Source organism: Budorcas taxicolor, chromosome 6 (assembly GCF_023091745.1).
Source record: "Budorcas taxicolor isolate Tak-1 chromosome 6, Takin1.1, whole genome shotgun sequence".
Lineage (NCBI taxonomy): Eukaryota > Metazoa > Chordata > Mammalia > Artiodactyla > Bovidae > Budorcas > Budorcas taxicolor.
The window spans coordinates 102,311,515-102,383,603 of record NC_068915.1 but is presented as its reverse complement, the minus strand read 5'-3'; the positions used below and the strand labels follow the sequence as shown (position 1 = coordinate 102,383,603).

Below are 72,089 nucleotides of genomic sequence, written 5' to 3'. Positions count from 1 at the left end.
CCAGAGTGTGTTGCTTTCTTGCTTCTGACCTTCTCCATTCTTGTGTCCTCCCTGGCCCCTGTGGGCAACTACATCTGTGAATGTGAGTCCAGAGGGAGAGAATTGGCTGTGAGGTGACCAGTTCTTCCCATCAGGAAGGTGATCACAGGAATGAAGAAGAAGGTCATGTGCTAAAAATACTTATCCTGCTGTTTTTCACTGAATCTCAAACTATTAACATATAACCTAAGAAAAGCTGACAAAATGGAACAAAAAACTTATAATTATGAAAAATTTGACTACATTTCTTCAGAAAAGCAACTATAATGTTTTCAGAAAGTTTTCTGACCTTGTTCCTTTATATAAGTTTTAGAGTAATGAATGCTGTTAGATATTGGAAAAGGTGTATGGATTCATTACATATTCTAATGTGTTGTCTATAGATTATAAGATAAAATCAAGCATGTGCCTGCTGCTACTTTTCAAGTTGACCTGTCTTTATACTTAGAAATGTCTCTTAATAGTAGGCTTTCCTGGTGGCTCAGATGGTTAAGAATCTGCCTGCAATGCAGGGAACCTGTGTTCAATCCCTGGGTTGGGAAGATACCCTGAAGGAAATGGCAACCCACTCCAGAATTCTTGCCTGGAGAATTCCATGGATAGAAGAGCCTGGCAGGCTACAGTCCATGGGGTCACAAAGAGATGGACATGACTGACTATCACTCATATATTAAAAAGAGTTCAACAGGAAAACATAAAAGACTCAATCTCTCCAACCATGAATTATTATAGTCAACTGAGTGTGTGTGTGTGTGTGTGTGTGTGTGTGTGTGTGCGCACGCACTCATGTCTCACTCTTTGCAGCCTCATGTACTGTATTGTAACCTGCCAGGTTCCTCTGTTCATGGAATTTTCCAGGCAAGAATACTGGAGTGGGTTGCCATTTCCTACTCTAAGGGATCTTCCTGAGTCGGGTTGAACCCACGTCTCCTGTTTGGCACGTGGATTCTTTACTACTGTGCCACCTGGGAAAGTGATGAAAGTGAAAGTCACTCAGTCATGTCCAACTCTTTGTGGCCCCATGGACTATATAATCCATGGAATTCTCCAGGCCAGAATACTGGAGTGGGTAGCTGTTCCCTTCTCCAGGGGATCTTCCCAACCCAAGGATAGAACCCAGGTCTCTCACATTGCAGGAAAATTCTCTACCAGCTGAGCCATCAGAGAAGCCCAAGAATACTGGAGTGGGTATCCTATCCCTTCTCCAGCAGATCTTCCCAACCCAGGAATCAAACCCAGGTCTCCGGCATTGCAGGCAGATTCTTTACCAGCTGAGCCACCTGGGAAGCTTCAGGCAATTGATTACACTACAATAAATTGTATGTTTTTAAGCTTGAGATGTGCTTTAGTCAATTGTTGAGGCTCTTTAGTCAAGGGTGCAAAACTGACTCTTGGGAGAGGTAAAAAATCCTATTCTTTTTTGTATATAAAACAAAAGTATGGATAGAATACATAAATGCATGTCCAGTGTAGCTATGATATTACAGTTTCGTGAAGTGAGAAGAGCAGAGGCACTCAGGAAAGCAGTTTCAGAGGGCCTTTGGCAGAGTGACAGTAAAGAAGAAACGTTCAGAACTACTAGACTAGAAAGAACAGGCATTGTTCGAATCACCCATGGTGTCTCCACTTGAGTTGCCAGCCAGTTAACGCCAGTGCAGACTCTGAGCTGTTTGTGCATAGTTGCCCAGTCGTGTCCGATTCTTTGAGACCCCATGGACTGTAGCCAGCTAGACTCCTCTGTCCATGAGATTCTCCAGGCAAGAATACTAGAGTAGGTTGTCATGCCCTCCTCCAGGGCATCAAACCCAGACCTCCTGCATTGCAGGTGGATTCTTTACCATCTGAGCCACCAGGAAGGCCTTCTGATCAGTCCTGTTCAGGCTTTCTCATCATTTGCTAGAGACGGAGCCTCAGTTGTAGCACTGCCAATGCTCATGTGTACAACCAACCCATGTGACATCTCTCTAGCAACCCCAGTGCTCTTCCACGACTGAATTATTGACAAAAATACAAATGCCCTTGCTCAAAACCAAGAAGAAAACACAAGCACTGGAGCACATTTCCAGAACAGGATTGAATTATTACACAAACAGGACTTCTCAGTCTAAAACAGCTTGCTCTGGGAACTAGACAGTACAGCCAAAAACGCATCAGACAGATTGAGAGGAGGGCGGGCTTTGGCGAAGAACAGCAAAATGACCTCACCCCTGAGATGGCTTGAGCATAAATTTCAGTTCTGGTGAGCAAGACACATCCTGTGAGTCAAATGCACAGAAATGTGAAGTCCAGCTGAACCTCACTTGGACAAGAGATCTGAACACCGAATGTTTGACAGATTGCATTGTGTGTCTAGCCCAAAATGGGATCAGGATGAGAGCAGCTCACACTGCTAGTACAGGGCCACCCAGATTCCCCCAAACTCAATGAGGGCTCTGTCTGAGAAAAGACAACAACCCAGGCCTCCAGGGACGGATGTGAGCAGCTGCTGTGTTTGTAGAGCTTAACTGAAAGGATGTGTTTTATCCCTCTGCCTGAAAGCCATCATCCTTCAGAGGGTTTATTAGCAGTTTTTGTGAAAAGAGAGGGCGTTCTAATCTCTACTGCAGAAGGCTCCATGACACTTCTAGCAGCATCCAGCTTCCTTATTGGTGGCTTCACCATTCATTTATTCCCCAAATAAATCCACCACAGTTTATTATTATTATTATTAATTTATTGCTCCTATTCCAGTCATGCATTAGACAAAGCATTATGCAAACATCATCTCTTCCTCAGAATTACCCTATGAGGTAGGTATCGGGTTGGCCAAAAAGTTCTTTTGGGTTTTTCTGCACCATCTTATGGAAAACCTTGAGCTACATTTCAGGGCAACCAATTATTATTAACATCTTCATTTGACAGATAAGGACCTGAAGACACAGAGAGGTTAAGTAACTCCCTCAAGGTCACACAGCTAGCAAGCAGCTAGGACTTGAAGTCAAGTCTGTCAGACTCATCAATTCTCTACGGTACTTCATCCTGGGAGAAGAAGGATTTTCAATACATGCTCCACCACCTGAGAGCCAGATTGGTATCAATCATATTGAAGGTAGTAGCACTTGTTTCTGGTGATATTCAGTCACATCAGTGATTAGAAATATCCTGTAGGCCTTTTTAATGTCCTTTGATAATCTGGCATCTGATAGGGAAGTCAGCACAAAAGATTGAAGGTAGAAGAAAATGACAGGCATTGAATTTCAACTTTTAATGTCCTTCAATTTAGAATTTACCAATTTTGAATCAAATCACTGGATTTATATATCTATGGGTAACTTTTTAGACTGGGACTCAGACATGGGTCTTGCATCTTAGTAACGAATTTAACAATTATGTTAATAGTCAAATACTATCAGACTGGGTCCTTTAGGAATCTTGCAGTGGTAATTAAATCTTCTCAGGGGACAAAAAAAAAAAGAGACAAGATTTCTCGCTATTGTGATGAAGGACTTCAGAAACACGAAAATGGAGACAGACACTTAACTACTAAATGAAAACCATCTGCTCATATGCAGGTGCAAAAATATCATCATGAACTGGGCGGCATAAAAAACAGCTGTGGATTTTGATTAAGCTGAGAATAACCTTAAGCAATTACAGAGGACAAAAATATGTATGAAATTCTCCTGTTTCCTTCATCAGGCCATTGCAGCTTCACTGTTTTGAATTTCAACTTTAGTCTTTAAACTCAGCTCTCTAGAACAGAGATGCAGACATAGAGAGTGGACATGTGGTCACAAGGTGGGGAAGGGGAGGGTGGGAGGAACTGGGAGATAAAGACTGACCTATGCACACTACCATATGTAAAATAGACGGCTAGTGGGAACCTGCTATAAAGCCCAGGGAGCTCAGCTCAATGCTCTGTGATGAGCTAGAGGCGTGGGATGGAGCAGAGGCGGGGAGGTCCAAGAGGGAGGGGATACATGTATACAGTCAGCTTGATCTCCTGAAGGAGATCAACCCTGAATATTCACTGGAAGGACTGACGTGAAAGCTGAAGATACTTTTAACACCTGATGCAAAGAGCTGACTCATTGGAAAAGACCCTGATGCTGGGAAAGATTGAAGGCAGGAGGAGAAAGGGACGACAGAGGTTGAGATGGTTGCATGGCATCATTGACTTAAAGGACATGGACGTGAGCAAACTCCAGGAGATAGTGGAGGACGGGGGGCCTGGTGGGCTGCCTGGGGTCCCAAAGAGTCAGACACAACTTAGCAACTGAACAACAACATAGCTGGTTGACTTTGCTGTATAGCCGAAACAACACAACATTGTAAAGCAGTTATACTCCAATAGTAAAACAAGAAAAGAAAAACTGAGCCTTCCACCTGAAAGTTACATGCAATCATTATTTTCCTTATGTCTTCAAAGACTTCTCACATGTTCCCAGATTCTCTGTAATCACATCTCCAACTTTGTCATCTCTTGCATGGCTCATCCGGGGTCATCCACTGTCTGGGAAGCTACTTGAGGTGGGTCCTGCTCTGAGACCCATGACTGGGTCACCAGCCATTGCCCCCTCCTATTTAGCTCCTATTTAGTGCCCCTCTTGGGCACCACTGAGCCACCAACCTCACCAGGCCCTCTGCCTCTGCCCAGCACTGTCGCTGCTAGTCGACATCACTATTGCCATCACCCCAAGGGTCTACACTGCACACTGTTGCTGCAGCCAGTGAGATGCTCCAAGTAGCTCCATGTGCTCTGGAGTCATCCATACACCAGAGCCTGCCATGCCTTGCTTGACCCTGAGTCACGTGGTGTGCAAGCGGGACTGCTTATCAAATCAAGAGACTTAATTAAATAGCTTGTTCCATTTAAACCTAGTGTCCCCCTTTTCCCAGAGCGCACTTGAGTCCACTGAAGACTGGCTTAGGGTCAAATATAAAAGAAATAAACTATCCCACCACTCCACAGGCTAGATTATTGAGCTAATCTTATCTCCCTGGTTTCCTGTTCCCTTAGAATGAACCTTTCCCAAGAAGTCCTTAGTTCTTCCCAGAGGATCCATCCCACTCATCCTGCAGGCATGCCCAAATTTTTCAGTTGTGCATACAATTAGGGGCCAACTGAACCACAGAATAGATATCAAAATTTAATTGCAAATAAGAATTACATTTTTTTGGAGTTTTGCTAATATCAAAACGGAAGGATAAAAACCAAACTATCACAGATTGTTACTGTCTCATAGAATCTGTTACTTAACTAGACTTTAACATTTTTCTATTACCTACCCACCTTAATGACGTTGTAGTAAACAGCAAAAAGAAGTGTGATATTGTAAGCATCCTCTAAGGGTACCATTTGCTGCTCTATATAGTGCCTTATATATTTTTTTGAAATTTTTTTACCCTATGAGTTTTACTATTCATCATAGTCCACATTCCTTTAGTTAAACTTGAAGTTTATGGTTAAATTGCAACCCACCTTGTAGTGAGTCGAGTTGTGTTCCTCAAAAAGATATATTCAGGACCTCCCTGGTGGTTCAGTGGTTGAGTATCTGCTTTGCAATGCAGAGAATGCAAGTTTGATCCCTGGTCAAGAAATTAAGATCCCACACGCCATGGGAAACTAAGCCTGTGTCCTGCAACAAAGCCTGGGCCAGTGCAGCCAACATTTTTTTTAAAAAGATATATTCAAGCCTTTGGTCAATAAAATACGGACAAAAGTGATGTGTGTCACACCCTGGCAGAAACTTTAAGAACTAAGCGGAGTTTCATCATTGATCCTATGTATAAAATAAGTAACTACTGAGAACCTGCTGCTACTCACTGGTGACCCAAATGGGAAGAAAAAATAGGGGAATATATGTATATGTATAGCTGATCCACTTTGTTGTACAGCACAACCCTGTAAAGCAATTATACTCCAATAAAAATTAATTGAAAAAAAGAACTGAGCATAGTTTGCCATATTTCTTCCTCCTCTTTCTGTGTTGGTCCACCCGAATCCTGGAGTAAAAACAATGCAGAGCAGAATTTCCACAGAGCACAATAAACTTCATGGCAGATAGACGGGGAAACAGTGGAAACTGACGGACTTTATTTTGGGGGGCTCCAAAATCACTGCAGATGGTGATGGCAGCCATGAAATTAAAAGACACTTGCCACTTGGAAGAAAAGCTGTAACCAACCTAGACAGCATATTAAAAAGCAGAGACATCACTTTGCCAACAAAACCTGTCTAGTCAAAGCTATGATTTTTCTAGTAGTCATGTATGGATATGAGAGATGGACTATTAAGAAAGCTGAGGGCTGAAGAATTGATGCATTTGAACTGTGGTGTTGGAGAAGACTCTTGAGGGTCCCTTGGACTGCAAGGAGATCCAACAAGTCCATCCTAAAGGAAATCAGTCCTGAATATTCCACTGGAAAGACTGATTTTGAAGCTGAAACTCCAATACTTTGGCCACCTGATATGAAGAACTAACTCATTGGAAAAGACCCTGATGCTGGGAAAGATTGAAGGCAGGAGGAGAAGAGAATGACAGAGGATGAGATGGTTGGATGGCATCACCAACTCAATGGACATGAATTTGAGTAAACTCCGGGAGTTGGTAATGGACAGGGAGGTCTGGTGCGCTGCAGTCCCTGAGGTCTCAAAGACTTGGACACAAATGAACAACTGAACTGAACTGAACAATAAAAGTGGAGCAGGGATGAAAACAAAACATTTGTTGTAGACCCCTGATTTTCTGAAGTTCTTTTGTTATTTCAGCATAATCTGTCTTGATAGATGTATTTTAGGTTTTTGCCTTCCTACTCTTTCTAATCTTCTAGAGTTCCTTTTTACCTAATGATAAAAGAGCCAAATTGCTTAGCCTGACATACAAAATTCACCCAACCCTAATCACTCTTCCTCTTTAGATTTTTTTTTTTTTTTGGTTTGAGTTATAAGGAGAAAGATGGCAATTAATCACATTCAGCACATGATATTTGGCAAAATACTTTGCATATTTGCAACTGTCTTACTTTTTAATTACTTCTGTCAGTCAAGCCTCTGCTTAAGACCTAATAAAGGGTGTGACTAAACCCATGGGTGTGCTGGGCCAGGGGAGGATGGCTACAGCAACTTCTGCAAGTATCCATAGCCAGGAATTGAACCCACATCTGAGACATTAGAAAAACCAGTTCAACCTCTCTCAGCACAGTCATCTCATTTCTTAAACAGGCATTTAATATCTACTGGGCTATTATGAAGATAAAATGTAAAACAGAATGTTTAGTGTTAGTCACTCAGTCATATCTGATTCTTTGGGACCCTATAGACTGTAGCCTATCAGGCTCCTCTGTCCATGGAATTCTCAAGGCAAGAATACTGGAGTGAGTAGCCAGTCTCTTCTCCAGGGGAATCTTCCCAACCCAGGGATCGTACCTGGATCTTCTGCACTGCAGGTGGGTTCTTTATCGTCTGAACCACCAGGGAAGCCATAGGAAAATAGAAAATAGTGATGGAATAAGTAAAGAAAAACTATATTCTCTAATTCAATAAAAAAGTACAAAGGTGAGAAAGAAAAATTAACTGAATGAGTTGATAACCAAGACAGAACTGAGAGATCTGAAATGGTTCGGTGTCAGGATATGATGGTAGTGCAGAGGAATGGAGGAAATTCCATAGAAAGAGGTCAGAGACTAAGGCAGAATTGAGAAATGAGTGTGGTTCTCAGAAGTAAGGCCCATAAAGAAATACATTTTTAAAAGTCTGAAAAATACATGGGATGCTATGGACTGAATGATGTCCCCCCCCCCCCATATTCATATGTTGAAGCCCTAAACCCCAATGTGACTGGATTTGGAGAAAGAGCCTTAACAGGTTATTTCAACTAAGGTGAAATGAAGTCAAAGGGTGGGACCCTAATCCAACAGGTTCAGCACCCTCATAAAACATGGAAGGGGTCACAGGGGTGTTTGAGAGCAGAAAAAAAGAAGATAAAGTGAGGACACAATGAGAAAACAGCCATCTACAAGGTAAGGAGAAAAGCGCCAGGAGAAACCAGCCAGGCGGCACCTTGGTCTTGGACTTCCAGCCTCCAGGACATAAAGAAGGCTGAGCACCAAGGAACTGATGCTTTAGAATTGTGGTGCTGGGAAAGACTCGTGAGAGTCCCTTGGACAGCAAGGAGATCAAACCAGTCCATCCTAAAGGAAATCAACCGTGAACATTCATTGGAAGGACTGTTGTTGAAGTGCCAATGCTTTGGCCACCTGATGTGAAGCGCCAACTCATTGGAAAAGACCCTGATGCTGGGAAAGATTGAAGGTAAAAGGAGAAGGGGGTGACAGAAGATGAAATGGTTAGATAGCATCACCAAGTCAATGGACATGCATTTGAGCAAACTCCAAGAGATAGTGGAGGCAGAGGAGCCTGATAGGCTGCAGTCCATGGGATCACAAAGAGTCAGACACGACTTAGCAACTGAACAATGACAAAGCTTCCCAGCGTGTGTACTTGGTTATGGTGACCCTAGAAAAGTAACACAGGGCATCAGCAAGCAGAAGGTCCTACAGACTAGGTCTCAGCCGATATAATCGTCGACACTGTTGTCACTACATCTTCCCTTCATCCAGACTCACTTCCTACCTGGGACTTTCCACTCTGTGAAATAAAATTCCTATTTTATGGGACGACAAGAAAAATTTAAACATAAACACTTCTTCTCTGCCCTTTGTTCTCCTCTCTCCCTCACTGTGCACTGTGTAGCTGATTATACATGGACCAGCCCTCCCCCATCAGCAGGATTACCTGCTCAACCATAAAGAGCGATGTTCTCTTAGCATCAATACAACTTCTTTAAAAAATCACATTCCTTCTTGATCTTGTGCAGGGTCACATGAACCACCATGAAGACACTCAGATCTGGAGTAGGTAAACTGTCAGTAATAATGTCATCTGATCAATCTATAAGTCTGTTTGTGCTTATATTTAAAATGGATAACCAACAAGGACCTATTGTATCACACAGGGGATTCTGCTCAGTATTCTGTAATAACCTAAATGGGAAAAGAATTTGAAAAAGAGTAGACACATGTGTAAACATAACTAAATCACTTTGCTGTATACCTGAATATAACACAGCATTGTTAATAAATTACATTCCAATATAAAATAAATTTTTAAAAATATTATGTCATTTGATGTACAGCCCTCTCTCTCAAAAAACTGATATAACCGTGCTTTGACTTCTAATGGATGGAACAAGTCTCAGAGCTTGCTGAGCTGTTCTTCCTGGGCTATAATCCTCAAATCTGGCTCTATTGAAATTTTCCTTTTTTTTTCTGAGGTCAGCTGATCAATTGTTCATCAACAATTTGTCCAAGGTAACCATGCCCTCTTCTGACAATGAGTGTACTCTTGACTCTTAGGTTCCTAAGACGCAGGAACTATGACATTTCTCTCCTATCACCCAGAGATTTGTGCTGTGTATAACAAAAGGACTTATCTGATGCTTGAGGACTGGTGAATATGTTCCGTGGTCCTTAACCTGAATCAAAGGTTCTTAACTTCAGGGAGGTTCATGGATGAAATTTAGAAGCTTGGCCACAGCTTTCACTAGGGTAAAAGGGAGTCCTAGAATTAAAAGCTTGAAAAACCACCAACTTTGAAAAAACACTTCAAGGGTCTGACTTTTGTTGGACCCTTCTGACAGAAGCTGATTTTATGTGGGTCAGTTCATATGCAGGAATGTAATAAGCTCCTTTTTATCAAAGTTCTCCCATCACATTTAGATACTGGATAAGTGTCTAAATCCATGCCACAGCTCCATCTGTTAGTGTGGTATTGGAGTAGGCTTATTGTCCTCAGCTTCATGAGCTGTAAACTATTTTAGAAACAACAATTTTAGAAACAATTAGTTTGGATATCTGCCCATAAACATTTCCAAAATAAAGTCATACTTAGATACTGTGGATTCAAGGTTAAAAATACACACATTCTCTCTTTTCTCTGTTATCTAATTGTAAGAAATACAATGGGTCTTTTTAATCATTTAGATTCATAAGACCTAGAGCAAAATCCTGTATAACTGACAGTCAAAATTGTCAAGCTTTGCCATCTACAAATTCCTTAGGTACATACTTACATTTGAGAGATAAATCCAGTTTACTCTAACCAAGTTATTTGTTATGTTAACAGATTTCTGTAGGAAATTTTATTAGGATCATTTTGTAAAAACATAAAATATCAATTTTAGTATTAGAAAAAATACTTTTCTTGGTCAAATCTTTTCCCCACAGCCCTCCAGCTGAAACTTTCCCTACGTTCTCAATGAATTGATGTAATTACCTGAAACCAATCTCATGAAGACATGTCAGACAAACGGGGAATGTTGTTATAAGAAGTTAACACTTTAGGTCCCAGAGAAAATTTTCTTTAGCCTTTCCAGGTAAAACCTTCAGTAAAGCTTGTCCTTCAGTAACTCTTGTCCTATGTACCCTGTAGGGCTTCCCAGGTGGTGCTAGTGGTAAAGAACCTGCCTGCCAATGAATTAAGAGACATGGTTCCTTCCCTGGGTTGGAAAGATCCCCTGGAGGAGGGAATGGCCACCCACTCTGGTATCCTTGCCTGGAGAGATATCCCGTGGACAGAGGAGCCTGGAGGGCTACAGTCCATGGGGTCGCAAGAGTTGGACACGACTGAAGTGACTTAGCTCACACACACGTACCCTGGAAGAGTCCCACCACACCTGAGGTCCTCAGAGCCTTTGAAGAAACGGTGCCCATGTCTCCCACACTTCTCAGACCCAGATGTGTGCAGAGGCAGAGGAGAACCAGAGTTTAACACAGCCCACCCCTTTGATCCTTCTCTGAGGAGACTGCTCACACCCCAGACCTTGGCTAAGGAAAAACATCCCATTGTCTGAGGCAAAAGGACATCACGTCATTTCATCCTGCGCCTGGCAAGGCAGTTTGGAACAAGCGATCCTGATTGCAGAGACATTGAGACAGTTCCCAGCTGCACCGTGACTTGTTTGCAGTTCCTAGGCAACTTGCCCAGTTTCCTCTGCTCCCAAATTTTCCCAACTGCAAAACTGAGATAATTCTTATTACCTTTCTCTTGCAGTGATCTGAACAATAAATAGGGCCAATGTTTCTAAAGTGACTAAAGACAATTGTCTGAGGGCGTATTTGCCTAGAATTACAGGTGGGGGTTTTACTTTCTTTTTATTTTTATTTTATTTTTACTTTATTTTACTTTACAATACTGTATAGGTTTTGCCATACATTGACATGAATCCAGCACGGGTGTATATGCGTTCCCAAACATGAACCCCCCTCCCACCTCCCTCCCCGTAACATCTCTCTGGGTCATCACCATGTACCAGCCCCAAGCATGCTGTATCCTGCATCGGACATAGACTGGCGATTCGATTCTTATATGATAGTATATATGTTAAATGCCATTCTCTGAAATCATCCCACCCTCTCCCTCAGAGTCCAAAAGTCCATTATACACATCTGTGTCTTTTTTGCTGTCTTGCATACAAGGTCGTCATTGCCGTCTTTCTAAATTCCATATATATGTGTTAGTCTACTGTACTGGTGTTTTTCTTTCTGGCTTACTTCACTCTGTATAATTGGCTCCAGTTTCATCCATCTCATCAGGTTTTTTCTTTCTTTTTGATAATGTTGTTTGGCTTTTGTGCCAATTTTGGCATAAACGTAGTAAAATTTAAAGCTACTTTAAACTCTGACCTACCTAATGTTAATGGAACGTTCACATTATGCCAAGCACTGTGCTAGGCACATGGAGAAAACACAGAGACATGTTCCCACCCTCAGGGACCTCGCAGCTCATGGAGAAGGAAGTGTTAGAGCCTAGATATTGAGTAGCGTCAGTCAGCAAGGTAGCTGGATTGGAATCCTGCTCCACATTCTACGAGCTAGAGACCCTGGAAAAGTCACTCAGCTTCACCAAGCTCCCATCTCCATGTGTAAAGCATAATCACTAACATTTGAGGGTCTATTGGGTGGCAGGAGGTATTTACCTACTTAGGATGTAGAACAGCCGTCTGAGATGGACACTATTATCATCTCCTTATCTGTATCCACATCTTATAGATAAGGATTCTGAATCATAGAGACTTTATGTGACTCATCCCAGGTCATACACAGTTAGGAACCAATGTGCAAACCCACGTGGTGTGGCCTCAAACGTGCAGACTTTCCCACCAAACCACACTATCATCAAATGGACGTGATGGTCACTTCATGTAGACTGGGCAGGATCAACTGAGACGGATGCATAAAAAACTGTTAACCAACGTCTGACACATAACAAATGTTCAATAAATGTAGAAGTTGCAGTGGAAGAGATGAAACACATATGGAAGTAATGGAAATGGTAAGTCTATTTCATGGGAAAGCTCCCTCTTACAGATCAATCATTATACAGGGGTTTATGGTAGGGAGTTCTGTTGCGGAAAGAAAGGTTTATGAACTGCAACATTTCTGGATCAACATATAAGTGATCCATACTATGAAGGAATAGTGCTTCATATATATGTAAATTTCTGAAGGTCATCTTTTGAAAAGGTTAAAGTACCTGCAATATCCTGCTGTTACTAAATTCAGATGCATTCGTGAGAACAGTTTTTGCACAGCAGACAGTAAAAAATGCATCTGCTACGATTATTCTTTCCCCTTCTTTAACCCCCATCCCCCCTCCAATTTCCTTTAGGAAGAAAACACAGCATGGAGTCTCTTTCCAGTCTCTTTTAAAATTAAAAAACTCCCCAAAAGAGATCCTGCTTGTAAAACCTTTTAGAGTTGTTTGAAAAAGAGAAGGGGGAAAAAAAGTGCATAAGGAGCCAAGTGCTTATATTCTGGCCAAGTTATGAGCCTCTGAGAACAAGAGCTTGAGGGGAGGACAGTTAACCCCATTCTCTCGGGCAGAGTGAGCTCCTTCCCGCGGGTCTGCACTGCCTGTAACGCTCAGCGCACCCTCGCCCTCCTCGGGAGAGGCTGGACCGCCGGAGAACTGCGGGAATCTGCAACAAAAAAAAGCGATGACAGTCTGAAATACGTCCCAGTGCCAACCTCCGAATTCGTCTGTCACCTCAGACCCTGACGAGTTGACAGAGCAGCAGAATTTCAACTCCAATAGACCTGAATGTGTTTCTGGGCAAAGAAGCAGAGCTAAACAAGGAGAGAGATTTAAAGAACATTGGGCATTTGTCAAACTTATTTCCAGGCTGTGTGCAAAGACAGGATTCAGCTGCAATTTTCTGCCAAGGCTCTGGGTCCAGCCACCTACCTGAAGGTAAATTTTAAGAAGTTTACTGTATTGGCTTAATTGTATTTGTTAACCTAGTTTGCATGATCAGATAGAGAGGTCTAATATTTTTGCCTAATACAAAGCCACTTGTTAACAACAACAATGAAAAAAAATCCTTTTGCATGATTTACAGAAAAACTACTTACTAGGGAATTTTAACACTAGAAGTCGTGTTTCCTTTCCTTCCCCATGGTTAAAGAGCAAATACTAATAAATGATGCTTAGAAATGTAAAAATATTGTTGGCCAGACTAGCATTCAGATCTTGGTGAAGTCTGAAATCCTGAAATGTGTTTTGCAGAAATACTTGACTAACTGTATTAAATAAATCAAAAGAAAAGTGGTTGTTAAAAATAAACTTTCAAATCAAAGTAATTTGGGTGTTTTCCCTGTTTAAATTATCTGAAGTTATTCAATCATCACCACTTTCCCAGTCTTTTACCTAATAGCAATGTAGAAATGGAACATTTTGCTTCTCCAAAAGACAAGAAAATTTCTATAGTATTATATTCATCTTTGATCGCTTCTTTAGTTATAGTGAATATTTTTTTTCCTGATTCCCTTTTAGAGTTTTCTGACTCATTGTCTCTTGTCTCCTTTCATTATTTTTTTAGGATGTATACTCACATACACAAAATTCCTAATTCCTAATAATGTTTTATTTAGGAAGAGATAAAAGGGGAAGGGAATCAAAGAGCTAAAAAATTATCATAACTCCTATATTGTGAGGTACCTTCATTTCTGACTCTATCTTCTAAAATAAAACAATAATGCAAGCCATGCTTCCTCATTCCTCCTGGGAATTAGAGGTCGCCCTGCAGGAGAAAGCCGTGCTTTCAACTGCAGATCAACGCTGTTGATCTATAACCAAGAGGTCTTGCGGAGAGTGTATCCCTTTCGAACTGCCATTTATCTGCAAAGAGGTTAAATATGTCACCTTGGCATTATATCCGAGCTCCCCTCTGGCCCAGGGCCTAAGTACGCTGAATAGAAATGTTCACTTGGTCCAACTCAGCAGAAATCCTTTTTTTTTATTCTCCCCTTTCTCATGGATATCAGTATTTTTCAGTTCACAGCTTATTCAGCTCAGCCCTGATGGTTATGACTATCATTCACTATGACTATTTAAAAAAAAAAAAAGGACACCCCTTTCAGGAAATATTTAAGTTTATATTTCTGTCCATTCAGTAACAGCCAGCAAAGCACAGCAGTCAGTTTCATCTACTGACCATTCAGTGCTGCTTTCCACATTTTGGAAAAGAATATATACATGTTATTAATGAATCTTGCTTATTTTCTTTCAGGGAATTTTTGTACAGCCATTTAGCAATTCAAGTCCTGGGCTTTCTTTTCCAGATCCTTTGGTGTTTAATCCCCAATAGGCACTCAGGCACAGTTTTGCTTATCAACTAAGTAAAAATAATAAATAGTGATGACAGAAATGAAATGAATAGTGATGTGTCTAGACAGTTTCAAACATTTTTCATTTCATTCCCTCTCAACTGCTTGTTATTTTTATTCAGTTGATCTGTAGTGTAAAACATTGCTATCTTTTTTAAATTTAGCACAAGGTCCAGAATGTGTTGGGAATCTTTTTCCCCCAAGAATATAAGTGACTAATTTTCAGACTCCACATATCATTTTGGAACAACCTCCAGTGAAGGAAAAGGAAGCCCCAAAAATTCAGAGGAACTTCCCCTGTAGGCCTGGATGTCCAATTAGGCTAGGAACTGGTTCCCACAAGGCCCACAGAGCATCTTCTCCCAAGGGCTGTGCTTGCAATGGTGGTACCACCTGAGGCTAGCCTGATTTTTATCTTGGGCATTAAATGATGGTCAGAAGTCTGGGGAACAGAGTGTGTGGTATGGTCTTGACTGATTGTAGGGAGATGGTGTAATAAAGTGAGTAAGATCTTGGGCTCTTTAAACATACAGATCTGGTTTACATCTGGCCTTTACCAGGGTCTGTGACTTTGTGAAAATGACTGTTTGATCCTCAGTGCCCTCATTTGTGGAAATCGGGATCTTAAAATTAGTTACTGCCTTAGTGATCTGTTGTGAGAATTGAGAGGAAGTTAGCTATGCCTGATACATTTGAATCAATCTATCGATCATAGCTAATATGAATGGAACTCTGTAGAAAGGGAATTTACTCTAGGTTTTCCCTCAGGGTTTCTTTCTTGTAGTTACACACTTGCTGCAAAATAAAATGTCAATGCCAGGTCTATGCCTAGAAGAGTAGGTAGATCATGGGTTTCAGTGTCTTACATGCCTGAGTTTAAATCCTGACTTCTGCCTCTTACAGGCTATGTGAGCTTGTGGGGTCACGTCACACCCATCTATTAAGCAAATAGTGATAATAATGCCTACACTAGGGTGGTTGTAGAATTTAAATAAGGTGTTTTTTTAATGTCAGGTACCGCACCTGGCAGAATACTAGACACAGAGTGAAGAAGTTTTTAATTCATTTTTATTGAAACATAGTTGCTTTGCAATGTTGTGTTAGCTTCTCCTGCATAGCAAAAGAAATCAACCGTGTGCATACATATATCCCCTCCTTTCAGATTTTCCTTCTATTCAGGTCACCGCAGTGTGCTAAGTAGAGTTCCCTGTGCTATATAGTATGTCCCCATCAATTGTCTGTTTTATATGTAATATCAATATTGTATACGGGTCAACCCCAATCTAGTGAGGAAGGGTTTGATTACACACTTGGAATAATTTTTCTTGCAGTAAAATTGGGGGTCAAGAAAGAAATATTCTTTGAATTTTCTTTTGATTCAAAGAAATGGAAAAATAAATAAATCTGACCCCTAGTGAATTCCCTTGTGTGTGTGTGGGTGGGTGGGTGGGGGGAGAAGCTCAGCATAAAGTATTACTGCTTTACCAATTAGTTGCTTCATAATGGCCAAGTCAAGTGAAACCAAAGTGAGCTTTCTGTTTCAGATTGCTGTTAAGAGGGGTGAGACGAAATGGGGCTTTGTGTTCAAATCTGTTTTATTGGCTACTTGGACAGGAGAGAAGGCCCCAACATTTCTCCTTTCTTATCTTTTCTAAAGGCAAGAATAGGAGTTTTGACTTACTCTTTGGGTTTCTTTTTTTTTTCTTTCTCTCTCTAACTGAAATTCACACGCCAGGGTTTGGGTTTTGTTTTTTGTTTTTGTAAACCTCTCCCCTATGTTCCTAGGACCGAAATGTCAGCTGCTTTTTCTGGCTACATGCAGCAGGAGCCTCCTGTCGTCATAGCAATGAAAGCGTATAGAGAGACTCGAGTTTCACAACCCTCTCTGTGAAATCACTCTTAGTCGGCTTTAAAAAGCCTTCTTTAGAAATGGAGCCTCCCGTCCTGGCTTCTTTCCTTCCTATTATGCAACCAACTTATGTACACCAGTGGCAGTAGCCAAACATTTCCTTTAAAGAGTCAATGAATGGATGTAAAGACAATGAACAAGAAAGTTACTAAATGGTGTCCATTTTACTGTGGAGTGCAGGGAACAACCACCGGGAAGGCCAAGGAGGAAAAAAAAAGCAAGGACCTCACTTTCTAGCACAGGCTACACATCCCACAATAGAGCCATTTTCCGAGTTCCCACTACCTCCTCCCAGCTTCACCATGAGCTTATCCAAATGGTTATCAATCAAGGGGATACAGGGGCAGGTTTCCTGGAATCCTGGCACTCAGACTCTCTAGATTTTTATCATCTCCACTCTTCACCTCATCCTCCCATATATAAAAGAAAGATAATAGTGGTCATAAATTTGTCATGGGAATTGAATGAGCTACAGTGTGTAAGACTCTTATTACAGATTCTGACCAGTGGTAAAGGTTGGCTGTGAAGCTCACCAAGCCTCCGTTTCCCCTGCATCTTAAATGGGAATAACAGCTAACATAGATTGTTGTGGAGTTCACTGAAACAATGGATGGAAGTGCTCAAGAAGTCTTAGCTCTTTTAATACTCTTCTCATTAGGTCTAACTCTGATAAGAATGACCTTTTTGAACCTTGAATCTCCCAGTAAGTAAACTATAATGAAAACAGGCCTCAGAATTGTCACTGTATAAACATGAACCCTTGAGTATCTTAAGAGAATAAAAGGGAATAATTGAGGATTTTTACATTTATAAAGAATAAATAAAAATTCTTCTCATCTTAATTAATGCTAGGGCAAAAGGTATCAAAGCATTTTATCTTTCATTAAAATGCTTTTTTTTTTTTTTTTTTTTAGTTTCTGGCAGACCAGTGGTTAAACTTGTGCTTCCACCACCGAGGGCACTGGTTTGATCCCTGGTCAGGGAACTAAGATCCTGCTTGCCACATGGTGCAGCCAAAAAAGAAAAAGAAAATTCCATTTTAGTTTCCTCAGTGTTGAAATATTACTTATTTCTTCAGGTCATGAAACAAATAATATTTTTATCTTACGTCTCAAATGGCTAATATGATGGCATCACCAAATCAATGAGCGTGAGTTTGAGCAAACTCCAGGAGACAGTGAAGGACAGTGAAGGAAGCCTGGTGTACTGTAGTCCATGGGGTCACAAAGAGTTGGACACAGCTGAACGAATGAACAACAATTCTGTGTGAAATGCCTGGAATACTACAGGTGCAAACAGAGAAGGGTTGTGTTCTTGTAGCACTTACTATGTAGTTAGGCAAACAGGTATTAATCAAATCATCACGGTAATAAAAAGTGGAAAAATAGATATTTTTGTTAAGAACATATGTGTGTGTGTGTGTAATTGAATCACTTTGCTGTATAGCAGAAATTAACACAAAATTGTAAATCAACTATATTTTGATAATTTTTTTTAAAAAGTACCTTTGCCCAAACATAAAGTGGCCTCAAACAAAAAGTCATCTTCGTTTTTCTAATGAAAAGATCCTCAGGCAAAGTCTTTGGCCAGCCTAAGTGCACAGATGGATAATATATTGTAATGTATACTTAGGACACTTACTCCATTGTTACAAATACACTAAGTCTCATACCATTTTAAACATTTTATGCTTCTAAAAATACTTTTTCCCATTCTCCTATTTCCTGAAACCACGTTGTTAAAACTCTCTCTGTGCATCTTTAGATCATTGTGTTCACCGGATCCACTCTGTAATTATCTAATAGAGAACAGTGCATCATCCATCTTCCGCAAGTCACTTCTCAGAAATCTGCTGATGCTGCAGATTTGAGCCCCAGGCATAAATTCTCATCCTCTGGTTATGATCTCTACATTTAATTACCTACTATATGACTTTTTTCCAGTGCTCTTTAAAAGGCTTATTTAAAACCACCTGAGTCTATAAAGTGTGGTTTTCTAAAACTGTGTGATTCCAACGCTTGCAAAAATGAAGTCATGCCTCAGGAATAATTACCAAATCTGCTTTAAATATCTTCATCTCTATTTTTCTTGTCCAGGTGACCTTCTTAAGATCAAAAATAAGCCTTGCTTTAGATCATTTCAGGCTGTTTGCCTGAAATGGTACTCTGTTGTTGAAAATGAAATAACTGAGACCATGACCTTTCATGTAGGAGACATCAGAATGACTAGAATATAAGGCAAATCCCTCTTTTCTATGGCTTGATCTGGGGTGGGGGGAGTTTGCATTATATGGAACATGAATTGTGTATAATTATATGCTGATTGATAAGTGTTAAGAAGGCAAAGCACCTTTGTTCTAAGAATGTATATAAGGAACCTGACCTCCACTCAAGGTCAGTGATGGCTTCCCTTGATCCAAGGCTAAACAAAGATTAACTCTATGAGAACTGTGTGTGCTGGGCAGTGGTGGTTGGGGCAAGTGGGTGCTGGCAAGAGAATTCTGAGTGTGTCAATACTTTGTGCAAAGACCCTGTAGCAGGAGGGATCATGGTATATTTGAGGAACAGAGAGAAGGCCAGCTCTTGTGAGAGGAAGGAGCAAGGCAGTGGGAGACATGAAGTGTAAGCAGGTCCCCATAACACCCTCTTCCCTAAGCACTAAAAGTATTTATCCTCTGCTTGAGTCATGTTTAATATTCAATTCTGGTTAGAATTGAAGATCCAATGGGTATGAACTGTATCCATCCCTGCCTAGACTCGCATAGTTCTTGTTTTTGTTCAGTAGCTTGGTTGTGTCCCACGCTTTGTGACCCCATGGACTGCACAATGCCATGCTTTCTTGTCCTTCACTGTCTCCCAGAGCGCACATTCTTTGAGTCGATGAGTCGATGAGATCCAACCATCTCATCCTCTGTCACCCTTTTCTCCTCCTGCCTTCAATCTTTCCCAGCATCAGTGTCTTTTCCGAAGAGTCAGCTCTTCGCATCAGGTGGCCAAAATATTGGAGCTTCAGCTTCAGCACCAGTCCTTCCAGTGAATATTCAGGGTTGATTTCCTTTAGGATTGACTGGTTTGATCTCCTTGCAGTCCAAGGGATTCTCAAGAGTCTTCTCCAGCACCACATTTTGAAAGTATCAATTCTTCAGTGCTCAGCCTTCTTTATGGTCCAACTCTTACATCTGTATGGACTACTGGAAAATCCATAGATTTAAATATATGGACCTTTGTCGGCAAAGTGATGTAGGTTCAGTTAGTCAAGATGACAGGCAGGTGAAGGTCATACCCTTAGAAAGGTCTGCATCTGTGAGTCTGAGTGTATCATACACTGGAAGGGCTGGAACACTTTGATATCAAACGGTGATTCAGCAGAGATCTTGAAATAGAAAGCCATCTTTCTTAATCCTTCAGATTACTGTAACACCCAGATACAGAGCTCTCCCAAGAGATTCACTAATATTTTAAAAGCCCTGAAGCAACAGAGTTAACTCTGGATCAGGTAACAACATGTATACCTTAGCCAAAATGTGACTAAGGGATTTGCTCTCTGATAACTTGGCTATGTGTAAAGGCAGGGTGGAGGAGAATGTTCTGTTTGAGTCCGATTATGAAATATCTATAATAATCATTTTGTTCACTCCATTTCCTTGAAGGGAAATTTTTCCATAGCTGTAATAATTTCTTAAAATAGCAGCCTACAGTCTTCCCCTGATATAAACAAACTTCACCAAAGATACCTGGCCTTATTTGGAAGCATGGACATACATACTCTGGGAAAGATACTAACAGTAAGAAGAAAAGTGAAGTAACAGGGAAAATGGTCAGTGCAAACCTCTCCTTTTTCTAGGGCATATGTTATGTTGCGTTCGGTTCTTCTTACTTCCGATGAGGCAAGATGATCAGATCAAGTAGTCATCATCTGCCTTGAAAACCGAAAATGGTAAAGGAAGTTTCCTAGGTCTCAAAGAGAAGGAGTAGGACTTATAAGTTTGGCTGAGGCTGCCAATGAAGGAACCAACAATGGTAGAGTATATATTGGCTGCCTGAGGAACTCAAGTCAACATGAGAATTCAATTAGAAAAACTTGAAAGGATAACTGCCAGAATTAAGATTTACAAGGAGTCGACGTAGCCAACACAAGAGATGGAAAAGAGTAGACTCCAAGCCTGTTCCTGACTTTAAAGGCATGGAAGGCCATGTTTCCATTCCAGTTCAGTGGTCAGACAGCTTGTCAACGCTTAGGACAAAAAGGAAGAGCAGGGAGATAAGAAGAGAGAAGAGATATAGCAAGATACGGAGTACCCCATGGAGATAGATGGTTGGAGTAAGTAGATTTATATGGCAAGGCAACAAGCAGAACTTTAAAAATAAAATGTGACATTTAAAATGTAAATTTAAACTCATGTTCTTTTTTAAAAAAAAAATCTATAGGAACTGAAAATAAATCAAATACAGTACCTACTCTGACCTAATCCTATTCCAATTTAGACTTCTAGAAAATATTATGGAAACTGAAATGGAACCAATACAAATAAGAACTCAAAATGAACCACAGTGCCCAAAATGTTTTCTGGTTGTTTGTGTAAATTCTGTCTAAATCTAGATGGAGAATGCCAAATTCTACAATATGCCAAACTTTAGGTGCCCTTGCCTTCTCTAAGAGGTAGAAATTTTAGGAAACCAAGAGACAGAGAGACCAAGAGTCAGAGGGCTTCATTCGGAGGAATGTCCTATGTTTCCTACCAAATGCCAAGCAATATTTAGCTATCACTTGCACTGCTTTCTACCCTCAACCTGAAGGACCACACACTTAGTCTTGGAGACCAGAGCTGAGATTACTCCATCAGAGGTCAAGGGCGGCTGACACCCACATGGCCCATTCTACCCATTCCTTTCAGACCAGTCTCTGCAGGCTTGGCTGGACTACCCTTCTAGCTAGAGGGAAGATTATTCAGACCCTTTGCTGTTTTTTTCCAGTGACAGAACTCATAGACCTGCTGAGAAATCTAATTACAATCTCCTTTCATGGTGAAATCCAATTACAACGTCTCCTACCGTGAAAGCTAATCCTTTAGATACAAAAGGAAACTCAACAAAGCGGTTTCAGACTTGAGGATGTGTCTATGTTCTGACCTCTCTTAAGCAACTATGCAGAAAGGTTGCAGTGACCTTGACCTGCCTTGTTTAGGAACAATGGTCATTCTATTACTACTCCCATTCCATAAGAAGGAAAAGTATGTTCTTATTTGATCACAGGAGTTTCTAAACTCCTGTCTCAAGGATCCATTAGTTGAGCAAAGCAAATCCTCCATGTACACATTCTTGATTCTGCAAAACGACTTCTCTTTTTGAATGTGGAATGTCATGTCAAACAAGAAAAAAAAAATGAAGAGTCTGTAGTCAATATCTTCCTATAATTTTTTCCTGACATCTTTTTTTAACATTTATTTATTTTCATTTCTTTCTTTGGCTGCTCCAAGTCTTAGTTGCTGCATTTGGGATCTAGTTCCCTGATGAGAGATCGAACCTGGGCCCCCTGCATTGGGAGTTCAGAGTCTTAACCAATGGATGGACCACTAGAGAAGTCCTTTTCCTAACATCTTTAATGCCCCATGCCACTCTTTCAGCCAACTCATTCCCTTGAGGATAATAAGAAACTGCCATGCTGCTTGAAAAAGGGTCACCCCAAATTCCTAAAACTTATTTGAGATAAATGGAGACACTTCTCAAGATAGTCATTTATGGAAACACATATTTTACAAATACCTGGCAAAAGTCTGTAATTGTTGAAACAATGAAACTACCAACCACATTCCAACCACATCGTTATTGCTACCACATAATCACTCTAGTCCACTGAATAAGTAAGTGTAAGACCCAGATTTGCAGCCTAGCCCCCCAAATGGGCAATATTTTTAGAAGGAGTATCCAATCAACTTGCAAGTTTTTTTTCAAGGGGTCACTTATTTATTTATTTCCTTTTGGCTCTGACAGGTCTTTGTTGCAGTGTGCGGGCTTCCCGTTGCGGTGGGTTCTCTTGTTGCAGGGCACAGGCCCTAGGGTGTGTGGGCTTCAGTAGTTGCAGCTCCCAGGCTCTGGAGCACAGGCTCAATAGTTGTAGCTCACGGGCTTAGTTGCTTCAAGGGATGAGGGATCTTCCCAGACCAAGGATTGAATTCATGTCTCCCTCATTGGCAGGTGGATTCTTTACCACTGAGCCACCAGGGAAGCTCAACCCATAAGTTTTTAATTGAGTATGAGCAGAATAAGAACACATAAATACTTCTGTTTTGTTTTGTTCTGTTCTGTTTTATAATAGGGTAAAGTTTACCTTCCTGGGTAGCTCAGCTGGTAAAGAATCCACCTGCAATGCAGGAGACTCCGGTTCAATTCCTGGTAGGGAAGCTCCCCTAGAGAAGGGATAGGCTACGCACTCCAGTATTCTTGGACTTCTCTGGTGACTCAGACAGTAAAGAATCCATCTGTGGGAGGCCTGGGTTCAATCCCTGGGTTGGGAAGATCCCCTGGAGCAGGGCATGGCAACCCACTCCAGTATTCTTGCCTGGAGAATCTCCAAGGACAGAGGAACCTGGCAGGCTACCATCCATGTAGAGACTAAAGGGAAAGGAAAAGGGAAGTCGCTCAGTCATGTCCGACTCTTAGCGATCCCATGGACTGCAGCCCACCAAGCTCCTCCGTCCATGGGAGTTTCCAGGCAAGAATACTGGAGTGGGTTGCCATTTCCTTCTCCAACGTATGAAAGTAGAAACTGAAAGTGAAGTCGCTCAGTTGTGTCCAACTCTTAGAGACCCCATGGACTGCAGCCTACCAGGCTCCTCCATCCATCGGAGTTTCCAGGCAAGCGAAGTTTACCATAGTTTTATAATACTGCTATGCCCATAGAGTTAGTAAACGTAAATGAACAAGGATAAGAATCCCCCATTCAGAGTGACCCTCAATAGCCCCAAAAGTAATGTATTTTTACTTGATTCAAGTTGAGTTACCTAATTATCTATATAAAATGATAGAGACACAGAAGGAAGATGACCTAAAATCTACAGAAGTCAGAATTGATTTTGATTATGGGTCAAAGAAAACCTGTAGCTGGTTTCAAGACATCATGACTGGTCAGATCTTCATACTGCCTCTCTTGTTGTTGTTTATTCGCTAAGTCGTGTCTGACTCTTGTGACCCCATGGACTGTAACCCTCCAGGATGCTCTGTCCATGGGATTTCCCAGATAAGAATACTGGAGTGGGTTGCCCTTTCCTTCTCCAGGGGATTTTCCTGACCCAGGGATCAAACTTATGTTTCTTGCATTGGCAGGTGGATACTTGACCAGGAAAGTCCCTCATGCTGCCTTAGCACAGTGGAATCATTTTTAACTCTCAAACCATTTGTTCAGTAGATTTCGCAGCCTTTTATTGGGGACCAAACAACTTTGAGCTAAATCTAAATCGACAAACCATTCTGTTGGAATTCACAAGGAGCAAAACGCAGATGCTGAACCCCAGGTGTCTTCTTTCCTTCTCTTTTCCTTCCTTGCTTCCCGGTTCCAGCACACATAACAGCAGGCTTTTAAGGGGATAGAGATTAAGCTCTTTCTAGGACAACATTTCAATGATTTCTAAAATACAGGCAGATAAAACTATGGGAAACTTTTGTTTTAAACCAGGAGCTTAGAGCTTTTGGCATAGACCTTGGCATGCCCAGTGGTCTTGCATCAGTATCTTTTTAGGGGGACAGAGAAATGGAAAGTACCAGCATCAGCTCACCTATAAAAACAGATGATTGATGTCTTTCTGTGATAGGAAAACAATGCAAAGCGATTGATTTCAAAAATAAATGTTTTCTTATAATTTGAAAAATAACCTGAGTAGAAAGTTGGAGATTACCATGGCCTGAGATCTGGATATGACTAACTTCTTTTCTTTCTCAAAAGGTGACACACAAAATTCCAGCCCATGCTTCTTCTAAATTTGATTCTTTGTTGCTTTCTCTTTCCCAAATCCTGTGTTTAGATGGTGGCCACAGTAAGGTCTGACTTCGTGGTCATGGCTGGAGGTGGCCAGCTCACCTCACGCTTCCCAGCATCTTGTTAGAGGGGTTAATATCTCTAGAGATCCATAGCCAGTTATTGAATGTGATGTGTACTTATCAGTGCCAGGAAACCCAAAATAGCCATTGTCCAAAAACAATTAACAACAGATTCCCTTGTGCAGTATTTTTCATCCAAAATACAATTTTGTTTTAATTTGGCTAAGTAGATTACTCTTGATTGGGCAAATTTCTACCCATTCTGGGACTAATCGTCTAAAACCAGTATTTTTAGAAGTGTTCAGTCAGCCTAAGCTAATGAGTTGTGTTTTCTTTGGTGTGGGAAAGGAAAAGAACAGAGAGACTCATTTACTTCCCAAGTCTCCAGATTAATCCTGGTGTCAGGACATTCTAGAGACTTCATGAAAAGGGAAATGGAATAGTAAAGAGAAAAATGCCAAGTTCCAACTCAAAACACTCCCAGAGCTAGTTGCCCATATTTCTTTCTAAAAGTCTTCTATTTTATACCACCTTCAAATCCTGCGTGAAGTCATTTTAATTGAGTACTAATCACAGGTAACATCTTGTAATTTTTTATTGTCTCCAAAGATAAAGACTGATATGTTCCATTTAAAAAGAAATATGTGCACTTGCTAAGATATGTAAGGGAGGAAAAACTTTTTCCTCTACCCTCTTATGTTAAGTAATTGGGGTCTGCAAATTAAATTGACCAAATACAGATTAATAGGAGAAAAAGTTTATTCCCACATATAGAGAAGCCAACAAAGGTTCAGTTCAGTTCAGTTCAGTCACTCAGTCGAGTCCAACTCTTTGCAACCCCATGGGCTGCAGCACACCAGCCTTCCCTGTCCATCGCCAGCTCCCAGAGTTTACTCAGACTTATGTCCATTGAGGCTGTGATGCCATCCAACTATCAAATCCTCTGTCGTCCCCTTCTCCTCTTGCCTTCAATCTTTCCCAGCATCAGGGTCTTTTCCAATGAGTCAGTTCTTTGCATCAGGTGGCCAAAGTATTAGAGTTTCAGCTTCAGCATCAGTTTTTCCAATGAATATTCAGGACTGATTTCCTTTAGGATGGACTGGTTGGATCTGCTTGCAGTCCAAGGGACTCTCAAGAGTCTTCTCCAACCCCACAGTTCAAAAGCATCAATTCTTGGGCACTCAGCCTTCTTTATAGTCCAACTCTCACATCCATACATGACTACTGGAAAAACCCATAGCTTTGATGGATCTTTGTTGGTAAAATAATGTCTCTGCTTTTTCCTTAAGCTGTTAAAGTCTTACCTACCTAACACAGTGGGAGAAAGAAAAGGGAGAGAAACAGCTTCCATTGGAAAAGCAAAAAGGTTTCTTTAGGAAAGACAAATAGTTTTTAGAACAAATGAGATAAGAGTTTGTGATACTTGTCTATAAAGATACAAGTGGTTTTTTGGTCTCCTTCAAAGTCATAGAACTCCCCTGAAGAGGAGTAGGTCTTGGTCTCTCTTCTGGGAGTAGAAGCCACACTGAAGAGGGAATTTATATGACCGTTCTCACTTCTCAAATTTTCTGTTTGTAGTTAGACAAGGGAAGCTCTGAGAAGGTTTCTTTTTGCCTCTATTGAATTCCAATGTCTTCATCCTAATAATCTGTATATCAACTCTAGGATTCTAAGTGTGTCCCTATAGCTACTATAGAAAGACTTGAAACAGGGCAGGACAGGGGAGCAGGAGGAAGCTTTGTTGGCAGTGGATCTGAATTATATTTAAACCCATGAATCCTAAAGTTGAATCAAAGACTGTGTGGTTTAAAGTCCCAGCAAGGAAATGATGGATCCAGGAAGGAAAACTGAATTTGTGGACTTGAGTGTGTTTCAGTTGTGTCTGACTCTCTGTGACCCCGTGGACTGTAGCCTCTCTGCCCATGAGATTTTTCAGGAATAGTGGAATGGGTTGCCATTCCCTTCTCCAGGGAATTTGAGAAGAGTGAAATTAAGGGGTGATTTACTAAGGAGTGAGCAGGGCGTAGCGAAGTCACAAGGGGTTGCAGGAATAGACTAGGAAGAGCTAAACTTGTATGAAGCAGGGAGAGGAAGACTTTTTGAACTCAGAAAATGCTGTGTGGAGAAGGACACTGATCTTCAGGTGAGGGACATAGTCACCAAGAGGGTGCTGAGAATATATGTTCCCTGATTTTACTCTCCTCCTTCCCTCCAATCTCTCCTGACAATGCACCCCATTGGCTGAACCCAACAGAAACCATCCATCATGCAAGAAAACCTGCTGATGCAGTTCACACAGGCCCTGGGCAGCTCAGGATGAAGAACGCTGGAGAGTGGGTGTGGAATGACTCTAAGATGTGCGGGTGTTCAGAGGAACAAAATCTCTTCCCAACGTGGGAAAGGCAGAATGCACAGCTGTAGACCAGCTGTGTCTTCTCCTTGCTTGAAAGAATTTTCTAGAACGTCCCCTCTGACAGCATAAATAAGCCTAGGGTTTTCACCCTATTTTCAAAGAACTCCCCAAACCCCAGCCACGAAATCCATTAGGGTTTACTGTATCTGCGGCTTTCACAGAAGGCAGATAAGGAGTAACATTTCACCACTGGGGTGGGCAGTTCTCTGATTCAGCATGTTGGCCGTGTGAGAAGCCACTGTGAGCATGAACTGAATTCTGAAGGGACTTCTGCTTGGAGTGAGTGCTTTCATTAACAGTTCTCAAAACTACTCCTCAAAGCCCATCATTGTTCCCCAACACCATGAGAATGAGGTTACTTGGAACTGTTCTTAGGTATGACTTGCTGTTTTTCTTAATCCTGGAAAAGAACAACCCCAGTGAATGATTCTTGGTACATTCACAGAGCCAAAAGCACTTGAAATTCTTTTCCCAACTAGCTGAACTCAACAACCGACTTACTCTGTTAACAAAAGAGCAGAGACAATTTCCATTGAATCCGAAGAGGTATTATGTGCTGGTAGAGTTTAACTAATAAGGAAAATTCAAATAAGAGCAGTCAAAGGAGAAAGCTAAGAACCTGGCGTTGAGAAAAAAGACATTCCAAGGAGGTTGAGAACAAAATAAATTATGGGGTTGAGAGAGGAACTAAACACAGGCAACGAATAGGACTAATGTAACTGATCACGTCAGGGGCTAGGTCGGCTTTGAAAGGTGACTCGTCATGGTACCAGCAAATCACTTAGATATTAATTCTGTAATTGACAAGTGCCACAGGCCTTTAGGTGAGCCATACTCAGGAGTGGATTCAGAACTTGCAAACCAGAAGTTGATACAACGTGTAGGCCCTTCTTTTTTAAAAATAGAAAAATCGAAAGCAGGCATAGGGTTTTGTAAGAAGCCTGCACAAGTAGGAAGCCCTGGAATTTGAGCTTCTTGGCTTTGTGGCACATCCACCTCTGACCGTACTCAGAAGTCTGTGCCTCAAAGGATATGCAAGAAAAGGGAAAGGAATGAATAAATGTAAGTATGAGAAACCCCCGCATTCACAGAGAAAGAGGAAATTGACAAATAACAGAATATGATTTGAGGAAAGAAAAATAAATATGGCCCAAGTCATTTCTTCCCTACACCCCAGGGCAGGGAGGGGTGGTGATTTACCAGAGGACTGTCAAATGCCTCAGGAGAACAGAGCACTGCCTCCAAGAGTCCATCCCATACGAAGCTGTGAAATGAGAACAAGGTTGCTCCATATTTAAAGAATCCACTTCCCATTGCAGGAGATGCAGGTTCAATCCTTGGGTCGGGACATCCCCTGGAGGAGGAAGTGACAACCCACTCCAGTATTCTTGCCTGGAAAATCCCATGGAGAGACGAGCCTGGCAGACAGTCCACGGGGTCGCAGAGTCGGGCATAACTTAGCAGCTGAGCATGCACGCATGGGATTAGTGGGTAGCAAAGGAACCCTGAAAGGAATGATGAAGAGATGTCGAAACAGGGTTATCGCACAGTCTCGTTTAAAATAAGTCTGTGGGGATCCTCTAAATATAGTTAAAGTAATCCCTCAATTACACATTACAGGATGGAAAGAATGTACTAATTTCTCCTGAGCTAGAAAGAGAGAGATCCTTGAGAAGGTCAAAGCCACCCCTTTGGAAATTCTTACATCTTTCGGCTTGCATGCTCCTCATTCACAACTGGACACAGTGGTCAGAAGGATGTGCAGGAAGCTCTCATGGAATGGATGGATGGATGTATGGATACTCTATGAAGCAGAATTGAGGTGACAAGTGGGAATACATGAATGATGCATGGCTGAAATATTTACGATAGTACCTGGCACATAGTAAAATCTCAAAAAAGATAAGCCATCGCAGCAGTTACTTTATTAACCAGCCAAGAATGAGAGCCTATTTTTTCAATAAAATAATACATTCTTGAATATAAGTGATTCTACTTCTAAAGAATATTTCACTCAAGATATTTAATGCCCATGCCAATTCTTCATTGCTGCTTACAAACTGTGACTTTCAAATAATACTTATTGCACAATTTCTCAAGATTTTGTGGGTTAGGAGTCTGGGCAGGTCACTCAGGGGTACTGAGTTGGCAGGTGAGCCACTCTGCAGGGCCCACAGTGGCTCCACTCAGACACACTGTGCCTTTACAAGCTTTGAAAGCTGGGGTCAGCAGGGATCATTGAACAGTATCTACAGTAGGGTGACAGTCTCTTACAAAATGGCTTGGAACTCCCAAAGCAAAATGTTCTGAGAGATTCGGGTCAAAATTCCAAGGCTTCTTATGAGCTAACCTCCAAAGTCCCAGGACATCACTTCCACTTCAATCATTTGGTCAAGTAAGCCACTAAAGGCAGTCCAGATTCAAGGGGAGAATTTGACTTCACTTCTCAATGGAAGATGCAGCAAAAAATTTACAGTCATAATTATTATACCACATGTTTATACATATTAAATGAAAAACGTTAGAAATTGTCTCAAGACAACTACTCACATGAATTAGAATAGAGTTGACATTGGTGGGTATTTAGTTCTTAATGGAAGACCTGTTTCTGCCATATCAATGTTTCATGTGTATATTTGTTTTGGTGGTCTATGGGCCAGCCAGAAGACCTCCAGGCATTTGAAATTTCAAATCCTGGGCTTCCGCAGAAAGGCTATACCTATAAAACAGAGTCTAGCAGTCATCTTGTAGAACCCCAGATGAGTTTTCCTACAAATTTGGTAATAAGACACTTTGTTTCTAAGAGGCGGAAAAGGCTCTCCTTGAATTTCCCTACCATCTCTCATCTTTAACCTCTGTATTCCCACAGGGGGTGGTGGGGGAATGGGACAAAGGGAAGGAAATAACAACTTAAGGGAATTCCCTGGTGGTGCAGTGATTAGGACTCCATGCTTTCACTGTTAAGAGCCTAAGTTCAATCCTTGGTTGGAAAGCTAAGGTCCTGCAAGTCAGGTGGCACAGCCAAGAAAAAATAATGATAATAATTTAAGAACTCCGAGTAAAAGGATGAATCAAAGTTTCTGTGCATTATTACTTATTACAGTTATTAAGCCATCTTTATCCTTATGAATATTTCAATGAAATGATATCTTTTTTCATTTTTATAGTTAGTAAAATTGTCAAATGACTAGTTGATCACATTTGAATCTCAAAACAACCCTAAGAGATAAAAAGGAAAACTACTATCGTTTTTCCTGGTTTGTAGATGAAGAAGACAGTGATTTGACCAAAGTCTCTGGCCTGGTAAAAAAAACATATAGTTCGGGTCAGGGGACTTTCCTAGTGGTCCAGTGGCTAAGACACTGCTCTCCCAGTGCTGGAGTCCCAGGTTCAATCCCTGGTCAGGGAACTAGATCCCACATGTCTCAACTAAGACCTAGCACAGAGCCAAAAAAATTAATGTTTTTTAAAATTTATATAGTTCAGGTCTAGACTTAGATCTTCCAATTTCATACTATACTTAAATTCCAGGGCTCCTTACTTTCAGCTATGCTGCTGCCTTTGAATAAATTCATACATTTGGGCAAAATAACATTTATCTAATTTCATGTAAACACTGAATATTTAAGTCTTCAAGAATAATAACTCTATATTCAAAATTTTTTCTCACTCCTGCATTTTTATACAGAGTTTTATTTGCTCTTTCTGCAAAAATAACAATTTGTATTCTGTAGAGTGCACACCAAATTTGAATGTCTCAAAATATATGACTTTTTACTTACCCAAGAATAAATGGTATTCATCATACTTAGCAAGAACATCATGGGTTTCATTTTCAAAGTATGTTGCAAGCATCAGCTGATTAAACCTTCTGTAGTCTCCAGTCTGACAGATGTTTTAAAAAACCTCTCATTTCCCAGAAAAGTTCTCCACTCTGTCTTATTTACACAAATCAGTACATTTGTTCAGTTCTTAAAATAAGAAGCAAAAGGCTGTGAAATTATTTTTGATCAGTATGTCGCAAATACAATTAGCTTCGTGAGACAAAAATGCCCAGTGACTAATCTGAAGGTCAAAGTGGAACACAGCAAGGGAACTCGAGGCCTTTTGCTTTCTAGATACTGGACTATTCCACAAAGCTCTGTCTTTAAAAATACAACACAGGCATCTGCTTTACAATGAAAACTTAAGGTGCTTTCCTGCTTGGGTCATTCTAAATGACATAACCATAGTCTTCCTTTAAATTTTGTTTTTAATTTCAGGTGGAAATAAACATGAGACCCCTAAAAAATAGTTCCATCCTGGGACACAGTAAAGAATCAGGGACCATGCAAGAAAGGTTGGGGTGGACTCCCCAAAAGCCTGCACAGCTGACCACTGAAGCTCATACAACAAGCTCATCCTGCCTTCATATGTCTTCTCCACAGCTGTGCCAAGATTCTCAGCATTCTATAGTTCATTTGAGATAAGGCAAATGTGAAAATAGCTCTTAACTAAGACTAGAAAGACACTAACTTGCAAATTTTATCTCCTACTGATGGATTAGATGTATGTGCAAAACTAGAATTTAAATGTGTGGAATATAGAGCTAGTGAGTTGGTTTTACTGAGAGAACCAAATGTGAACATATTCTGGAATTAGGACTCCTGGGCAGCTTGAAATCCACAAGGGGAAGAAGACTTGAAAAAAGGGAAGAGAAAAAGTAAGGAACACTGAAGGCTGATTTCTCTTATACCACACGAAATATAGGGCTTCCCTGATAGCTCAGTCAGTAAGGAATCCACCTGCAATGCTGGAGACCTCGGTTTTATTCCTGGGTGGGAAAAATTCCCTGGAGAAGGGATAGGCTACCTACTCCAGCATTCTTGGGCTTCCCTTGTGGCTCAACTGGTAAAGAATCCGCCCACAAGGTGGGAGACCTGGGTTTGATCCCTGGATTGGGAAGATCCCCTGGAGAAGGGAATAGCTACCCATTCCAGTATTCCGGCCTGGAGAATTCCATGGACTGTATAGTCCATGGGGTCTCAAAGAGTCAGATACTATGTGAGCGACTTTCACTTTCACACTAAATATGAGACATAATGGCTATAATGGTACTATTATTATGGGATTTTTTTTTTTTTTTTTTTTGGCTCACTGGAACTTGGTTGCAGTGCACGAGCTCCGTAGCTATGGCACCGGGACTTAGATGAGACATAAGAGCTCTTAGTTCCCCGACCATGGATTAAACCAGGCCCTTTGTATTGGGAGCATGGACTCAGCCCATGGACAACAAGGAAGTGGTCCCTATAATGATAATCTTGATGACAAGCACCAGATAGAGCAATAGAAATAATACTCATTTACACATGTATGTTTCAAGTTTACAAAGAGCTTCCCCGCCTCCATGGTGCCCTTTGACACTGGATTTGTTATTCCCATTCTGTAGATGAAGTTTGGCAAGATTCAATAATTTGCTCAAAGTAGTATTTAGTACTTGGCAGAGCCAAGGCCCAAAGCCAGACTTTGGATTTCTATTCTGCAGCCTGTTCTGTGAAACCGTGTGAGAACCCTGGAGTTGGAGTCCAGAGTGCCATGTTCTAGTCCTTGCTGCTGCTGCTGCTAAGTCGCTTTAGTCGTGTCTGACTCTGTGCGACCCCATAGACGGCAGCCCACCAGGCTCCCCCGTCCCTGGGATTCTCCAGGCAAGAACACTAGTCCTTACTTACCTCTTAAGCCTTTACATGTGTGCTGAGTCACACAGTCGTGTCTGACTCTTTGTGATCCCAAGGACTGCAGCCCACCAGGTTCCTCTGTCCTTGGGATTCTCCAGACAAGAATACTGGAGTAGGTTGCCATTCCCTTCTCCAGGGAATCTTGCTGACCCAGGGATTGAACCCGGGTCTCCAGAATTGCAGGCAGATTCCTTACCATTTGAGACACCCGGGATATATATAGCCAAATAAGTTAGATATTTCAAGCTTCTGTTTCTTTCTTTCTTTCTTTTTTTTTTTTTTGGTCACACCATGCTGCATGTGGGATGTTAGCTTCCCAACCAATGACAGAAACCATGCCCCCTGCAGTGGAAGGGCAGAGTCCTAATCATTGGACCGCCAAGGAATTCCCAAGCTTCTGTTTCTTTAGAGTTAAATGTTATCTCTCCTCCTTTCCTTATTGGATAAAATGAGACAGTATGCAAGAAAATATTTTACATGCTATGAAATGCTATATGAATGTGAGGAAGGTGTAAATACATCCAACTTAATGAACTGATATTTCTAGGGGCCTTACCTCAACAGATCCCTACAATTAAGCTTTCCTCCCTTTTGTCTGGAAGAACAAAGAATCTCTCCTCTTCTAAGTAGTATCAAAGGCTTCAGTTCAGTTCAGTCGCTCAGTCGTATCTGACTCTTTGTGACCCCATGGACTGCAGCACGCCAGGCCTCCTTGTCTATCACCAGCTCATGGAGTTTACCCAAACTCATGTCCATTAAGTCGGTGATGCCATCCAACCATCTCATCCTCTGTCATTACTGAGCAAATATTTATCAAGGGCTTACTGACATTTTATCATCTTACTTAATCTCCATCATCACTTTACAAATGAAGAACTGAGGTTTCAAAAAAGCTGAGTAATTTACATAAGATTAAACTAAGCCCAGAAGGTCCCCTTTCAGAGCCTATGCTTTTAATCACTGAGCAATACTGCCTTCCCAATGACTGAGGCAGCTTCTCTGTTTTTCCCCCATTTTCATTATCTATTACTGCATAACAATCCACCCCAAAATCAAATGGCTTCAACCGGATCCCCTTATTTGCACATGATTCCATAATCCATCCTGAGCTCACCTGGGTCGTTCCTCTGTTGACTTTGTCTAGAGTCACTCCGGAGGTGTTAGCCAGCTGGGAGCTCTGCTGGGGCTGAACGTCCCACAGGCTCTCATCCTCCAGACTCTTTTTCGTGTGGCCATTTACTGGTCAGCAGTCTGGACTGGCCTCCAGTCCAGGCCTTTTTACATCATGGCAGATGGCTTCCACAGGACGACAAATCCCACTGTGTAAGTGCTGCCCAGGCCTCTGTGGTCATCATACTGGTTGATGTCACATTGACCAAGGTAGTCACAAGGCCAGGGGCAAAATCACAGTGTATGAAACCCAGGAGGTGCGGTTCACTGGAGGTCATCGTGTTTACCACAGCTCCTGTCTTCCCATCTACCTTCTCATTCATTACTTATGCCTTCCCCTCCACAGAGAAAATGCTTGGATGACCACGTAGGTGTCCAACCCTTTGTGACCCCATGGACTGTAGCCTGCCAGGCTCCTGTTTCCATGGGATTCTCCAGGCAAGAACACTGGAGTGGGTTGTCATACCCTCTTCCTGGGTCAGGAAGATCCAGGGATCGAACCCGCATCTTTTAGTCTCCTGCATTGGCAGGCGGGTTCTTCACCACTAGTACCACCTGAGATATGGATCAGCATATTAGAATACAAATAAATATTTCCTGTGACTGCACTTTCCCCTCTAGCTAACATCTTACTCTCCTTCCTTTCATAGCCAGCTATCTTTTTTTATTATTATTATGGATTGATTGATTTGGCTGCGCTGAGTCTTAGTTGTGATATGTGGGATCTTCAGTCTTTTTTGAGGCACACAGGATCTTTAGTTGTGGGATGTGAACTCTTAGGTGAGGCATGTGGGATCTAATTATCTGACCAGAGATCAAACCCCGGCCCCCTGCATTGGGAGCAGAATCTTAGCCACTAGACCACCAGGAAAGTCCCTCCCCACCAACTGTCTAAAGAGTGGTCTACACTCACTGTCTTCACTCCATTGCTGTCTATTTACTCCCCAGTTACTGAAGACGCCTCCACTGACACTATCACACCAAAACCACCTCCTCTTCTTCAACTCTCCACTAACCTCTGCATTTCCAAAGGGAAGGATAATCCTTAGCCGTGTTTACTCTGACCTCTCAGTAACATTCAACACTTTCTTTTTCTTACCTGAATCTCCTGTCTCATCATTTGTATCTTTCGTCTTCCCATCCTCCAACAGCACCTAATGATCTACACTAACCAGTGTGCTGGCTCCTGCCCTCTGTTCTATTCACTGTATGAAAAGTAAGCTTTTCATGTTCACTTCCAGACCCGTTTATCTAAGTATGTGGAAGTCTCAGTTGCTCAGTCATGTCTGACTCTTTGCAACCCCATAGACTGTAGCCCACCAGGCTCCTCTGTGCATGGAATTCTCCAGGCAAGAATACTGGAGTGGGTAACCATTCCCTTCTCCAGGGCCTGGAACCAGGTCTCCCACATTGTGGCAGGCAATCTCTTTACCATCTGAGCCCCCAGGGAAGCTGCTTATCTAAGTATCAGTTCAGTTTAGTTCAGTCGCTCAGTCGTGTCTGACTCTTTGCGACCCCATGAATCGCAGCACGCCAGGCCTCCCTGTCCATCACCAACTCCCGGAGTTCACGCAGACTCACGTCCATCGAGTCCGTGATGCCATCCAGCCATCTCATCCTCTGTCGTCCCCTTCTCCTCCTGCCCCCAATCCCTCCCAGCATCAGAGTCTTTTCTAATGAGTCAACTCTTCGCATGAGGTGTCCAAAGTACTGGAGTTTCAGCTTTAGCATCATTCCTTCCAAAGAAATCCTAGGGTTGATCTCCTTCAGAATGGATTGGTTGGATCTCCTTGCAGTCCAAGGGACTCTCAAGAGTCTTCTCCAACACCACACTTCAAAAGCATCAATTCTTCAGCACTCAGCTTTCTTCACAGTCCAACTCTCACATCTATACGTGACCACAGGAAAAACCATAGCCTTGACTAGACGGACCTTAGTCGGCAAAGTAATGTCTCTGCTTTTGAACATGCTATCTAGGTTGGTCATAACTTTTCTTCCAAGGAGTAAGCGTCTTTTAATTTCATGGCTGCAATCACCATCTGCAGTGATTTTGGAGCCCCCCAAAACAAAGTCTGACACTGTTTCCACTGTTTCCTCATCTATTTCCCATGAAGTGATGGGACCAGATGCCATGATCTTCGTTTTCTGAATGTTGCGCTTTAAGCCAACTTTTTCACTCTCCACTTTCACTTTCATCAAGAGGCTTTTTAGTTCCTCTTCACTTTCTGCCATATATCTCTACCCAAATTCAACAAGTTCAAAACTAATTCATCATCTTTCTTCTAAAACTCTTATAATCCCTTGTCTTAGTATTAACACTACTGTGTACCCAGTGGCCCAAATTAGAAATATAATAGCCCAACCCTCTTCCTTCTCTTCTTTCCACAGTATACAATTTGTCATTAAGTCCCACCTGTTCTGCCTTTAAATATTTCTCAAAACTATCCACCAGTATACCAGCAAATGTTCAACAACCACTTTTTGCAGGGAGATGGTGGAATTAGGTAGCATTTGAAGATTTCCTTGGTGTAATCCTCCCGCCATGGTTGATTTCAAGCTACTAGTTTGACATCACTGAACAGAGTTGGGAAGAGAAGTGCATTACCAGACATTATATAGTATTTCCACCTACAGATACAACAGGCATAAATAACCTTAAGAGAATAAGTGGTAAAGTAGTAAAAATAAGTATAAAGGGGTGACTTTTGAGTATTTCTTTTGTTTTTAACATAATTAAATTGTAAGTGTATATAATTTAATTTTCAATGATGGCTTTGTTTAATAGCCAGCTCACAAAATTCCTGGAAAGTTAGCAACTGGCTCCCATGAACCAGGACAAGCTGGATCTGTCTCTTTGTTTTCCATTCTCAAGACCAGAGGCAAAATTTAAGGCTCTGACCATCTCTCATCTTGATATTGCAATTTCCTCCTGGTAAGTCTTTCTACTCATCTGTCCCACACATGATTGTACCAAGGATCCTTTCTAACATTCAGATGTGATTATATCACTCCCCTACTTACAATCAGTCATTGAGGCCCCATAGTTTTTCAGCTGGAATTTAAAATTCCTAGTTTAACACACAAAGACTGGCCTTGTTTTGAGCCTTATCTCCCTCCGCTTCACCCACTAACACCCTAGGAACACAAACATACACTGTCTTATGACTCTGGACCGTCACCCATGCTGTTTGCATCCTCAGACTGCCCTTCTGTCTTTCATACAGCTAACTAGTACTGACTGGTTTTTCAAATCTCAGGTCAAAAACTTCCTCTTCTGAAAGCCTTTTCTATACAGGAGCAATAGACTGTAATGGTTAAGAACACAGACATAAAAGCAAATTCCTAGGTCTCAAACACTGGTTCTGCTACTTAGCTGAGTAACCTTGAACGCATTACTTAACCTTAATTTCCTTACTAATAAAATGATGAAAATCAAGTGTTAGGTAGTAGAATTATTTAAAAGATTCAAAGAGCTAGTATGTGCAAAAGCCTTAGAATGGTACCTAAAATTTAAGCCCTTAAGACTCAGTAAATGTTAGCAGTGTGTGTGTATGCTAAGTCGCTTCAGTCTTGTCTGACTCTGTATAGCCTGCCAGACTCCTCTGACCATGGGGTTCTCCAGGCAAGAATCCTGGAGTGGGGCGCCATTTCCTTCTCCAGGGGATCTTCCCAACCCAGGGACCAAACCTATGTCTCTTATGTCTCTTGCATTGGCAGGTGGGGTCTTTACCACTTAGCGACGTCTGGGAAAACAATGTTAGCGTTATAACTACCTAATCGTAAGTGCTTCTTATCTGTATTTCCACTGCATTATGTACACACTCATCACATTATACCAAATCATCAATTTACTTGATACCCTCCTTTGTAACTCTTCAGACAGGAAACAGGTGGCCCTGTGCTTAGGCAGAGTCTAGTAAGTGCTCAATAAATGAATAAAAGAGTGATTGAGTAATAGTGAAAGAGTGATTGAGTTGGCTCTGGCCAACTGGACACATATTTCTTTTTTACTCATTTGGTTTCATTAGATTTGAGAAAGTGAAGGGAATTTGTGAGATCCTGTGATCAAATCAAAGGGAAACATGTTCTCAAATGTAATTACTGATATATACTGCTATTAAAACTAAAATCAGAAGGAAATTAGCCTTAAAACCCACAATATTTTTGCTGATTGATTCTGCTTTTGTGTTGCTACCATTTTAAAGAAGAGTGGTTAACAGTCTCAGCCTAATTCCGTCATTACTTGTGATGAATGTAGGAAAGACTCCTGGAGTTAAAGGGAGCTTTGGTCAATGTGTGGGCAAAAGGACTTTACATGTTCCACTGGAAAATTCTTCTGACCTCACGGCAAAACTTAGATTATATTATTTTCTGAGGTTCTACACTGTTGTCCAAGAATTGCTATTTGACTTTCATGGAAAATGAAAAAAGCAAAAAGATGAATCAAGCACTTTTTAGGCATCAGGCATTTTTACAAATACTATTTCTTGTTCTTTTTCTTTCTTTCTGTTTAACTGAAGGATAATCACAATACTGTGTTGGTTTCTGCCATACATCAACATGAATCAGCCATAGGTATACATTGAGCCTCCCCATTGAGCCTCCCTCCCACCTCCCACCAATACTATTTCTTCTAATCTTCACAGAACTGAATTAAATGTTGTACTAGGGTTCTCCAGGGTGGTGGTGGAGGTGGGGGGGGGATATATATGTTTATGTGTACAGACAAGAGAGAATGGTTGCGTGTAAGAAATTGGCTTATTCAACTATAGATACTGGTAAAGTTCTGTGATTTGCCTTCACAACTTGGAGACCCAGTAAGCATGGTGATCCCAGTTAACTCTGCAGCTCTAGTCTGAAGGCCTGAGCACCAGGGGCCCTGATGAGTGTATGTTACATCCAGAGAGCATCCATCCAGACCAGTGCTCTCGCTCAAACGATGAGGCTAAGGAAGCAAATTCTCACTTATTCCAACGTTTTGTTCTATGCAGGTCCTCACCAGATTGGATGAAATCCACCCACACTAAAAGGCAATCAGCTTTATGCAGTTGACTGATTCAAATGCTAATCTCTTCAGAAACACACTCACAAATGCACCTAGAAAAAATGTTTAATCAGACATGTGGGCATCCCACAGGCCAGTCAAGTTGTCACGTAAACTTAACCATCACATAGCCAACAAAGACCTACCGGGAACTCTGCTCAGTGTTATGTGGCAGTGTGGATGGAAGAGAGTTTGGGGAAGAATGGGTACATGTATGTATATGGCTGAGTCCCTTCACTGTCCACCTGAAATTGTCACAACGTTGTTAATTGGATATATAACAATACAAAATGAAAAAATGAAAAAATGAAAATAAAATTAACTATCACAGGTGTTATCCCCATTTTCAGATGGGGAATCTGAGGCTCAGAGGGTTAAGTAACTTGCCAAAGATTCCACGGATGGCAAATGTGGGTTCACGTTCAACACCATCTGTGTTTCTAATCCCAAAGCACCATGTCCCTTCTACTAAGCCAGTAGTTCCAAATCAGGTGAGTTTGACCTCCTGGGTGACTTGGCAATGTCTAGAAACATTGTTGGTTGTCATAACTGATGGGGATTCAGGGACTTGCTACTGACATGTAGTGGGTAGAAGTCAGTGATGCTACAAACATCCTACGACGCACAAGACAGCCTCCACCACTAAGAATTATCCCACCCCAAATGTTAATGGTGCCAAGATAAAGAGACCCTGTGCTAAACTATACTATTTTATATTTTAACAGTTTTCTAAAACAGTAGAAAAATAATATGCTGATCTAAAACATAAATGATTCAGTTCAGTTCAGTTCAGTTCTGTTGCTCAGTCGTGGTCGACTCTTTGCGACTCCATGAATCGCAGCATGCCAGGCCTCCCTGTCCATCACCAAGTCCCGGAGTTCACTCAGACTCATGTCCACAGAGTCGGTGATGCCATCCAGCCATCTCATCCTTGGTCGTCCTCTTCTCCTCCTGCCCCCAATCCCTCCCAGCGTCAGAGTCTTTTCCAATGAGTCAACTCTTCGCATGAGGTGGCCAAAGGATTGGAGTTTCAGCTTCAACATCAGTCCTTCCAATGAACACCCAGGACTGATCTCCTTTAGGATGGACTGGTTGGATCTCCTTGCAGTCCAAGGGACTCTCAAGGGTCTTCTCCAACACCACACTTCAAAAGCATCAATTCTTTGGCGCTCAGCCTTCTTCACAGTCCAACTCTTACATCCATACATGACCACTGGGAAAACCATAGCCTTGACTAGACACACCTTTGTTGGCAAAGTAATATCTCTGCTTTTCAGTATGCTATCTAGGTTGGTCATAACTTTCCTTCCAAGGAGTAAGCATCTTTTAATTTCATGGCTTCAATCACCATCTGCAGTGATTTTGGAGCCCAAAAAGTAAAGTCTGACACTGTTTCCACTGTTTTCCCATCAATTTCCCATGAAGTGATGGGACCAGATGCCATGATCTTCGTTTTCTGAATGTTGAGTTTTAAGCCAACTTTTTCACTTTCCTCTTTCACTTTCATCAAGAGGCTTTTTAGTTCCTCTTCACTTTCTGCCATAAGGGTGGTGTCATCTGCATATCTGAGGTTATTGATATTTCTCCTGGCAATCTTGATTCCAGCTTGTGTTTCATCCAGTCCAGCGTTTCTCATGATGTACTCTGCATAGAAGTTAAATAAGCAGGGTGACAATATACAGCCTTGACGTACTCCTTTTCCTATTTGGAACCAGTCTGTTGTTCCATGTCCAGTTCTAACTGTTGCTTCCTGACCTGCATATAGGTTTCTCAAGAGGCAGGTCAGGTGGTTTGATATTCCCCTCTGTTTCAGAATTTTCCACAGTTTCTTGTGGTCCACACAGTCAAAGGCTTTGGCTTAGTCAATAAAGGAGAAATAGATGTTTTTCTGGAACTCTCTTGCTTTTTTGATGATCCAGCAGATGTTGGCAATTTGATCTCTGGTTCCTCTGCCTTTTCTAAAACCAGCTTGAATATCTGGAAGTTCACGGTTCACGTACTGCTGAAGCCTGGCTTGCAGAATTTTGAGCATTACTTTACTAGTGTGTGAGATGACTAGAGTTCCATAAATTTAATAAATACTGATGGAATGAGTGAGTGAATATTAAATTCTAGATTAAGATTTTAATAGCTTCACCTGCCTTTGAAATTTTGGGAAGAATAACTGATGGGTACATGAGCAATTATTTTTAAAAGGGAGTCAGTTTCTAGGTCCAGACAAAAGCAAAATATTGTTCAAGAAAAGAAATTTTTAAATGATTCAACACAAGAAATTATTATTTGGCTCAGTTGTGAAGAATATTTACATTGTCATAATATTAAATAATAATTTAAACAAGATTTGTGATACAATTACTTTAGGAAGAGGGGAAAAAGGAGAAGAGTATTGTGTATATGTGTGCAGGTATGTTGTGTATGTTGTGTGTGTGTGTGTGAAGTGATAGCTGATATAGTATTAAATCAGTTGGATAATGTTTAATATTAATACATTTTTAAATACCCACTTAAGCATTTATTTTAAAATATGAGTAACTAACAGAAGAAACTTCTCCCTTTGCTTAAAACATCAAGGTATTTTTTAAGCTCTAGGGATGCATTTGTATATAAAACTATGCTTGTAAGAAAAATCATCTAAAACAGTCATCTCCCATTTCTAAAACTCTGCACTGAATGCATGAGTTTCTCCAAAACCAAGAAGCAGTTTGTTGAATCCAAACCTAACACACTGTATTACTTCACTTTGTGACTTTTACATTCACTGTGAACACTTACCAACCTTCAGACCTAAGATCTACATACGCCTCTGATTAAGGAAGCACAGTCATCAACAGAGACAAGTTCTGCCAAACACAGCTGGGCCAGAAAATCCAGCATTCTCACTGGGACACAACTGGGTAAAAACTGTCATGAATCTGTCTTTTCAAACACGTTAATCCACAAAGACAAGTGCCTTTAAATACAAAGGACAGTATCAAGCTCAGTATTTGCTAAGAAGAGTATCTTTTAACTTCTTACAAAGAAACTTTTACCCATGACTGTTAATTATGTTCTTGATTTACAGGTCTAGAACAATGAAGACTGTGATTTTTTTCCTATGCATTTTGGGAACTGCAGGTGCTATTCCGGTAACTGTCCTTTTCTCTGTTGTTAGTTAAATCTCTCCCTCCTGACATTCAGTTTAGGAATCCTCCATTTAAAAAAAAAATGTTCTTGAGCTTGTGCTATTTACTTAGTAATGTGTTAATCATATCACTTGATTTTATAAAGCCCTAAACTGTTAAGAAATAAACAGATCAGGGATAGCCCCAAGCAAAAAATAAATAAGTAAATAAAAGTGTTCTTATATAACAGTTTAAAATTCTTTTTTAATTTTAATCATATTCTTTTTCCCATGCAGGGAATGAATGACTAGTAAAAATGAAATAAGGCACTTTTTCAAAATAAATTTCTTCAAGAACTATCAGGCTCTACAAATATAAATATAAGTGAAACTGTTTGCTAACAGTCTATTAGCCAAATACTAAAGAGAAAAGGAAGAAATAAATTCTCCTATGGAAGTTCACCATACTAATATGAAATCAGTTTGAGAAATCTTGGCGCAAATACCCACCCTCTCCAGCAGTATTTTCTGCAAGATCAATACATCCTGACTGAGAAATTCTGAGTCTATAATAAAAACAGGAACCAAGAGGTTAGGCACAGGAAAATGATATAAATTAATCAGATCCTAACTTATCCTTGGAGGTACATCCAAGCAAGCATGCTGAAAGCAGACAGGACTAAAACATTCTTTTCTTCACACCCAGATAGACTGGCCCCAGCATTCACCCTGTAATAAATCAGCCTCATAGAAATCAGATCATTTGAGACTGTGTCAGAAGCCTCAAAATACCTGAAAGCTGTCTTTGTTTCTTCGTTTGATTATAGCTTGGATGATCATTTGGCTGTCTCCCAAGAGATCTATATCATCCTTAATCAAACTAAGGGATTTGTGCCTTTTTCCCCTTTTCACCAAATAAAGGAATCAGCCTTCTTAAAACAGACAAAGCACTTTATCTCTTGTCCCTTCCCTCCCTCTCTACTGCATCCAAGATTCTGTCCTTGCTTTTTGGATAGCTTCTGGTTGCCATCTGTGCCATGCCACCCGGACCAATAGTTCTTAGAAAACAGAATTTGTGACCACCCCTGAGAATCGTGCTCAAGTAGCAAGGAGCTACTCCAGCTGGAATTCTACATTGTCCTCTGAAATTACAGAAGTGGAATCACTATTTTCAGCATAGAGGGAAGTTCCCACAGAACCATTGTTTTCTTGCCCTTGCAGCTGTTGTCACAAATGTAAACAGGCATCAAAAGTGTCTTTGAACCAAATGTTTGAATGGCACGCCTGTCTACAGACATATTCCAGGTGTTTCCCTATTAGGAAAACGTGTTTTAATACAGATTCAGTCCATTGGCAAAAAAGCTAAGTATCTTTTCAAATGATGTACCTATTAAAAATATTGTATCGATCTTTTCGTGCCGCCATAATGGTGCACATGAATGTCCTGGCTGATGCTCTCAAGAGTATCAATAATGCCGAGAAGAGAGGCAAACGCCAGGTCCTTATTAGGCCGTGCTCCAAAGTCATCGTCAGGTTTCTAACAGTGATGATGAAGCATGGTTACATTGGCGAATTTGAAATCATTGATGATCACAGGGCTGGGAAAATTGTTGTGAACCTCACAGGCAGGCTAAATAAGTGTGGAGTGATCAGCCCCAGATTTGATGTACAACCCAAAGATCTAGAAAAATGGCAGAATAACCTGCTCCCATCCTGTCAGTTTGGTTTCATTGTACTGACAACCTCAGCTGGCATCATGGACCATGAAGAAGCAAGACAAAAACATACAGGAAGGAAAATCCTTGGATTCTTTTTCTAGGGATGTAATACATACAAATAAAATGCCTCAGAGGACAAAAAAAAAAAAAAAAATTGTATCATTTTTCCCACCTGCCTGAATTCTCCAGAAATCAGTGGGTTCTGTATGGTTAGGAGATTCCACACGGATTTCCAGAGGGTATGTTGTTTCAAATGTACACATGGACAGAATGATGAAACAGAATTTTGCCTTTGAAAATTCCTGAAAGATAAGCTGTCATGTTTTTCTTGCATTTCTTCCAGCTTGCTGAGGGGGGATGGGGGGAGGCAGGATGCAGACCAGGGGAGCAACTCTCCACAAAGCCAAGATCCCAGCCACTACTGTCATCCATCAGGCCAAACTGGCCACCGCTCTCTCTCCACATTCCTCTGAGGGCTTTTCTGGAGGGCTCTTCCCTGGTGGCTCAACAATAAAGAATCCGCCTGCAATGTAGGAGACCTGGGTTTGATCCCATGGTCTGGAAGATCCCCTGGAAAAGGGAATGGCAACTCCCTCCAGTATTCTTGCCTGAGAAAATCCCATGGACAGAGGGGCCTGGTGGGCTACAGTCCATGGGGTTGCAAGAGTTGGACACAACTTTGCAACGAAATCACCAGCACCACGCGTTTAAGACTTTGCCTTCCAGTGCAGGGGGTACAGGCTCAATTCCTGGTCAGGGAGCTAAGAACTCACATGACTTGCGGCCAAAAAACCAAAATACAAAACAGAAATTTAATAGAGACTTTTAAAAATGGTCCACATAAAAGATCTTTTTTAAAAACGATTTCTCTGGATACTTTATTCAAATATGATCATTCCTTTTAGTTGAAAAGATAATAAGCAAGAGAGGAAGCCACATCTTAAAAAACCTCATACACTATATATTTCTTTATATTATACAATCAACAATATAGGACTTGCTAATGGAGTAGACCAGTCAAACCAAATAAAATCTGAGTTTTGGACCTGCCTGACATCTGAGTGTCCGCAATATCTCTCTAACAAAGATCTGTGATAAATACCTGCCTAAGATACCAGACAGTTCATATTATTACCACTGTAGGATATTACTATTGGCTATAGTAATTTTTCACTTGGATTAGCCCTTTAAAATTCAGAAAATGTGTTATATACTTAGCCTTATCTTAATATTTCTTCTCATTGCACCTTTAGAGATGAAAAAGTAGAGATAAACAATTTGTCAAACCCCCACAGATAGTAAATAGCACAGTCAAAACTTGAAGCAAGGTCTCTTGGCAGTTGTTTGACTTTTCCATCAAGCCTCACTGCCCAACTCTTCATCTATGCCTCCAATCTTGCTAGAAATAGAACCATTCCTCTAGAGGAAACAATATTCGATAGCTATTCAACCCTACTAGACCTGGTGTCCTATTTCATATAGTTTATTAATTAGTTCAAGATTAAATTATTTTTTACTATTATACATGATTTCTCAATGGATATAAGACTGATAGTGTTAGGAAAATATATAAATACAGAATAAAGGATTTATAACTTTTTCTGCTAATTATCAGTGAGCACTTTTAAATTAACTTAAGAAAATATTCAATGCAATGATAACCTATGATTAATCTGACTTCAATCTGACTTTATGCTAAAGAGTTTTCAAAATCATGAAGTTTAAATGCTTTGTAAAAGTTTGAAATAATGCCAAAATTATTTTGGAAATAATTTGAAAATAATTCCAAAAGTCAAAAGTTGCTATTCTTGAGATCATTTTGTCCTATTTCCCCCTAGTCTCTGCAATATAATTTTTTCTTAATCATGACTGGGATTTTGTTATCACTTAAGATTATATTCTGACTATTTGCTTATATCTTTAAAAATTCTAGAGAGTATCTTTTTGCTTATGTTTCAAATGAAATATATTACTACTAACAATGATGACAAGAAAAAATAACTAGAAATTGTAAGCATTAACATCTAGGTATGAATAACACAAATCAGTTTTTAATTTTTTTTTTCAGACACAAGCAAGGTTCCTATCTGATCATTCCAACCCAACTGCTGACTCCTTGAGTTCCTTCCAAGAGGCTGAAACATCTGAGCACACTGCAATCCCACTTGTAGAGGCTGAAGATGCAGAAAATGAAAAGGAAACTGCAACATCCATAGAAGACCATTCCCATCATAAGGTAAAAGGAATACAGATGTACTAGTACAATTTTTTAAGTCTCCAAAGGCCTCAATTTTAAAGCATGGTTAAACAGACTACCTTATTCACTCTAAGTTTAATTTTTTTAAGATGATGATTATAGAAATACATGTATATGTAAGACTGAGTGCCTTTGCTGTCCACCTGAAACTATCCCAACATTGTTAATTGGCTGTACTCCAATATAAAATGAAAAAATTTTTTTAAAAAAAGATAATGATCATATCAACTGCCTCCAATCTCTAAAAGAATTGTGAGGATTAATGAGTTTTACTTCTTGGGCTGAAGTGGTACATAATTCTTATATTTCACAAAAGTCAAATTCAGGTTAAACTCATAGTTGTTGAATGTGAAAAACATCATAAATAAGTTTATAAGACATTGTGTGAAGAAAAAGAATAATAGCTATTCAATCTTGCTTATGAATTGCAAATATGACATAGATTAATATTATCATTTGTTTCAAGAATAAACTTTTTTTTCAGCCTGAAAAATCTTCAGGGCTAAAGTCAGAGGAGGAAAACCATGATCAGTCAGCGGATCAGGAAGAGAGTTACAACCAAAATCTGGGATTGCAGGACCAAGAGAAAACTGAAAGTGACTTAACTGAGAATTTGGAGTATTCACCAACTGAAGGCACATTGGACCTAAAAGAAGACATGAGTGAACCTCAAAAGGAGAAACTCCCAGAGAGTTTCCTTGCTCGTGATGTTAGTTCCATTGTAGATTCTAACCAACAAGAAAGCATCACAAAAACAGAGGAAAACCAAGAACAACCTGTAGATGCCTCCCATCCTCAGTTGAACAGTCAAGACCCAAGTGATCAAGGAAACCAAGATCAGGACACAAATGGAGAAGAGGAAGGAGGGAGAGAGCCAGGTGAAGTGGGTACCCACAGTGATGAAGAAGAACGGGAGACAGAGCTTCCCAAGGAGCCTTCTAACAACGAGCAGGAAGAAGACAGTACCCAATCGGATACTGTTTTGGAAGAGTCTTATCAACCAACTCAAGAAAGCAAGATGCAGAAAGAGGAACTTGAACAGGGTAGCCGAGAACAAGAAGAGGAAAACAGCAAGGCAGAAATGGAAGAAGAAACTGCATCAAAAATCGATAAGCCCAGTCAAGATACAGAATGGCAGAGCCAAGAAGGAAAGCCTGGCCCTGAAGTTATCAGCAACCATGAGGAGATGGATAAAAAGACCCTTTCTGAGCCTCTATTGGTGGAGCCTACTGATGGTGTTAATGCCATGGCCAGAAATCATGGTGCCAAGGATGACAGCGATGATGGCCCCAGACACAATGCAAGTGAGGACTACTTCATCCCAAGCGAGGAGTTCCTGGAGAATGAAAGAGCTCAGTCCATTTACTATCACACCGAACATGAAGAGCAAACAGAAAAAGCACAGGAGAATGAGAACGTAGATACCAGTGAACCTGTAGAAAACCAACGGGTGAGATTATTTTCAGTGATGCTTGTCTGATAAAGCAGTTAGCTTTATAAAAAAAAAAAAAAATAGCCATGACCTTTCTCTGTGTTCTTGCAATCTCTGTGCTTATCTCTCAGTACCTTAGTGAAATATTTTATAATTATGTATTTTTCTCTGCATCTCCATCGTTAGCCTGAAAATACCTGTTTTATTTGGGTTCCCCTAGAAGTAGACCCTGGATTTTAGTGCAGTTTGTTTGAGAGGTACGGGGACAAAGAGGAGTGGAGAAGGGATTCAAGGAAGAAAAGGAAGGTAATCAGTGGTATATCAGTTAAACCATGTAAAGCAGGTTTTTCTGAATTATCAAATTTGGAGAGTGAAGGAGCTATGGCTTTTACATAAGCTGAGAACTACTAGGAGAGGTGTCAATTTCCAAGTATTTGCAATCTATCCTTGAGAAGGCCTTCTAGAGCACATGGTTTTCCAGGCACCGAGATGCAGATACTGGCAGCAGAAAGTTCCTGGTGCTAACTAGAAAGGTAAATTCTGACAGATATGAGGATGGGAGATGTGACAACAGCTGCTCTCATGCCTTGAGAGCAGACACCAGGTCAGTCAGGCTGAATCACCAATATCTTGCAAAATGCATCTAATGTAATAGATCCAGCAATGTTTGTTGACTTAGCTTATAGGCAATGAACAGACTCGAGCCACAACTTTATTCAGCAGACATGCACCAAAAGGATAATCAGGGAACAGCAACAGGGTGGGGGAAAGGAAGAAACACATTGTTATTTGGTTGTTTAATCATTTGGAGCTTTCATGCAAAACCCTGGCGGGCACCCACCAGAAGCACCTGATACAGCTTTTTGGTAGGCAAGGTGGACAGGAATTTTGATTCCTGAGAACTCTGCTGCCATTCTAAGGTAGGAGTTTTCTTACATTTGAGGAACCTGGTAAGAAAATTTTCCCAACAGCTTCATAGAGATTACTGACGTAATCGTGTCTTAAGAGGATCGCATGGTAATACCACATTTCTACTCCCATCCCAAGCCAAAGGGGAGGTTCCAACTTTGCTTCTGGTGTTGGTTCCAACTTTTACTGGGTAAACCCAGACATACACCACTAAACCCAGTTAATAAGGACAGAAACAAATCCTGTTTTCAAAGGGCGACTGTCTCTTTCCACCACTGTGGCTCGTGTCTCCCTCTGAGATCTAAAATGATTGGGGTAGGGACTTCCCTGGTGTCCAGTGGTTAACACTCTGTGCTGCCAATGCAAGGGGCGTGGGTTCAATTCCTGGTCAGGGAAGTAAGATCTCAGATGCCATGCAGTGTGGCCAAGAAAAAAGTTTTTTTTAATAATAATTGAAGTAAAATTAAATGATTGAGGTATGAAAAGATCTGTGGAGGGATGCAGAGTGAAAATATAAATAATGGCACAGCTTTCCTCTAAACATAATTCCACTTCCGCTTTTGTTATTATACAGGCCAAGAAAGCGGAGAGCTCACCGAAAGATGAGAGTTCAACTGAAGGCAACAGGAGGGTGCACAGTGTCGGTGAGAACGGGCTCAGCCCACTGTCTGTGACTGTATCCAGGGAGAGATGGAATGGGCCACGCTGGGCTATCCCCACCTCTTCATCCGAATTTTTTCTCTCCCAACTCCTCCCCTAGGAAATACTCCCATAAATTGCTAACATTTTCCTGTGCACATTTGATAGACAACTATGGTTAACTGTGTTTACAAACTGGAAGTCCAGGTGCAATATTACTGGTAGAATTCTTTTTCTTAAAATCATTTTGCTTTGAAGAAGCATTAATTCTGCCTTATTTACACTCAAACTCATAACTTAAGAATTTAGATTCCATATTTAAGTAAGACCTAATCTCAATCTTTGAGTTTCCCTGGTGGCTCAGATGGTAAAGAATCAGCCTGCAATGTAGAAGACCTGGGTTTGATCTCTGGGTCAGGAAGATCCCCTGGAGAAGGGAATAGCTACCCACTCCAGTATTCCCGCTGGAGAATTCCATAGATGCGTCCAGTGGAGTACAGTTCACAGGGTCTCAAAGAGTCGGACACAACTGAGTGACTAATACTTTCAATCTCAGTCTCATACCCCAATCACAAAATTTTAAATTTCAACCAATAAAATTCTCATGGCTTATTTACCTTTTGACCAACTTGCACAGCCTGGCACTATAGATATCAGACTATGACCATTACAAGCTGGCCAAGAAGAACTGTTTTTTCTTTTTAAATCCCCAATCCAAACTGTACAGAAATCTAGCCTATTGTGTAAAATAGCCTCATACCAGAGAGTCCCACTTGAAAACCAATACATTCATTCCAAGCGAGGGGATATATGTAGCAAACAGCTGATTCACTTTGTTGTACAGCAGAAACACAACATTGTAAAATCATTATACTCCTCTAATAAAAAAAAAAAATTTTTTTTTAAATTTCTAACGTTTCCCCACATTTTCTCTTATTCATGAAAATGGAACTATCTGGGTGAATCTGAGTTTATGTACTCAATTTAGCTTTGTCCGTGTTTCCTGTCCAAATTTTTCTGTTAGATTCTTGCATGAGCTTCCAGTGCAAAAGAGGACACATCTGCAAGGCTGATCAACATGGAAAACCCCACTGTGTCTGCCAAGATCCAGCATCTTGTCCTCCTACAAAGCTCCTTGACCAAGTAAGTATTTTACAAAATGATCTTTAAGGGACATCAAACAGTTGGGTGATTTGAATGAAAGTAATTTGCAATTAAAATTTTTGTTTCAAAAAAACATGTAGGGACTTCCCTGGTAGTCCAGTGGTTAAAAATTCACCTGCCAATGCAGGGAACACAGGTTTAATCCCTGAACTGGGAAGATCCCTCATGCCCATGTCATAGAGCAACTAAACTCATCAACAGGAGAAGCCACCGTGATGAGCTGCCTTGCACTCCAGCCAGAGAGTAGCCTCCACTGGCTGCAGCTAGAGGAAGCCCAGATGCAGCAATGAAGACTCAGCACAGGCAAAAATTTAGAAATTAAGTTTAAAAAGAAGTAAATGTCCCGGTTATCACCTGATATTTAAATAATAGCCAAGAAAAACAAATAGCAACAAAATCAAAGAATTTCAACTGTGCCCTCAAATAATAATGGCATTTATGTATAATTCATTTTAAAACTCATTCTATCCTTGGAATCATCTGCAGTTTCTATTCTGCATTTATCAGCTAAATTAGCATCACCATGGGTATAAGTTAGTTGATTTGGGGGGTCAGATGGGACAGTTATGGTTTTAGTACCATCCCCTACCTGACCACATTTTTGGCTCAGCAGTTGGTTAAACAGCCTATAAAAAGCAGAGTATTTTCCCAATGAACATTCATCAACTTGAGATTTTTCTTATGCTTCTCTTTCCTAGGTTTGTGGCACTGACAATCAGACCTATGCCAGCTCCTGTCATCTCTTTGCTACTAAGTGCAGACTGGAGGGGACGAAAAAGGGGCACCAACTGCAGCTGGATTACTTTGGAGCCTGCAAATGTAAGAGTCCATCACTACTGCCATCTACCATTGCCAAAAGAGTTTGGGGTGAACCTGAATAAAATGTATTTATACATATATATTCATATATATATATGGGCTTCCCTGGGAGCTCAGCTGATGAAGACTCCACCTGCAATGCAGGAGACCCTGGTTCAATCCCTGGGTTGCGAAGATCCCCTTGAGGAGGCATGGTTACCCACTTCTTGCCTGGAGAATCTCATGGACAGAGGAGCCTGGTGGGCTACAGTCCATAGGGTCTCAAAAAGTGGGGTATGACTGAGCAACTAAGCACAGCACAACACAGCACTCATATATATGCAGACAACATGAACAACAAAATCTAATGTAGTACTGAATTCAGGCTGTACATTAAGATAACTGGGAAGGCTTTTTTTTTTTTTTTTTAATTAGAAGAATGAGGACTTCCCTGGTGGTCCAGCGGTTGGGACACCATGCTTCCGATGCCAGGGACAAAGGCTCCATCCACAGTTGGGGAACTAAGATTCCATGTGCCTTGCACCACAGCCAAAATAAATAAAATAAAAGTTTTAAATAAAAATTAGAAGAATAATTCCCAGGCTTTAACTATAAGTGATTCTGATTTAACTGGACTGAGCTGGAACCTTGGCATTGTTCTTTCATTTGTTTTCAAAGTAACCTAGACAATTCTAATGTGCAGCTAGGGTTCAGACCACTATGATAATGTTATCCACTTAATAACTGAGATGAATCATCGGAATTTTGTTAAATTAGTTGTCCTCTTCCCAAGTGAAAGCCTGCCAAGAAGCTTTAAAGACAACTTATTCTTCCAGACTTTTTAAAAAATTGTCTTCCTTCCCCAGGATACTCTCAATTGTGTTTGTATCTTCTGGTCACTAAATGATTCTCCACATGAGCAATGCTCACTAACCTCTCCTGTCCTTCTGGACGCATGAGAGGACTCAGTTTCTCAACCCCTTGATGTTAGATGCAGCTATATGATTTGCTTTGTCCAGTGAAATCTGGGCAGAGCGTTCAAGAGCTGGAATATGGGGACTTCCCTGGTGGTCCAGTGGTTAAGACTTCACCTTCCAATGCAGGGGGTGAGGGTTCAGTCCCTGATTGGGAAGTTAAGACCCTACATGCTTCTTGGTCAAAAAAACAAAGCATAAAACAGAAGCAATATTGCAACAAATTCAGTAAAGACTAAAAATGGACCACATCCCAAAAAATTCTAAAAAAGAAAAAAACATCAGATCTGACTTAAAAAAAAAAAATAAATGAGCTGGTATATGGCTCTCCATGCTCCCTTCACCTTGTGCTGAGATGGTGTTAAGATGGTGGTGTCTCCCCTACCCTGAACCTCAGAGAGACTGAGATGAGCAGAGCTCAGTTGCCAACTTGCAGGGGACATGTAGCAGGATTGAGAAATGTTTGATGTGATATACAACAACAGTCAGCACTGCTGTCTAATATATTTGAAAGTTGCTAAGAGAGTAGATTCTGAAAGTTCTCACCAGAAGGAAATAAAACACGGAGGTCACTATACAAGGTTATGAATGTTAACCAAGCTTGCTGTGCTATCCATTACACAATATATCTGTATGTAAAGTCATTATGCTATACACCTTAAACTTACTGGGCGGTATGTCAGTTATACCTGAAAAAAAAAAGTTCCTTTAAGTCAAGATTTAATATTATTATCACAGTATTAGCTGACTTCTGCTTTTCTCTCTTTTCTCCTAATAAATAACTCTTGTGACCTCCACCTCTGAATTCTAGAGCCGTGGTTCTCAGTCCTGGCTGCACATCACAATTACTTACAGAGCTTTTAAAGCATCCTGATTCCTAGGCTCCACGCCAGATCGATCAAATCTTTGAAAGGCCGCTGGCATCTGGTATGGTTTTACAATGCTCCTGGCAATTGTGTTTCGGCAGCAGGATAAAGGATCGCTGTTGTGACGGAGGACCAGTGAGGATGCTATCAGTCACCAGAAGGTGTAAAGCATCCTGTTATGAAGACTTTTCCTGGGACAGGAGTAAGACTTCAAAATTAAAATCAGTGTACTTTCTGTTTGGAACAGCTATTCCTGCTTGTACGGACTTTGAAGTGACCCAGTTTCCTCTAAGGATGAGAGACTGGCTCAAGAATATCCTTGTGCAGCTTTATGAACCTAACCCTGAACACTCTGGATATCTGAATGAGAAGCAGAGAAATAAAGTAAGTTATCCACGGTCAGCTACCCCGTCTGTCTACCAGGAAAAAAGGTATGGGGCGGGAGAGAGGTATGGTGAAGGCTTATGTTCCTCTGTAAAACCACACCTGGTTGATATATATGGATGAACAGAATAGTAGAGGTCATTGTTCATGCCCCAGAGTTTGGGACATGGCCAACCCCCCCACCACCACCACCATTTCTACACACAGGGCAGGGGCCTTAGCAAGGGCTCTGGAACTCATACCCAGAGGAAGCTCTACTGACCTCAATTCAGTGTTCATACCTTCAGGCCCAGACATATTCTTTAAATCTAAACCTCTTTCTTGCCTCATAGGGCAAGATATCAGTTCAGTTCAGTTCAGTTGCTCAGTTGTGCCTGACTCTGCGACCCCATGGACTGCAGCACACCAGGCCTCCCTGTCCATCACCACCTCCCAGAGTTTACTCAGACTCACGTCCATTGAGTCGGTGATGCCATCCAACCACCTCATCCTCTGATAAATCCGTTATTAACAATGTCAGTAATATATTGACAGATGGAAAAGGGCAGAATATTGGTTCTAGAAGTTCCCAGGGGAAAACTATCATCTGATAGTTCTTGAGTGTATACCAGGTACCTGGAATTGATTTACATGCTGGAAATACAACAAAGAGGAACCCCCGGAGGCTCAGAAGGCTCAGAGGAAAAAACAAGCCTGCAATGCAGGAGGCACAAGAGACCAGAGTTTGATCCCTGGATTGGGAAGACCCCCTGGAGGAGGGCAGGGCCACCCACTCCAGGATTCTTACCATGGACAGAGGAGCCTGGCAGGCTACAGTCCATGGGCTCGCAAAGAGTCGGACATGACTGAAGCACCAGCATGCATCATACAGCAGAGAAACAAACAAAAAAAAAATATCTGGCTTCATGAACTTATATTCTAAGCAAAGAGACAATATATAGTTATAAACACGCATGCTAAATCACTTCAGTCGTGTCCAGCTCCTTGTGACCCCGTGGACCACACATAGCCTGCCAGGCTCCTCTGTCCATAGGATTCTCCAGGCAAGAATACTGGAGTGGGTTTCCATGCCTTCCTCCAGGAGATCCTCCTGACCCAGGGATCGAACCCTTGTCTCCAGCATTTCCTACATAGGCAGGTGGGTTCTTTACTACTAGTGCCACCTGGGAAGCCCATGTATGTGTATATAATTACGGGGCTTCCCAGGTGGTGCTTGTGGTAAAGAACATTAGATACAAAACAGGGACATTTCAGTGGAGATACCACATGGCATCACACCAAGACTAACCTGAGACGCAACAGGCACTGGATGGAAATACTTAGACCAGGGTCTCCAACCTCCGGGATCTAATGCTTGATGATCTGAGGCAGAGCTGATGTAAAGATACTAGAAATAAAGTGTGCGATAAATGTAATGTGCTTGAAAGTGAAGTGAAGTCTCTCAATCGTGTACAACTCTTTGTGACCCCATGGACTGTAGCCCACCAGGCTCCTCTGTCTATGGGATTTCCCAGGCAAGAATACTAGAGTGGGTTGGCATTTCTTTCTCCAGGAAATCTTCCTGACCCAGGGATCAAACACAGGTCTCCTGCATTGCAGGCAGACTCTTTACCCTCTGAGCCATCAATCATCCCAAAACCTTTCCCTCCTCTTGGTCTATGGAAAAATTGTCTTCCGTGAAACCAGTCCCTGGTGCCATAAAGTCTGGGGACCACTGACGTAGAGGATTAAGAATGGAGCATGACAGTGGGGAAGAGCAGGACTTTTCACCAACTAAGTGCCTAGATCAGTTCAGCCCTTTTCATTCAAACCTTCTCATTGTTTTAAGAAACATAATGGACATTATTTGGTTAAAAGATCAAAAAAAGATTAAATTTCTTCAAAAACCGCAGGATTTTTTACTGTTAGCTATTATTCTATATAGAAAGGCTGTGGTGTCAATTAGTTAGAAGGCGTGTAATTTATTCTCAAAAAACATTCTGGGTTTGTTTTCCTCTGTTATGCTACAATGACTCTTCAAGTAAAGTTTATTAAATGATAATTCCATTACATTTGTCTGATTCTCTGATGATCCTCTCCCTCCTGAAGGTCAAGAAAATTTACCTGGATGAAAAGAGACTCTTGGCTGGAGACCATTCCATTGACCTTCTCTTAAGAGACTTTAAGAAAAACTACCACATGTACGTGTATCCTGTGCACTGGCAGTTCAGCGAACTGGACCAGCATCCTCGGGACAGGTAAAAACTGTCCACCTTCCCATCGCTAGGTCATGCCCCTGATATAATGGCTAGTTGTTTATACCAAGAGAATTCTAAACAGATTTAGGAAACTTCCCACTATCCACTGGAGGACACAGAAATGCCAAACAAATATACAAAGCTGCTTCGAAAACAATGGAATATGGCCACACCTCTGCTCTCTAGTTCACTTGTTAGTGTCCAGCCCCCCTCAGAGACCTTTCAACTCTTTCTCATTTTTAAAAAAAATTTCTTTATTTGGCTGCACCGAGTCTTAGTTGCAGCATTTGGGATTTAGTTCCCTGACCAGGGATAGAACATGGGCCCCCTGCACTGCAAACTCGAAGTCTTACCACTGGACCACCAGGGGAGTCCCAACTTGTTCTCATTCTTTTTAAAAAAAAATTGTCTATCTATTCATACTTTTGGCTGTGCTATTCTTGTTGCTGTACCGGCTCTTCTCTAGTTGCGGCAAGTGGGGGTTACTCTCCAGCTGTGGTACACAGGCTTCTCATTGCAGTGGCTTCTCTCGTTGCAGACCTAGGACTTGTGGGCCAGTAGTTGCAGCTCCCAGGCTCTAGAGCACAGGCTCAACAGTTGTGGGGCACGGTCTTAGCTACTTCCCGGCTTGCGGGATCCTCCCAGATCAGGGATCGAACACGTGTCTTCTGCACTAAGAGGCCAACTCCTTACCACTGACCCAATAGGGAAGCCCTCTTTCTCATTCTTGATCCTAAATTTCCAAGATACTCTGATGGACCCCACTTGAGTCAAATGCCTACAATCGGGTAGGCCAGTGGTAAGATCTAGGTTGCATAAACATGATTCTTGGGGTGCATCTGATAAATTTACGGTGGAGGGAGGACAGTTCCTAGTGAAGAAGGAAACCTTACGCATTGACATTCAAAAAGCTGCATCTTACCCATAAATAGTTTATTTCATTTGTAGCTTTTCATGAAAGTACTATGTATTTGCTATCCTTGGCAACCTTGTGAAAGAAAAATGCCCTTGGTGATCAGAAGAGTTCACTTTTAATACACCAGTCACCCAGTTAACTGGATGCCATTTATCTCGTTGCAGGGTCCTGACCCACTCTGAGCTCGCGCCTTTGCGAGCATCTCTCGTGCCCATGGAACACTGCATAACGCGCTTCTTTGAAGAGTGTGACCCCAACAAGGATAAGCACATCACTCTGCAGGAGTGGGGCCACTGCTTTGAAATTAAAGAAGGTAAATTGACCATCAGCCCAGGGAAAGGGGTGTTCACTTCCCCCAGACAAGCCCTAAGCCCTGCAGTTCCCAGAGGGGTCCTGCTTGCTGTGTGTTAGACTGCAACCTAGGAGCCACAAGGTGGCAGTGTCCCCAGTAGAATCGCTATCACTGCAAGGTCATTTCTTAATCTGTTCCAAAGGGTGTGCCAGTGTGCCCAGTCACTCAGTCATGTCTAACTCTTTGTGAACCCCTGGACTATAGCCTGCCAGGCTCCTCTGTCCATGGGATTTTCCAGGCCAGAATTCTGGAGTGAGTTGCCATTCCCTTCTCCAGGAGCTCTTTCAGACCCAAGGATTGAATGCAAGTCTCCTGCATCTCCTGCACTGGCAGGTGGATTTTTTTTTTTTGTAACCACTGAGCCGCCTGTTCTAAAGGGTAGCAAGGGTGAATATTTAAGAGATAAAGGCACTGAGGTCTCAGAAATTGGTTAAACCTAAGAAAGTGATGTGAACTCTGACAGTTGAGCCAAATCTCAGAAGGCTACCCTCTGAGCAAGGAAGGAAGGAATTTATATCCTTCCTTAATTTGGATATTGGGCCAAACTTTAAAAATTGTATATGAAACTGAAACTCCAATACTTTGGCCACCTGATGTGAAGAGCTAACTCACTGGAAAATACCTTGATGCTGGGAAAGATTGAGGGTGACAGAGGATAAGATGGTTGGATGGCATCACCAACTCAATGAACATGAGTTTGAGCAAACTCCAGGAGATAGTGAAGGACAGGGAAGCCTGGTGTGCTGCAGTCCATGGGATCACAGAGGTGGACACAACTTAGCAACTGAGCAACAACAATGTGAAGGGTAAAACAGCAAGCTTGATTCTGAAAATCGGAGATGCCAGAAGAATCTTAGAATTTATTACCAACACAAAAGATTTTCACCAGTTGTGCCCATATATAAATCCTTTAATCCAAAAGGAATTCCTCCTGCAGTGGAGGAATTTAAATTTAGACATATATTTTGCTAGGTTATGTCTTAATCTACTTCCTTTTCTTTTCCTAAGTTACAATTTTTTTTTTTGAGCAACCATGCTTTTAATAATCAAGATATGAAAAACAGTCAAAAATGAGCAATCAAATCTGCTTACAGAATATAAATCAACAATGAACATCAAATCTCTATAGCAGAGGTTTGACCCATGTGTTCACTATATACATGCATGTAGGATGAATATACAACCAAAAAGTAAAAGAAATGTAAGTTCATCAAAGGTCAGAGTTTCCCCAAAAGAGGGAATCTGTGGGAACTTCACTTTAAAAATATTCTTCATGCACATGTGTGATGCCTTGACATTGGAAAGAAAGAGTTGGAATATGAGGATTTAGTCATTTATGGATAAACAGATAAGCATTTCTCTACAATGTTATTCTATGAAATAAACACAACTGTAGTGAGCTAAGAATGAATAAACACCTGAAAGTGAAAGCTTAGTTACTCAGTCACGTCTGACTCTTTGAGAAGAGAGATGGACTGTAGGCTCCTCTGTCCATGGGATTTTCCAGGCAGGAATACTGGAGTAGGTTGCCATGCCCTTCTCCAGGGGATCTTCCCGATGCAGGGACTGAACCCGGGTCTCTCGCATTGCAGGCAGATTCTTTACTGTCTGAGCCACCGGAGAAGCCTGGTAACATAAGCACAATTGTAATGAGCAAACAATGAAGAAGCAGCTCACTCTGTGTATTAGTTGTGTATTTCTGCACAACGAATTGCCCTAAAGGTTAGAAGTTTAAAACCTCTCTCACAGTTTCTGAGGATCAGGAATCCCTGGTAGTTTACCTGGATGGATCTGCTTTGGGGTCCACGCTGAGGATCGACTCTTTAGGATCTGCTCTAAGCTCATTTACATGGCTGTCAGCAGGAGCCTTCAGTTCTTCACCATGTGGTCCTTTCCACAGTGCTGCTCATAACATGGTATCTGGTTTCCTCCAGAGCAAGTGATCAGAGAGAGACAGAAGGAGAGAGAGAGTCCAAGACAGAAGCCACAATGTCTTTTAGGAATAATCTCAGAAGTGACATTTTTCTGCCATACTCTGTTTGTCACGCAGTTGAACCCTGCCACGGTGTGGGAGGAGATCACAGGAGATGGGGATCACTGGGGGCCCTCATGGAGACTGGCGACCACATACTGTTTGCACCCTATTAGCATCAATAGGAAGTTAACGGGAAGTTAAGAACCAGATTCAAGCAAATAATACCAATTTCCTTTCTAACATCTCTTCTATAAACACAGAATATGTGTTATCTATGTGGCTTAGAAGGTAAACATCTGCCTGCAATGAGGGAGACCTGGGTTCGATCCCTGGGTAGAGAAGATCCCCTGGAGAAGGAAATGGCAACCCACTCCAGTATTCTTGCCTGGAAAATTCCATGGATGGAGGAGCCTGGTAGGCTACAGTCCTTGGGCTCGCTAAGAGTCGGACATGACTGAGTGACTTCACTTTCACTTTCATAGATATCTAACATCTATCTTACACACTCACATACATCCCTAAAAAGGGTTAACACAGTTTTTTTCAATTCCCATTTTAAAAAGAAAATGTACCCAAGCTGCCCCACCCCCTCCTCTCCACCAGAATCAAGAGAAAAATTTAGCTGAGACAGGACATATTTATGCACGCCCTCTTAACACAGCACGTGATTTTAAGGGCGTGATCCAAAGGCAAATTTAAACAGAGGCCATTTCAGGAACCCTGTTGCCCTTCACTGTTCATTTTGAAATTTCTGGCAGCTCTTCAGCACGTGGGCCCACTCAGGCCTTGTGCTGGCTGACTGTCTGGGAGAAGTAGAAAGAGCTTCAAGTTCAGCCACTCGCAAAGCCCCTAATGATCTTGTTTGTTCACTGTGGTTTGGCCATGATTATGTTATTTAGAAGAAAGGAAAGATTTATCACAGAGTAAGCCAATAAAGCAGATATTAAATATTCAGTCAGAACATGTAAACAAGTACTGATTTGGGATGCAGCTAGAGGGGGAAAAGAGGCTATTTGAAGGTATACCCTTTACTCCCTTAGGACTGAGAAATCCACAGGGCAAAATGCATTTTAGCCAGTGTTGTCCTGAATTTTAACTCCCTTTGCTCTGAACTAGATGTGCTCAAATATTCCAGCTCTGTCATTAATGAGCTCTGCAGATTAGGGCGTGCCACTTAACCTCAGCAAGTCTCATCTTCCTTGTGTGTAAAATGGGATTCAATGCAGAGGTGAGGAGTCTTATTTATTGAATACCTATGGCATACCATGGACTGACATGTATCCATGTGAATCTTTAGGAAAACCTTCCAAGTAAGACGAAGAAACCAGTCACATCATGCAGGTCCTACTAAGCCAGTTAAAACGTTATCCTCAGAGTACTGGAGGATCACCAAACTGCCTTAAACAGGGCAGTGATTTCACTGGATTTGTATTTAAGAAAGATTCTTCTGGTCACAATGTGGATAAGCCAGAGAACCCTTGTGGTAAATCCAGGCAAGAACTGATGAGAACTTGAATCAGGGAAGTTGTAGTAGGGGAAAAAGACGAATAAACATATTTCAACTATATTTATTTTATTTTTTATTTATTTGTATATTTTCTTGACCTGGCCACACAGCATGTGGGATCTTAGTTCTCCTACCAGGGATCGAACCCGCAGCCCCTGTGTTGGAAGCACAGTCTTAACCACTGGACTGCCAGAGAAGTCTCCTTAAATATATTTTTAAATATAAACATATTCAAGATATAGTTGACAATATAAACATATTCAAGATGTATAGTATGTAGAAATAATAAGACAATGTTTGATAGGAAATACGTGGGGGCTGGAAGCTGGCAGTTGAGAGCCCAAGAGGAAGAGGCGTACAGTGCCTAGGTTCCTGGCTCGGGCAGGGCAGACCAAGGAGAGACACTTTCCACTGAAACAGTAAACACAAGAACAGAAGTTGGTTTGGGGAAAATGTTAAATCTCATTTGGGACACATCAAGTTTTTAAGTCCTGACAGCGTACAGTTGATAGTTGAATATATGAGTCTGCTTTTCAAGACAGAGTTGGGGAGTTGAAATATGTATTTGGGGATTGCAAGTGTACAGAAAATAACTGATACCAGGGAAGGAAATCAATTCCCTAAGGAAAAGGCACTGAGTTACATGGGAAAAGGTCTTGCATTGAGTACCAAGGAGCAACATCCAGACAATGGACAGAGGAGGAAGGATTTCGTGAAGGAGAATGAAGAGGCTCCTGCAAGGAAAAAGAAAAGAGGAGAGGGCCACATCTCTGGAGGTGTTTCAAAGAGGAGGAAGAGACCACAGTGCTACATGCTGCTGATACGTCAGTTCAGTTCAGTTCAGTTCAGTCGCTCAGTCATGTCCGACTCTTTGCGACCCCATGAGTCACAGCACACCAGGCCTCTCTGTCCATCACCAACTCCCGGAGTTCACTCAGACTCACGTCCATCGAGTTGGTGAAGCCATCCAGCCATCTCATCCTCTGTCGTCCCGTTCTCCTCCTGCCCCCAATCCCTCCCAGCATCAGAGTCTTTTCCAATGAGTCAACTCTTCACATGAGGTGGCCAAAGTACTGGAGTTTCAGCTTTAGCATCATTCCTTCCAAAGAACACCCAGGACTGATCTCCTTCAGAATGGACTGGTTGGATCTCCTTGCAGTCCAAGGGGCTCTCAAGAGTCTTCTCCAACACCACAGTTCAAAAGCATCAGTTCTTCAGTGCTCAGCTTTCTTCACAGTCCAACTCTCACATAGTAAAGTTAAAAAGAATTTCCAGTGGATGTAGAAATAAGGATACCCTCAGTACCCTTGGAAGAGCAGTTTTTGTGAAACAGTCAAGATGAAAGCCAGACACAATAAGAAAGAAGAGGTGATGAGAAAGGCTAAAGAGAGGAGGTTTGAAGGCAGGAATGAGCTAGAGAGGGATACAGAGTTGAGGGAAGCATTTCCGAGAATAAAAGAGGCTTGAGCTCTCACTCATTCACTCATTCATTCATTCCTTCAACAAATCTGTCCTGGCAGTCTGCATAGTGCCAGGCACTGCTCTCAAGGCTGGATATGCAGAATAGTTAAACATTAATGGGAAGGGCCTGGTTAAAAAAAAGAAAGAAAAGGAAAGACTGAGGATATAAGAAAAAAAGAGGAAAATGGGGGTGAAGAGACCTTGAACACAGGCAGAGGATTAGCCTCCAAGTCAACAGGAGGGCTGAGTGCCCAAGAATTGATGCTTCTGAACTAGAGAAGTGTGGTGCTAGAGAAGGCTCTTGAGAGTCCCTTGGACAGCAAGATCAAACCAGTCAATCCTAAAGGAAATCAACTCTGAATATTCATTGGAAGGACAGGTGCTGAAGCTCCAATACTTTGGCCACCTAATGACTCACTGGAAAAGACCCTGATGCTGGGAAGGATTGAAGGCAAAAGGAGAAGGGGGCAGCAGAGGATGAGATGGTTAGAGAGCATCACCAACTCAATGAACATGAATTTCATCAAGTTCTGGGAGTTGGTGACGGACAGGGAGGCTGTGTGTGCTGTAGTCCATGGGGTCACAAAGAGTCGGACACGACTGACTAAACAACAGCAATAGGAGGAACACCTCTCATCCGAACAACAGAAAAAAGACAAAAAGTATGAGTGCAAATATAGGTAAATTTATGAGTAAGCAGACTATTATCCCTACTTTACAAATGAAGCCAGTGCTCACCAGAAGTCTGTGTAATACACCCCTCCCTGGGGCAAGATGAAGACTGACATCAGGCAGGGAAGCTGCCTGGTGTTCCAGACAGGGTAGAATGCCTCAAATTAGTCCACTTTACATGTCTGTTCAAGAATTAATCGTGGGCCACCCTGCTAAGGAGTCTTCCATCCCCCAGAGGATGCTGTTTTCTTCCATAAGTGTGGCAACAAGTTCTTTTACAATTACTTGTTTGGAAATTTGATATAATTGGCACTCAGTTCAGTTCAATCACTCAGTCATGTCCAACTCTTGGCGACGCCATGGACTGCAGCATGCCAGACCTCCCTGTCCATCACCAACTCCCAGAGCTTGCCCAAACTCATGTATACTTCTATTTATTTGGGTTATATCTCAGCAACCCTTATAGATTAGTCCAGTAAGTACCCTACATACGAATGAGTTCCATTCCCAGAGCATGTTCAATTGGTTCGTTAAGTCCAACAACGTGTGCCTAGGTACCCATCTAATACAATCAGCTACATACAACTGCTCTTACGCTTGCTTCTAGACATCCTGGGTTTGAAATAAAGATACTGTACTACTGTACTCTATACAGTGCTGTAAAGTACACAAAAGCGTGGCTAATTGTAGAGGATGCACGCATGTGACAAGGTACACCAGATATGAAAGAACTTATGTGACTGGACTTGAGAATGTATGTTCACATCTTTGAAAGTTCGCAACTTGAAGCTTTGTATGTAGGAGACTTACTATTTAGTAGTTCTTGGCTGGGTTTCCCCTCAACCTCTTCTATCAGCAGTTCTCACCCTACATCAGAACCACCTGTGTGCTCAGTTGGACAGTCATGTCCAATTCTTTGCAACCGCATGCGCTGTATCCAGCCAGGCTCCTTTGTCCGTGGGATTTCCCAGGCAAGAGTACCGGAGTGAGTTGCCATTTCCTTCTCCAGAGGATCTTCCTGCCCCAGGGATTGAACACATGTGTCCTATATCTCCTACATTACAGGTAGATTCTTTACTGCTGAATCACCGAGGAAGTCACAACTAGCTGCACAGCTTTCCTAAATGTATACATGTCATTGATCCATCTAATCCCATGGATGGAGGAGCCTGGTAGGCTGCAGTCCATGGGGTGGCTGAGTCGGACATGACTGAGTGACTTCACTTTCAATTTTCACTTTCATGCACTGGAGAAGGAAATGGCAACCCACTCCAGTGTTCTTGCCTGGAGAATCCCAGGGGCGGGGGAGCCTGGTGGGCTGCTGTCTATGGGGTCGCACAGCGTCGGACACGACTGAAGTGACTTAGCAGCAGCAGCAGCAGGGATGCTGATTCAGGAGGCCAGGAGCTAGGCCCGAGGATATGTAGTTTTTCAAGTTTCATGGGTGATGTTAGCACGCTTCCAGGACTGAGAACCACTGTCGTACTGCCTTATTCATGGTTTCTCTGATGCCCTAGTTCTAACATGGTTTATGTTACTGCTCTGACTACTTTCTAAAAGTATGTTTTGTGTTTGTTTTTTACAGAAGACATAGATGAAAATCTCCTGTTTTGAATTAAGATTTGGAAGAACTCAAAATACCCAGCCTCCTCCTTTGTTCTGACCACTTCTGAAGTATATCCAATGTGATACTTGTAGATTTATATTTAGCAAAATGCTTGCATGTCTGAGAAGACAATGAGAGTAACTGCTTGATAACAGTATAGGCACCAGGCATTTACCATTAGCTTTAGAAATAAAACTTTAAAATTAAAGAGTCAGTATATGTAAAATATTGTACACTGTGAACAGGAGTTTAACTCATTACTCTCTGCATCCATTTATAATATACTTACAGGTTATAAAGCTAAAAAAATACATTTATTTTGTCCATAGTATCATGTGCACTTCAGAAAAGTGAAATAAGTCTCTTTGTTACTGGTGTGTGTTATTGTCAATATCTTAATATCCTAATAAAAATCCATATAAATCCAATGCTTATTCAAGTTTATTTACAGTCATTTACTTCAATAATTATACATAAATGACCAACCCAGGGTTCATAGTTCATATCAAATCACACTTTGTAGAACCTACTACTTTTTTAAAAAGTGAGAATAATTTCATCAGTACCATTTTTCTAGATTTCTAGTTTGTTTTCTCTTTCTGAGTTACTTCACTCTGTATAATGGGCTCTAGGTTCATCCACCTCATTAGAAATGACTTTAATGGCAACGGAGATGCAGGCATAAGAGAACAGACTTGTAAACACACTGGGGGAAGGAGAGGAGGGGACAAGTTGAGAGAGTAGCATTGAAACATATACAATGCCATGCGTAAAATTAGACAGCCAGTGGGAATTTGCTGTGTGACACAGGGAACTCAGATCTGGTACTCTGAGACAACCTCTAGGGGTGGGATGGGTGGGGGATGGGAGGGAGGTTCAAGAGAGAGGGGACATATGTATACCTCTGGCTGACTCATGTTGATGTATGGCAGAAACCAACACAATATTGTAAAGCAATTCCCCTCCAATTAAAAATAAATTAATTAAAAACAGAAAAGTGTGGTTGAGGGGGATGTTTCCTATGGCAAACAAATATTCAGTTGTTAAATGGTAGCTGCTCATTAATGTTTTTTGTCATAATTTAAGTTTAAACAGAAAAAAACTAAAGCCAAGCACTCTTCACCAAATTCAGTTTAAAATAAGGATGATTATACACTGCTTGATACAACTAATTTTAGCTTCTGTGTGGGTGTGCATGTCTGTCTGATAAAAAGGAGGCCCAGCAAAATCTCTACACATTTCATGTCCTCAAAATAAAGAGACTGTAAAGATAACAGACAGTGAAGAGCCCTGAGGAGTCTTGATGTCCAGTGTAGTCAGAGATGAACAGTACTAATATCATTTGATAGCAAGACAATGTGTCCTAAGAGAAAACGGGTATCTTTATTTGAGCTCTTCTTTGGTAACTGTTAATACAGTAAAAGCCGGCTTGTACAAAGAAGATACCAAAATAAAGTTTAACAAGGGCTGAAACAAGGCAATAAAAAAAACTGTCACCCAGTTAAATATCTACTTACCATATATTCTTTTAAATATGAAATATCTTTTACATATTATCCCATCTTTTTGTTTTCTGGCCACGAACTTGACATTTGGGATTTTAGTTCCCTGAACAGGAATTGAACTCCTGCACCTGCAGCAGAAGTGCAGAGTCCTAACCATGAGACCACAGGGAGTCCCCACATTCCCATCGGAAATGGAATATGTCAGCGCAATTGTCTTTTTCAAATAATCAAAACTGTGTTGTTATTTAGAGACATTTTGTAATAGTGACTGAAAGAATATTCCCCTGGGAGTTTAATCTGAAGGATATTTATGGAATTTGTTTTTTTTATCAGAATTGTATTTATTATCTCTTTTCTTAGTTTACTGACTCACTTGTTCTTAATCAGAGCACATCACACCAGGTCATATCTAAATAATTAAGTTCACTGTGATTAATCAAAATCTAATTAAGCTAGCCAGTGAGAATTTGCTGTATGACTCAGGGAACTCAAACTGGGGTTCTGAGACAACCTGGAAAGGTGGGATGGGGTGGGAGGTGGGAGGCAGGTTCAAGAGGGAGGGAACGTATGTATACCTATGGCTGATTCATGTTGATGTATGGCAGAAACCATCACAGTATTGTAAAGTTATTATTCTTCAATTAAAAATACATTTTAGAAACTAATTAAGCATTGTTTATAATTTCTCTAAAGTACAGAAATAAATTTAGAAATTATCCCGAAATTCAAAATGTTATTTACACGTGCCTACACAGAAATATCACAGGAGGTCCTAACTAATTAGAAACCAAGTTTCTAATTGCACGTTTATTCAGATAAGAAAATTAAAAGACCTGACTTACTATTTTTAATGTTCTAAGTATTTTAAATGTTTTTAAATAATGAAAGTGATTTTAATGCTAAGGATACTACCTAAATATTCACTAAAAATGTTTTATTTGAAAATAACTTTCATTTTGAAATAAAAATATTATTTAATAATATAAAGTTTTAGAACTTTAAAATGTTTATTAGTTAAGGCTCCCATATGTATAACTGTCTTGGATAATCTATTGTAAAAGCACTTTAATATCCTTAATAATCACAATTTTTTATTGTGAGTTGTTTGCAATAATGACATCAATCCCAGCCAAGGAGATTAAGTTATTTCCCAGTAATCAGTCTTTAAGCCTATCTCTGTGTAATTTAAATTCTTTAGACATTGGTGTTCCTAGTGTAGAAGCAATTATTCAATTTAGCTTCAAATTCTGTGACTCACATTACCCATGACCACAAAGGCATCAGCAACATGGCTTAAATATGAGATGGGCATAGAGATTCTAGATCACACAGCTCTTTGAATTTGTTGCCCAAGGACCATTTGAAGTGAAGGTAATTGAAAAGACACAGTATACTTTGGACTGATTCTATTGCACTTGGTAAAATTTATTGTGTTGGATAATTTAATGAATAGGTACACTTTTCAAACGAAGAAAAAAAGTTGAGGGTTTGAATGCAGGAGGAAGAAAAATACAAAGAAGAAACATAAAAAGGGGAAAGGGAGATGAGCTGCCTAAACTCGGGCAAACTGAAATAGCACAAAGATAAATCTGAGTTGTTTCAAGTACATATGTGGTAAAATAGTTGAAGAGTGACTTGCGTATCATGAGATATAACTTGCTTCAGATGCTGGGGACAAGTCTTAATAGGAATATGATGAAATTGATCTTTCTTCCAAAATTCAATTCCAGAGTACAGTGATTTGGTCTGAAACTCCTAAGGTAAGTTAATCTGAATTAAATGTGATTTGAGATCATAAAAAGGTTTACTTTCAGAAACTGCTGGCCAGTAAAGACCACATGGACTTGCTTTATTGAGTTTATTCATAATGTGCACTTTCTCTACCAATCCAAAATGCCTTTCAAGACTTTTCCCATGTCATTTTCTTCTTGAGAAATTATAATTGTCAGTAATAGCATCCATACCATGTGAAGACCTGGTAAATCTCATGGGAGTAGAAGCTCAAGGTGGATTTATTTGTATACGTATGAAATCTCACTTGAGCCAGTGGTACTATATCTCCAATAATAAGCATGCTATGACATTGACGTTTGATTTATGGGTAGAGATCACAAATTTGAATAACTTCTGACACCACGCAGTACAGGTTGAACCGTGAGATTACAAGAGTGGTAAGAGTAAGTAACGTTATGAACCAGAGAATGCATGTCTTGTCTAAACTCCATTTTTAAAGCACTGATGTAGGCTTACAAAACCTGGATCTACGGGCAGAATGTGGTCTCATCACTATTTCAACACTCTGACTAAACAGTCTATTAATAACAGGAATAGGACTTAGAAAAAAACTTAAAAAATGATCTCCTAACCCTTCAATTCCAGACTCCTCCTTCAGAATGAAATGTCTTCTCCTGGCTGGCCTTTTGATTATGGCCACTGCTTTGCCCGTCCCTGTGAGTACTGCCCTCAATTTTCCATTCCATTTCGTCCTAGAGACAGTACATAAATCTGCATCTTTTCCTCTATCTTTCCATTTCATGGAAGAGGAAAGTGGACCCCAGGAAAATTGTAGAACCAGGAATTTACCAGTCTTCTTCAGTCCAAGGGTCTTCCCAGTACAAATCCCAGCTCTGCGTGACATTTGCAAGCTGCATGACCTTTTTAAAAGATATACGCATGTATACATATATATACATATATATATTCAGTTGAGTTCGTCTTAGTTGTGGCACACAGGATCTTTGATTGCATTGTGGCATGTGGAATATTTCAGTTACAGCATGCGAACCCTTAGTTGCAAGATATGGGATCTAGTTCCCAGACCAGGGATTGAACCTGGGTCCCCCACATTAGGTCTGGTCTTAGCCACCAGACCACCAGGGAAGTCCTGCAAGTGTATGACCTTGAGCGAGGAAATAACCCACGGCTTCCCAGCCTGTGTCATGAGTTATAAGAACTACCTCAGATCTGTGCAAGGATCATAAAAGTGCATGAATGTGCTTAAGAGTCCTAATTGGGATATAGGAAGCTCTCAAATAAACTTCGCAATATACAGCAAGTATTTCACACTGACCTAAGTCTTAATTGAAGTGAAGTGAAGTCACTCAGTCGTGTCCGACTCTTTGCGACCCCATGGACTGTAGCCTACCAGGCTCCTCTGTCCATGGGATTTTCCAAGCAAGAGTACTGGAGTGGATTGCCACTTCCTTCGCCAAGGGATCTTCCCAACCCAGGGATTGAACCCAGGTCTCCCGCATTGTAGAAGTCTTAATTAGGCAGTTCAAATTGTTTCATTAACAGTATCCTCACCCCAACTTGTCTCATGTTGGCTATAGACATGCTTCCTCATCTATACAAATGAGATCTGTGAGTTTAAGCTGTGCTTATTATGATCTGAATATGTAGGGCACCAAGGAAGCAGGAGGATTTCCCAGGTGGCACTAGTGGTAAAGAACCTGCCTGCCAATGCAGGAGACACAAGAGATGTAGGTTCGAACCCTGGGTTGGGAAGATCACCTGGAATAGGAAATGGCAACCCACTCCAGTATTTTTGCCTGGAGAAGCTCCTGCACAGAGAAGCCTAGTAGATTACAGTCTATGGGGCCCACAAAGAGTCAGACAGGACTGAGCTGACTGAGCACAGCTATTAATAGTAGGCAGGAACACCTGCTCCCTGCACATTTTGTAACAAAGGAGCTCTCAGAGAAGTGAGGCAGCTTTCAAAATTCTATTTGGGGATACCAAATTTAAGTTTACATTTCCATACTCTCTCTACTTTGAACTTCTAAGTGCTGAGAATTAAACTGAGAACATTGTTGATTTGCAGATAAAGAGATATGCAATATGTAACTAGTCGTATGAAAGGTACAGAAGAATATTCTTTGCAAATAAGTTTAAAGGTAAAAAGTACAATGTCTAAATTACTGGACAAAATTAATTCAATCTTTCTTTATTAGACTCAACTGCTTTTTTTTCTTTAGACTTTTTATTTTATACTTCAGTATAGATAATTAACCATGTTCTGATAGTTTCAGGTAGACAGCAAAGCGATTTAGTCATACATACAGACATATATCCATTCTACCCAAACTCCCCTCCCATCCAGGCTGCCACATGACATTGAGCACAGTCCCCTGTGCAACACAATAGACCCTTGTTGGTTATCCATTTTAAATATAACAGTTTGTACATTAGACTCAACTGCTTTTTTATTCCAGAGGGAAAGGTACATCGCTGCTGAGTATAATGCTTGATAGTGACTTGAGCCCCATTCTTCTTTAGAATCAAATCTCTTTGTAACAAATAATGCATTGCCACATGTTTTACCTTGATGTGTTGTTGTTTCACAAGCTTGAACAATCTGGAGGAAGTTCCAGTGCTCAGGTAAACTTCTGATTGTATTTTCAAATGATACGTTCATCATTTTAAGTTTTTAAATGTTTGAAATGACTGACATCATGTCTCTTGTTACAGAGATTTAACTTTTACCCACCCCAAGGAGCACCATTTTTCCCACAGATCCCATTTCCCCCACCTGTACAACTGCCCCTGGTAAGCATGGGTTTGGGGAATCTCGAGTTACGAAAAGTGGTTATTAGTCGGATGACGGTTATAACACTTTGCAGATTTGGACACAGACATAAAAGGCATTAAGAAACCATCAGGCAGCAGCTATTCAGACTTCCCTCCCTGCACAGCTTGCAGAGTGTGACCAGGGGAGCAAGTACCCCTGCAGGGCTTCAGTGACTTCTTCCAACTTCTCCCTACACTTGCAATCAAAGAAGTGGTTATATTGAATTACCTCGACTATGATGAGCTTAGTTACTTTCAGGAAGGGAATGCTAACTTTTGTCTATATTACCTGTTCTTTTTCTCCTTTTAAATCACCTTGTTGCCTTCTCTAAAGTTTTTCCCCCCACCCCTAACATCTTCTCACAGGTCAAACAATATAATTATTTTGCTCTTCTTGTACCCTCTTCAATCTCTAATATCTCAATTCTTACAATATCTTGTTTAATAAAGGCCAGAACAATGCTAACTACATAACAGAGACACCTTTATTGGGACAGACAGGATTCATTTGGCTAATATTTACTGTCTGCCAGATAAAATGGTCTATAGTAATTGCTAGAAAAACAAAAAATATGAGTAAGCTTGCAATCTGATAAAGAAAAGAGATTCATAAATGAAAAAAAAAAAAAAAGTAAATGCATTGGGCTGGCCAAAAAATTTTGCTCAGGTTTTTTTGTAACATCTTAATGGAAAAACTCCAATGAACTTTTCGGCCAACCCAATAATATGCTAAGTGCTTCTAGATGCAAATACAAAACCAACTGACTTAGGCTGTGTGTCAGAGTTCATTCACAGAGGAGAGGCAGCCAAGCCAGGTTTTGAGAAGTGAGTGAGGCACTCCAGGCACAGGGAACAGCCAGTGCTGAGGACGTGGCAACTCAGGAAACAACCAGTGCAATGAAGCTACAACACAGGCTGGGACATGTAACATCAACAATAGTTAGGCAATGTTGTTCTGAAAAGTTTATGCTATGCTAAGTCGCTTCCATCGTGTCCAACTCTGTGAGACCCCATAGACGGCAGCCCACCAGGCTCCCCCATCCCTGGGATTCTCCAGGCAAAAACACTGGAGTGGGTTGCCATTTCCTTCTCCAGTGCATGAAAGTGAAAAGGGAAAGTGAAGTCGCTCGGTCGTGTCCAACTCTTAGTGACCCCATGGACTGCAGCCCACCAGGCTCCTCCGTCCATGGGATTTTCCAGGCAAGAGTACTGGAGTGGGATGCCAAAAACAGCATCTTGTTTAACTTCTTGTCTATCATCTAAATACTTTTAAAGTAGAAATACAACTTTGCATGCTGGAGACGGAATGAAACACCAACACTGCAGAGTGGTTTAAATCTTTATATTTTAACACTTGCTTCTTACAGCTACATTATTTTATATCCCTAGCACAACAAGCTACAGGGCAAGCTGCCAAGCACTATGATTCAGAGACTATACAGTGCGCAGGCGCAGGGCGAGATAACCTTTACCTTGACTTATTTACTGCAGCTAAGACTGTGTTTTGGGGAACTTCTTTATCAACTTAGAATCTGTTTTGTCCCAGGGTCTGTTCCTTTTGAGGAATCAGAGAAACATCCTTGTGTGCAAGAAATGTTCTTTTCCCACGGGAACAAACAGGATTCTTAGCTGAACATCTCGTTTGCAAGAATGTTCAGCTCAGGTTGAGAGTCTCGTTTGCAAGCACTTCTCAACCTTCCTTAAACCTAGTTCCCTACACTGGGCAGAACATCTCGTTTGCAAGAATGTTCAGCCCTGGTTGAGAGTCTCGTTTGCAAGCACTTCTCAACCTTCTTTATACCTTGTTCCCTACATTTGCATAATTTTTTTTCATGTTTAAATGTAACAAAACACCTTCCCTTTGCTTATATTTAATTTCAAACTGTGTCTCCGCTTTAAGTAGGCTTTTGTAAGCTGTCACTAAATTGACTGTCCTCAGTGGAACATTCTTTCCCTTTAATGTTTTCACATGACCTAATGGGGTCGCAAAGAGTCGGACACGACTGAGCGACTGAACTGA

The 72,089-nt window shown here is 41.1% G+C and overlaps 2 protein-coding genes across 2 annotated transcripts; both read left to right on the top strand.

Moving 5' to 3' along the window:
- The first annotated feature begins 12,385 nt into the window (after positions 1-12,385).
- SPARCL1 (SPARC like 1) lies at positions 12,386-64,446 on the top strand. Its single transcript, XM_052641683.1, has 12 exons — positions 12,386-12,412; positions 12,964-13,330; positions 42,090-42,153; positions 45,915-46,082; positions 46,588-47,553; positions 49,019-49,088; positions 50,108-50,226; positions 50,946-51,066; positions 53,133-53,269; positions 55,358-55,506; positions 56,587-56,735; positions 63,975-64,446. Exons 3-12 carry the CDS (start codon positions 42,100-42,102, stop codon positions 64,001-64,003), a joined length of 1,962 nt encoding a protein of 653 aa, XP_052497643.1. The 5' UTR covers positions 12,386-12,412; positions 12,964-13,330; positions 42,090-42,099; the 3' UTR covers positions 64,004-64,446.
- LOC128049444 (40S ribosomal protein S15a-like) lies at positions 43,537-43,947 on the top strand. The gene has a single exon (XM_052641684.1). The coding sequence runs from the start codon at positions 43,555-43,557 to the stop codon at positions 43,945-43,947; it is 393 nt and encodes a 130-aa protein (XP_052497644.1). The 5' UTR covers positions 43,537-43,554.
- Positions 64,447-72,089: the final 7,643 nt, after the last annotated feature.

Coding starts and splice junctions, on each gene's coding strand:
- SPARCL1 (XM_052641683.1), top strand. CDS start 42,100: ATGAAGACTGTGATTTTTTTCCTATGCATTTTGGGAACTGCAGGTGCT. Junction 46,083..46,587: donor AAGACCATTCCCATCATAAG/GTAAAAGGAATA, acceptor CTTTTTTTTCAG/CCTGAAAAATCTTCAGGGCT. Junction 47,554..49,018: donor AACCTGTAGAAAACCAACGG/GTGAGATTATTT, acceptor GTTATTATACAG/GCCAAGAAAGCGGAGAGCTC.
- LOC128049444 (XM_052641684.1), top strand. CDS start 43,555: ATGGTGCACATGAATGTCCTGGCTGATGCTCTCAAGAGTATCAATAAT.